General features: G+C 38.1%; 3 protein-coding genes and 1 long non-coding RNA gene across 6 annotated transcripts; 3 read left to right on the top strand and 1 right to left on the bottom strand.

Moving 5' to 3' along the window:
* Positions 1 to 5,144: 5,144 nt before the first annotated feature.
* On the top strand, positions 5,145 to 20,767 carry TCTN3 (tectonic family member 3; the record flags this gene model as incomplete). Its single annotated transcript, XM_083363548.1, has 14 exons — positions 5,145 to 5,388; positions 5,534 to 5,660; positions 7,020 to 7,141; positions 7,927 to 8,057; positions 8,335 to 8,443; positions 10,571 to 10,689; positions 12,601 to 12,636; positions 13,017 to 13,091; positions 13,206 to 13,331; positions 13,963 to 14,058; positions 15,131 to 15,228; positions 15,585 to 15,750; positions 16,124 to 16,249; positions 17,443 to 20,767. 14 exons carry the CDS (start codon positions 5,145 to 5,147, stop codon positions 17,671 to 17,673), a joined length of 1,806 nt encoding a protein of 601 aa, XP_083219674.1. The 3' UTR covers positions 17,674 to 20,767.
* A 4,478-nt stretch (positions 20,768 to 25,245) lies between these two features.
* Positions 25,246 to 57,858, top strand: ALDH18A1 (aldehyde dehydrogenase 18 family member A1). 3 transcript variants are annotated; one of them, XM_083364487.1, is made up of 18 exons: positions 25,246 to 25,305; positions 38,129 to 38,242; positions 40,181 to 40,404; positions 40,954 to 41,103; positions 41,183 to 41,287; positions 42,248 to 42,400; positions 43,246 to 43,336; positions 43,631 to 43,755; positions 44,148 to 44,292; positions 46,690 to 46,763; positions 47,809 to 47,908; positions 48,474 to 48,694; positions 49,072 to 49,209; positions 50,676 to 50,871; positions 51,454 to 51,575; positions 52,744 to 52,930; positions 54,708 to 54,803; positions 55,461 to 57,858. In XM_083364487.1, the coding sequence occupies exons 2-18, from the start codon at positions 38,158 to 38,160 to the stop codon at positions 55,640 to 55,642; spliced, it is 2,394 nt and encodes a 797-aa protein (XP_083220613.1). In that variant the 5' UTR covers positions 25,246 to 25,305; positions 38,129 to 38,157; the 3' UTR covers positions 55,643 to 57,858. The 3 variants fall into 3 exon arrangements, with proteins under 3 accessions (XP_083220613.1, XP_083220611.1, XP_083220612.1); XM_083364485.1 differs by having other exon boundaries at positions 42,248 to 42,406; XM_083364486.1 differs by lacking the exon at positions 25,246 to 25,305 and adding an exon at positions 25,322 to 25,605 and having other exon boundaries at positions 42,248 to 42,406.
* A 1,598-nt stretch (positions 57,859 to 59,456) lies between these two features.
* On the top strand, positions 59,457 to 63,356 carry DUSP28 (dual specificity phosphatase 28). The gene is given in 4 exon segments (XM_083364554.1): positions 59,457 to 60,260; positions 60,263 to 60,304; positions 60,307 to 60,695; positions 61,797 to 63,356. Coding segments are annotated over 4 exon segments (651 nt in total). The 5' UTR covers positions 59,457 to 60,208; the 3' UTR covers positions 61,965 to 63,356.
* Positions 63,357 to 64,967: 1,611 nt separating this feature from the next.
* LOC310641727 lies at positions 64,968 to 67,831 on the bottom strand. The gene is made up of 2 exons (XR_014492769.1): positions 65,801 to 67,831; positions 64,968 to 65,441 (listed from the first exon to the last, which is right to left on the bottom strand). It is a non-coding gene; the product is annotated as an uncharacterized lncRNA (long non-coding RNA).
* Positions 67,832 to 68,919: the final 1,088 nt, after the last annotated feature.

Genomic DNA, 68,919 nt, shown 5'->3' with positions numbered 1-68,919 from the left:
CTACTTATGAGTCTCATAAGCTCCTTCTTTGATATAGCCTGGCCTTTATTCTTATAAGAAATGTAATTGCTTAGCCAATTATCTCCCATTTTGTAAATTTATATTTACCTAATATCCAACCACCACCATCCAACCCCAAATATTATTTTTAACTTCAGGATTATGGGAATTGATAGTTCCATTCTATGCTGCATTGGTTACTCTGCACCTGGAATACTGTGTCTACTTTTGGTTGTCACAATAGAAGGATGTTGAGAAACTGGAAAGAATGTATAGAAGAACAACAAAGGTAGCAAAGGGCTTGAAGACTAAATTCTGTGTAGAATACTTAAAGGAACTGGTATACTTAGCTTAAAGAAGAGAAGACTAAAAGAAAACATGATAGCAGTCTTCCCATACTTTTTGAAAGGGAAAAAATATAGATTTATTTTTCATAGTCTCTGAGGGAGGAACAAGAACCAATGGGTAGAATTTTACTGTGAGAGATCCAAACTTTATAAAGAGGAATTTCCTCACTGTGAGAGCTATTAAGGAGTGGGACAGGTTGCCTCAAGAAGTTGTGGTTGCTCCAGCACTGGGGTTTCAAATAAAGGTTGGACTTGCCTGGAGTGATTGGAAGATTCTTAATCTGGGCAGCAGGGTGGATTACAAAACCACAAAAGTCCCATTCAACTCTATATTTTTGTGGCCTATGTCTAGAAGATAGAAAATGCTTCCATCTGAGACTGTTGTGCTTATGTTATTCACAAAAAAATTATGAGATACCTATGTTATCCATTTGTAACATCCACTTGTTTTCCTTTAGCTTCTTTATTTGTTAGACAAAGAATGCTTTGAGATGGATAGCTCTTAATGTGAATAATCAAAGGACATCATGGCAGCTCTCCCATTCTTTTACCTTTAACACATTTTCTCTATAAAAAATGTAAGGAATTAAAAGTTATAAATTGTGACAAAAAATGGGAATGAAGTACAATGATAATCATTTAAGGAGAGATGGAGAATTATATAACACCTCTGGTTGCTAATGATGTGAAATCCTTATAATACATTAATTAAGCATCATTTAAGCATCATAACAGTGGGTAGGAACCAAAAAATATCAATCACACTATGTTAGATACTGGGTTTGTTGCTTCAATGACAAGATGAGGCGAGTGAGTTCAGCAAAGATCATTGTTTATTGCTTGCAGGAACTGAACTGAGAAACAGGGCTGCAAATGCAGCAATTTATACCCTGGCCTCTAGGCGAGAGGCCAATAGGTTTAAAGCAACCTATTGCTGCCCTAGAGGCAGCCAATGGCGGCGCTGGAGACGGGTTGTCTGAGGAGCTGGGAGCTGTTAGCCAGCCTCCCTGCTTAAACAACCTACCAGCAATTAATCCACATGATGTTCCCTTAACAAGACAAAGCCCAATACATTACACCCCTCCCCCCTAGAATGTACAAACATTATAACAACAAGAATGATTACAGCAATACGAGTTTACAGAGGTACAACAGTAATGTGCAATATACACGTTTTTCCATACTGGCTAATACAGAGGGTCTCCTAGCTAGAAGCACAATAATGATACAGACAACATCATAACTCAGTTATTTCAGAACAAAATCTTGTAAGTATGCAGGAGGCTTGCGAACCCCCGTGGAACACCTGGGAGACCCAGGCACTTCCTGGCCTACCAGCTTGGCCCATCTCTTACTGCGATTACAGATGAAATTAAATGTCTCTAGTGAAATAATAGATACGGCAAAGTCCGTGTCCACTCCATCTTGCAGGGGACCCCTTGCAACTCCACCAGAAGTCTAAACTTTTCTTAATGGGGTGGCCAGCTCCTGTACGGCAAATGCTTCTGCGGCTGGAGCAAACCCCCATGCTATACTGTCCTGGAGCCCCGGTACCTCTCCTGGTCGGAATGTCCGACTGGCAATTCGATGGCCAGTCCCTCTGGCGGACGGACGCGATGTGGCCAGTCTTTCCACAGGCCTGGCACGTGGCTGTCTGGAACCTACAGCCTACGTCCAAACGGTGGTAGCCACCACACCCTGGGCACCTAAGGAAGGGATCTGCTTTGTAAGTCACCCCTTGTTGTCTGTCGCTGTGACGCTGTTGGTTGTTGTGTCTTTGTAGCTTGTCGACTTCTGTGTCGTCTTCAGGATCTTCTGTGTGCTCAGCGTCCTCGTGGTGGATGGCTTCCTCGTGCTGTGCAGTTTTGGCGGGCTGCATGGCTCGTATGGCCCCGCCGGCAGCTTTATCCGCCATTTCTCTCAGCGCAACTGGAAATGACAGAGTCTCTTTGGTGAAGAGTTTTTGCTGTAACTCTCGATTCCGGAGACTGCAGACAACTCGGTCTCGTAGTCTCTCCTCGACATTGGATAACTGCCACAGGCGTGCGGCCTGCCTCAAGACCGCTATGAATTTGGACGCTGTTTCACCTGGTTGCTGATCTCTCTGTTCAAATGCATGGCACCAAGCGATTACCGACAGCTTGGGTTAAAAGTGGTCTCCAAGCTTCTTCTTCAAGTCTGTGAACATTACGGACTCCAATGGCGTCGATGCGAACAAGTTCTCTGCGATGTCGAACATGGCTGGGCCGCACACACACAGGAGCGTAGCGGCCTTCAGGCCGTTCTCGGCAACTTGATTTGCGCGAAGATAGTTCTCAACCCTGAATAGATATGAGGACCATCTTTCTGGGCGAGTTATGTCAAATTCTTCCAGCTTTCCGACCTTGGCCATTTCTTCTGGTCTTCGTGGCTGGGGCTCGATGTCTTCACGTCCTGCTCCTCCGTTGCCCAGGAACTGGTCCTCTGGGCGCGTTGGTTGCTAGCGTGACTGTGCTAGGCCGACCGTAGGGGGGGGATTGCTTTTCCTGCCAGGCACTGCTTTGCCTCTCCCCTAGTGACTCTTCACCTCAGTTGGAGGAGCAAGATCCCACCTTCGTCGCCAGTGTTAGATACTGGGTTCGTTGCTTCAATGATGAGATGAGGCGAGTGAGTTCAGCAAAGATCATTGTCTATTGCTTGCAGGAACTGAACTGAGAAACAGGGCTGCAAATGCAGCAATTTATACCCTGGCCTCTAGGCAGCAGCCAATGGGTTTAAAGCAACCTATTGCCGCCCTAGAGGCAGCCAATGGCGGCGCTGGAGATGGGTTGTCTGAGAAGCTGGGAGCCGTTAGCCAGCTTCCCTGCTTAAACAAACTACCAGCAATTAACCCACGTGATGTTCCCTTAACAAGACAAAGCCCAATACATTACACTGTATACTAATCAACAGCAGAAAGCACAATAATATTCCATTATTTATTATAACTAATTTCTGGCATACAAACATTTCTGAAATGAAGTAGTAGCTTGAAATCATCTCCCCCTTCTGTAAAACAAATTCTATGGCACAGAGAAGACACTGTTTTTTTGCACCTGATCAAAACTCACCTGGGCTTAGTGTTATTAGATGTCTGGCAAAAGAAGAGTATGTCCTCTTTTTTGCTCTCATGTCCTCTTTCCAGTAGGCACAGCCTTAAAATCAAATATGTCCCAGCTGAGTATTTTTTAAAAATTTTGAATTGTTTTTACAGCAGTAACAATTCAAAATTTCATATATTGTGATCTTGAAAAATGCCTGCTTCTTTCTTCTCCTTATCTATCAACAGACTTGACAAACTAGATTTATATTATTTACTTTTTTCCCTAATTCCAGCAATTGGCTTTAATCCAGCCACTTCAAGTCTGTGATCCCTGTAGTCAATGGATTGCATGATTTGCCTTACATTTCTATGGTAAAATTTGAAAAGCATGTCATCATCAATTCAATATTATTGCTATCATATATACTCTTGAAAATAAAGTTTTATTGGAAAAATATTGCCATTGAAAAATCAGTCTTTCTGATGCTGGAAAAAGTAATTTCACATACCTGTAGGCCTAAGTACATTTTTTGCAGCATTTGCTGTAAATTTTCTCGCAACTGCCAAGAAAGTTAAAATAGTTTGTGTGTCCTCCCTTTTCTCTCCATCTGTCCTTCTTTTGAACTGTCCATCCTCCTTCCTCCATTCAGATATCTGGTAAACATAGTTGGTCTTGAAGGTTAAGAAGGGCTGAGTCTGCTTGGTACTTGAATGGAAGAGCAGCAGGAAACACAAAGCTGTAGGATGGACTGGGAAGTCAAAGAAACATTCTGGAAGAATGCACTGGGAAACCAGTGCCATACTATTATTACCTGAAAATTGCTTGACTATATCCCAGTATTTGCAGAGTCAAGCTCAGTTGGAGGGATAATAAAGCATAATACACACTACAAATACAGTTCTAAAATGAAGTGAGTTGCACCTCATTAAAGCTTATTTCTTTTAATAAAATTGGCTGTTCAGAAAAGCTACAACCAGCCTAAGTTCAATTCACTCACCTTATGGGTGAGAAGCGTTTTTAAATATTTTGTGTTTCTCTTCCAATATTTATACAGCCTACATCACAGGCTGGTTAAAGTTGGCAGAATATTCTAAGACACCATTGTAAAATAGTGCCTTACAAAAACTGCTAGTTAGAGATGGGGCAGAGGTCGGTTTGCATTTCGAGTAGCATAAGTCATAACCTAAAAATAATAATTTCAATAACTAAATAACTAAATAATTGAAGTTCTTGATTGCGTTCAGATTTAAAGCTATTGATTCTCTCATTACTGCATGCAGGTATGTTGCATTTGACAATTTTCAGTCATCCTGTAAGTGTAAGCCAAAAAAAAAATCCATATTGGAAAGAGAGACAATCAAACGAGAGGCTCTTTTAAGGATAGATAAAAGAGGAAAAAATAGGAAAAAAGGATAAAAAGGTTCATTTAAGGCTTTACTGCTCAGCATACAAACCGAACTCCATCCCATCTCTGATCTGCCGTTTCTTTACAGGACTGTATTACAATTTGTTACAGTTGTGTCTTTTTCAGGATACCTGTTACGCTTATTCAATCACAACTTCCATAAAGAGCTGCGCGGCATCAAAAACACACGGATCTTTTTCCATCTCTATCATGGACTCTATAATTTTCTAGCTCTATGGGATTTATGAAAAGACGCTATGGGTGTCGCCTTCTGTGTGAACGTCATATCTTTGCGACCCAGTCTCTAAGCAACGCAGAAATGCCTTTATTATGGCAGCGTGGCGGCTTGTATTCCCATTGCTGCTCTTGCTGTCGGAGTTGTGGTCGAAGACCGAGACTGACAACGTCACTCTAAAAGCAGAAAACTCCACGGATGAAACGTCCCCCACTGGGACGCCCCCCACTGGGACGCCCCCCACTGGGACGCCCCCCAGTGAAACGTCCCTCCCCGGGACCTCCCCCAGCGGGACCTCTCCCAGCAGGACTCCCCACATGCGGACAGAAGAAAGTGCTGGTGAGTTGGGAGAAGTCTGAGCATGTACCCCTCTTTCCTTTGAAGCGAATTATCCTCTTTATCGACTTCTTTGTTTTGATTTTTTTGCTTTCTTTTTAAAATCTTTGCTCATGCTGCTGCTTTCCCCCCACGAATGTTTTCCCAGACTGCCCCTGTGATCTGCATCCAGGCTTCTGCGACATCGATTGCTGTTGTGATTCACACTGTGGTTCAGAATGCAACCTTGGTGGCCCTGGGTGTCCCTTCTCTTTCTGCCTTCCAGGCAGTACCAGGTGAATATTTATTTTTATTTATTTTTATTTTTATTACATTTATATCCCGCCCTTCTCCGAAGACTCAGGGCGGCTTACAAGCTTAGCAGTAGCCTTCATTCTATGTATATGCCTGCTTGTTAGGGCTTTCACACACACCCCAATATATGGAGATTTTATTTAATATGGAGATTTTATTTAAGTTTCTAGACATCCTATCCAGACTGGAAACCTCAACTGGTCCCGAAGGCAATGGCATCGACAGTGATGGGCATGCCTCAGTATATCTGTGCGACATCTATGCTTTATGAGCTGCACTGATGCTTCTGGGTGAGATTCAAGGTGCTGATCATCACCTATAAAGCTGCACATGGCATAGGACCAGGTTATTTGAGAGATCTCCTGTTTCCTGTGATTTCTACTTGGCCAGAATGTGCCAGCAGAGTTAGCACCTTCCTGATTTCTTTGATTAAACAGTAGTATCTATTGGACTCAGGAAGTGGGCCCTTTTTGTGACAGCATTCGCCTCGCAGAATGAAATCGCCCTAAAATCCATGTGTTGTTGTTGTTAGTTGTGAAGTCATGTCTGACCCATCGCGACCCCATGGACAACGTTCCTCCAGACCTTCTTGTCCTCTACCATCTTCTGGAGTCCCTTTAAGTTCGCACCTGCTGCTTCAGTGACTCCATCCAGCCACCTCATTCTCTGTCGTCCCCTTCTTCTCTTGCCCTCAACCTTTCCCAGCATTAGGCTCTTCTCCAGTGAGTCCTTCCTTCTCATTAGGTGGCCAAAGTATTTGAGTTTCAACTTCAGGATCTGGCCTTCTAAAGAGCAGTTAGGGTTGATCTTCTCTAGGACTGACCAGTTTGAATGCCTTGCAGTCCAAGGGACTTGCAGGAGTCTTTTCCAGCACCATAGTTCAAAGGCCTCAATTCTTTGGCGCTCCATGTGACTCCCATTCCATTGGCATTCTGTAAAATCTGAAGGACTGGCTGTTTTTTCAGGCGGAGGGTTAATATGAATGGAAAATCATATTACATGTCTTTTTGTACAGAATGAGTGGATGCCTATTTGTTCTGTATTGTTTCTATTGTGTATTGTCAGCTGCTCAGAATTGGGCAGTACTTAAATTGAAATAAATAATTGTATCTAGAAAATATATCGGAAGGATATTTTTGTGATTGTAAAAAAAAGCACAATTTTGGAATCAGAGATGCAGCTTTTAAACTGCTTTTAATGTTAAGTTTTATTGTGTACCAAAAAACTAACTTGAATTTAGCTGTATGGTTTGAAAGCCATTATTTGGTATATATTGTTAATTTGAGTTTGTGTAAACAATGTTCTTTAAGATAGTTTTCTGTATCTATGTTTTCCCTTAGAGCTGTGAGTCGGGTGTGCTTGGAAAAGTCCCTGATTTTCCGAAATAATACTCCTTTCCATACTGAAATCCGTCCAGCTCCTGATGGATGTATATTACTCTTCTGTGTACAGTTAAATGATTGTAAGTTTGGCCTTTTGTCTACAACTATACACTTTGATTGAAGCTATTCTCTGAATCTAATTTTAGGAATAGAAATACAAATCATAATTAATGCTTATTTTCTGAAGATTAAAGGACTATGTAGTGGATTTTGTTTAATTCTGAAACCTTGTGAAATAGGTGCATTTTTCATTTGTTATTATAGTATCAATTTTTCTAAGCACTTTCCTTTTCTCTCTATTTTTCTGATAGTAAAATGATGTTTAACTCTTAGAATTCTATCTTCTTTCTTAAAAATATTAGAAGTATTAGAAGAACAGTATTAGAAGATCTTAATTTAAATGTATGAATAGTGTATTATTATAGTACATGTAGTCCTCAACTTATGACCACAGTTGAACCCAAAATTTATATTGCTAAGTGAGAAATTTGACTCTGCCACATAAATAAAGCCAATTTGTCTGTTACAAGACCCTATTTTGTTACTGTGTAGATTTGTGTTAAAGGGCAAGTGATCTTTGATTTGAAAAATACAATCAACTTGAACCTTATTCCCCAAATATCTTCCATTATTCCATTTTTGCATAGATCTAAACCAGTGAGATGAACAACTAAATTGACAGAATAGGTATATACAAGCTCTCTGACAAAAACAGGAAAGAACTTTTAAAAAGTACTAGGTCTTATAGCCCAGATTAAAAAAAGATAAAGAGACGGAATAACATTTATTACATTTGAAATATGGGATGCCATTTTAACACTCTGATGTTATTGTTGTCCTTCCTCTTCCCATATTTTATTTTTAGCCACACTGAACTATTTACAAGTGCCACAGATGGTGACAAAAGTAAATTTTCCAATACTTTCAGCACAATATGGAAGGTCATCTTTCATCCTTCCAGAACAAGTTTGGTCTTCTTCATCTGCCTTTTATCAAGTGAGTTGGTTCTTGGCTATTTTTTTTAAAGATTTTTTAGTAGTGAGAAAATGTGAAGCAGACCAGATTTAGATGTTTGTAATTTTAGCCTTCTTCCTTATCTCCGCAAGGTAAGACTTGCCTAGTAGCTTGCAATGTAAGATTATTTAAACATTCAATGATGTGAAATAGATGAAAAATGTTGACTTTTTAAAAAATCAAGTTGATGCTTAATTTCTTTTTCTGTATGGGCTATTTTAGGAATTAGGCTTTTTTACCTCTTCTGTTTCCATTTCAGGTGGGGGATCCAATTCAGATTTATTATGCTGCATCATCTACACTAAGTGTGCTTAAACAACCTGTGGGCATTGGAACCAGTCAGATTTGCACTGATGAGAATCCTGCTGGTGAGCACTGAGATTTTAGCAAAGTTCTAACAATGGTTCACCAAGTTTATTGGATTTAGTAACTCATTACAGGTAGCCTTGGTGGAGCAGTGGGCTAATGCCTCCTTAAGTAACACCAGCTGCCTGCAATTAGTGCAGGTTCGCATCCCACCAGGCTCAAGGTTGACTCAGCCTTCCATCCTTCCGAGGTAGGTAAAATGAGGACCCAGATTGTTGGGGGCAATAAGCTGACTTTGTAATAATGCCGCTTGGGGTGTGTATGAAAGCCCTAATAAGCAGGCATATACATAGAATGAAGGCTACTGCTAAGCTTGTAAGCCGCCCTGAGTCTTTGGAGAAGGGCGGGATATAAATGGAATTAAAATAAATAAAATAAAATAAATAGTCCTTGATAAATGACTACTCAATTTAGCTATTGTTCAAAGTTATATTGACACTGAACAAGATTTAATAAATGGTCCTCCTAGCATCCAGTTTGCAATTATTATAATTGCAGCAGTCTGCTGTCATGTGATTACCATTTGTGACCTTCACTGCCAGCTGCTGACAAGCACAGTCAGAAGCCATCATGTTTATGCATCAGACATCATGCTTAACAACTGCAGTTAATGCTCACACCACAACTGCCACAACTGCCAGTGTCAGTTGTCAGCGTAAGTTGGCATGGTCATGTGACATGATGCTTTAGTCTTGCCAGTCTCAATTACTGTTATTAATATCGTTAAGTGAGGACTTCCTGTATTTTTTTTAAAAACCACCATATACTGTAGTGCAGGGGTGTCAAACTCAATTTCATTGAGGGCCGCATCAGCATTGCGGTTGCCCTCAAGGGGCCAGGTGGGTATGGCCTAGGTGGGCGTGGCCTACTGGGTGGGCGTGGCTAGAGTGCATATGGCCTACTGGGTGGGCGTGGCCAGCTCTACATCATTCGCATCAAGGGTGCCTATGGGGGCCTGGGCAGGAGTGGGACAGATCTGAGGGTCTCTGGCAGAAGGAGGGTCTCTGGGCCAGGGCCAAGGCAGTGGGGGCCGTTCCCTCACTGTTTCCAGGATGGCTTTGCGGGCCACATGAAACCACAGGCCGGATCCAGCCCCCAGGCCTTGTGTTTGACATGTCTGCTGTAGTGCTTTTAACATTGCACAATTGATAGCAAAAATGAATACATTATTTGATTCCTGGTAAATGGAGGGTGAGCAAATTTATAAGAGAGAAGACGTGGTAGATGGAACATATTAATCTTAATTGTGAGCCCATGGTTAGGTTCATATAACATATTGAGATACAGCCTAACATTTTTGGAAAGAAATGCTGCATTGCCAGCACTGTACTGATAGGTTGGAAAATTAAATGTTAGTCAGAGCAAAACTCCTGAGTCAACTTTCAAAGACTCTCTAGGGCAGGGGTCCCCAACCCCTGATCCGTGGACTGGTTCCAGGCTGCGGCATGCCAGCAGCCAGGCCGCACAAACAAGTAAAGCCCCATCCACGGGATGCAAGCAGCACACAAAACCATGACCCTTGCAGTCTGCGGAAAAAACTCTCCATGTAACCGGTCCCTGGTGCCCAAAAGGTTGGGGACCTCTGGTCTAGTAGGACATTATTATTTGTCATTCTTAAGTATTACTGATTGTCATTTTAGGAGAGAGACAAGTAGCAACATGGTTCCTAATAGTCTTACATAGAAATACAGCTCAGTTACAAAAAAAACCCAAACCAATTCCAGATGGAATCTCAGATTCTGGAAGAAAAGTAAAAGTTTAGTCAGGCAGAGGCTTTTCCAATAAGATATGCAGTCTGATATACAGATTCTGAAGCTAGATCTTTAAAAGTTTTGATGGTCCTCTTTTTATTGTTGTGATCTTCTATCAGATGACAAAGTAGTCAGAGCCTTTGAAGTAGAAAGCTCAGTCTGAAACTTATAAAAGATGTACTGTACTATTAAGGTGACATTGTCAAATAAGATTCTGGAATTTGACTGTTTATAACTCTGGTTTAAGGCATTTCCACACCCACACACATAGTACATATATACAGTATATACATATATACATATTAAAAAATGTTAACTGCATTTTTGAACTCTTACGTCAACAGTTCCTGTTTGTCTGTCTGTCTTTTACCTTCTTAGGTTTCCTGGAAAGTAAAACTACCAGCTGTATTAGGATCTTTACAGACCTGATGAGCAGTTGTACCTCTGATCCTGCATTGGATGCAGCTTCATATTATCGTAACTTCAGTGTATTACAGGTGTAAAATCTGACCTACCACTAAGCCTATTATTTTGCTGTTGAGGTGTAAACTTGTTTATTATGGTTCGTTGCTCAGTCAGCCAGATGTTTAGACTGGATTTGGCATTTTTATCCACCTATCAAGTCCTTCCCAAAAAATATGGGATAGGCAGCTTCTGATGTTTTATGTTGTTAGAGGTATCTTTATTATTATTACTATGGTTCATCTCACAATTAGATATTCAGACTGGATATGGCATTTTTGCCTGCCTCTTGAGTCCTTCCCAAAGACCTTGGATAGGCAAATGTGGATGTTTGATGGTGTTACAGATATCATTGCAGGATGTAAGCTTTTCCAAGTAAAACTGCCTTTTGCAATTGATTGGTGAATTTATCAGTGCTGATGATGTCCAAGTGGTTATTATTTTATTTATTCATTTAAAATTATTAACTGCCCAACCAGTGGACTCTTATGCATACATATTAGTAAAAGTAAGCCTGTATACTTTTTAAGCATCAAAGAAAGAAGGAGGAGGTGAATTTAGTGACTACTTTCTTTTTTAGAAAATTAGAAATTTTGGGAAATATATTATCTATTGGCCTGTTACTGAGTAATTCAAGTACTATAGACATGTGAGAGTATTACTGTAAAAGACAACTAATATGAAATGCTAGCATTGTAGAAAAAGAGGTAATATAATTAGTTGCAACAAATGTTTCTATTATCAAAAGCACCTGTGAAGTTCTGTGATAACTAAGGGAAGAGTCCCGATTTAGACATGGGACTTCTCTAAAGATAATTATTTCCCTTGTTAAAATCAGGAGCATCTAGGGAGATATCTGTATCAACAGCTTAAGGCAGGTGCTCTACGGGTGAAGTCCTATGAAAACATTGTGGGCAGGCCTCCTGAAGTAGGTTTATGGTTAAATCTTTGAAAGATGTTTTATATTTTATATTTGTGTTCCGATCAGGGGAAAGAATACATAAATACAATAAAAAAATGGAAGCACACATAGGCCTAACATCAAGAATGTCACATCAGTCTAAGCCCCTTCTCCACAGGTGTGTTTTTAGTGGGTAAGATTACATATAAATGGGAGACTTAGAACTTAGATACTAGTGTGTAGGATCAAAACGTATTGTTATTTTGACCATAATTCCTCTATTTTACTTTCTTGGAATTGTTAGGTTTTAATAAAGAAAAACCAAATGTTATTACTCTCAAAATAAATTACATCTTTTTACTTCCTAAACATGGATATTAATTATTATTAATTATTTTATGCAAGTAGAAGACAAGTACAAAGCTCCTGTAAAACTTCTGCTTAGAATTAATTGTTTGTGCATGGCTTATCACAGAATAACCTGAGCCTCAAAGATCACTTGTGGCAAATTCTGGGAATTGGAATATTGTTAGATATATACCCTCATAGAAAAATTTGGCTACAGGTAGTCCTTTACAACCATTTGTTTTAATGATCATTCAAAGTTACAACAGCACTGACGTATGACCATTTTTCACACATATGACCTTTGCAGCATCCCTGTGGCCACATGATCAAAATTTGAATGCTTGGCAACTGGCATGTATTTATGATGGTGGCAGTATCCCGGAGTCATGTGATCACCTTTTGTGAGTTTCTGACAAAGGGGAAGCCAGATTCACTTAACAACCACATGATTCATTTAACAGCTGCAGTGATTTACTTAACAACTACCGTATATTGCTTAGGAGCGGACGTTTGAGGCTCAGTTGTGGTCATAAGTCAAAGACTACCTGTATTCCTAAACAATTCTCCATTCCTACTAAGAGAATGAGATTATGCAGGAAATTAGGCTGTAAAGAAGACCAAGATCTCAGATTTATGAACTGCATGGATTTATGGCAAAATGAGGCATCCATGGTTTGGGTTTTGTTTTCTTTTTCAGGTCCCAGTCAATTTTAGTGATTTCCAGCTCTTCAAGGTAAATTATATTGACTATTTCCATCTTTCCATTTCTAATTTAAGTAAATTGTATCTTGAAATAACATGGAGTTATTTGGCCTAATATGGACTGAGAAATGAAGTGCGGCTCTAGCTATATTTAAGAAATTAAGTTTGGAATGATATTGGATTACTTATGTTGGCCGTGACTTGTTCATTGGGATCAAAGGGTTCAATAGTTCAGAAAGTAATCAAATGGAGTTATTGTGCAAAATTATGTGGAGTAATTTTAGAAATCTTAACATTTTAGAGATTTAGTAGTATTAGAAATTACAAAATGTTATGATTTTAATGCTTATAATTGAATCATGTGAGGTGATTTTTTTAAAAAAATTGAGTATATGTTTTGGTCATTGCCAGGTCCACATTATCCCACATTCGGAGCCTGCAGCTCCTGGGCTGAATGGTAATACATGCCACAATGTTGTTTCTGAGGTATTTAGCTACATCAGCAATTGCTCTTTTCTATAATAGAAAAAGGGGAAAATAAGCTAAACCTTATCCATGAGCATATCTTGTTTTTTACTGATCTGTTTGATATACCTCTAGGTGAATTATGAGATGGAGTTTAATGGGATCCATGGAATCCAAAAGGTTTACGTTCAGTTCAAATTGACCAATATATCAGGAAATCCAGGAGTCACATTACAACAAAGTTTTTCTCTGCATTTTGGGGTTAGTATTTATATCTTCAGATTGGGGCCAAAGTATACAACTAAACTTTCTACTCTACTTAACCCAATGGCAAGAATTTCTGGATTGGTGTTTGTTGTGCATCTTGACAGTTTTGATGCTATCTAAATAAGATAAATGAGCTATAGCACCAATCAAGCTTGTAGGCATGGCTCCATATCAATATCAGAACAATTTCAATTTCTTATCAATTTGGTCAATTAACTTCTCCGATAATTTCTGAGCTGCCCTGTAATCCACTTTTGTGTGGTATTTCAGTTTTTTACTTTTAAAAAAAGTCTTCTTTACTAATAGCATCTTTACAGACACAGCTACAGGCAATGTTCTTTCCACAGTAGGAAAGTTAGTTTGCTATTGCATTTTTTCCAAGATATTTCTCAATTTTCCAGTCTACTCTATTTTCCTGGTACAGGATTCCACAGTAGTGTCCTGAGTACTAAGAAAGTCAATCAGACACTGCCACCTGCTGCACATTTTTAAAGGAGTACTAGATAACAGAAATGTGGGCATACATGGCCCTGACCTGAGAAAGGTCAGGCCCATTTCTTCGGCATACTAAATATAACATTTTCTCCCTACCCCTTTTTCCCTGCCATTTTTCTGTTTCTTACAGAGCAGAAGACCTTCTTTGACCAAACGAAGAAGTGGAAATCCTGGCTATATCACAGGAGCACCATTAAGAGCTTTATATAATGGAATCCAGCAACATGTATGCTTTTTTGTTCTATATTAAGTTATGTTTGCCAATGGATGTATGGGTATAAGCTTTAGATAATTGTCCATTGGAAAGCTTTTATTATTCAAGAGCATAATACAGAGAAGTCTCCTGTTCCAATAGTTCTTGAAATTAATACACAGTTATATGCAAATAACACCTTTTGGAACCAAGTTAAGAAACTATATCCCATTTTTACTCACAACCATTAGTAAGAGTGCAGTATTACCACTTACCTGTCATTTATTTATTTAGTTTTAGATAATAGCAAACTCTGTGAGTGCAGTTCCATACTTTTTTTGTTTTTCTTTCCATTCCTTTCTTTTTTCCAGGGTGGGGGAGTTCTATATCTTTGGTTTTTTATTCTTTGATATCTATTTCACAATTTTTAGAAACTTTTTAAACCCATCAACAAGAAATTGTGTATCTCTATTATAAAGTCAAGAGAGAAGTAGGAATGTAGGATGTGTTTACTCTTAATTTTATGATAGTATACGAAATGTGTATTTGATATATCTGTATATATACCATTTTCCATAGATGTATCCAAGTTATTTATCACAGTAAGTCAACAGATTATGACATTTAAAGACCTGAATTGATCGTGGTGTAAATGTTTAAAAATGGAATTCACTTGAAATATTCTCAGTTGGCAGTTTTGTAATCCTGGGGACTGGAATGAGGGAAATCATACACTGATAGATCAATTAGCAATAATTTGACGTTTCAGTTAGAATAAAAATACATGCAAAATACATGTAGTAGCTTCATAGGAAAACACATTGTAGTGCAATACAAATATTACTATAAAACTTTTCTAAATGTGGATTTGCCAGAAGAATAATGAAATCTTCATAAGGAAGAAGTTTACTGCTTGACCTAAACTAGCAAGGCATTGAATTCATTTTTAAAGCTTAAGCAGCCTGTTTTACTATTCAAAATCTGTTCATGCCATGGTTTTACAAATAATAGATAAAAGTTTTGTGCGATACCAGTATCAGTCTATAATTTGTTTTTGTGGCTCCAGTATATTCTCGCTTAGTTTCATATCACTCCCTTTCCTCAGGTAACCATTTTACAAAACCAAGCTAATGGCCAGTGCTCAGCAGCTGAGAGATTTACAGTACAATTTGGGGAGAATATAAGAATGGGCTGCCAGTTCAGGTAACATTTTATATAGCTTTTTACATTTTTGTTCTTCTAATTCAGATTTCAGATGTATTGTATCTGTTTTGGCAGATGAAATGAAGAATTTTGCTAAATGTTGTTTCCATCACATACTACACGTTCATTGAACATTGAAGGAGTAGTGTATAAATATTTCCACAAAGGATTCCGGATAATTATTTTCTGAGATTCCAGTTCTAAAAGGGCTGGATCTTTGTGTTGTCCTTTCTTTATAACTTACATAATTTTCCCATGCAGCTCTTTCTCACTCTGTAATTTTTATTCTGTTTACTATCGTTTACTATCTTTTTCTGTATTTCATATTTGTGACACATCAGCTTGATCTTTCACAGAATACCCTTCAAACCTGAGGAAAGAAGTTGTAGTGACTTTCAGGAGCTATTTTACCAAGCCTTCGAAGGAGGACTCAGCACAGGGCATTTGGCCATAACTGGCAGTGCTGATCCAGGCCACCCAGAGCAATGGACCAGAGTTTTTACCCAGAGGTGTAAGTTGCAGGTAATGTGAGAAAGAGCATCCAACTCTGCCTACAGTTTCCTAATATACGTTTTGTCACAAGTACTAAAACATAATCTGTCTTATTTTTTCGGCTATGTGGTAGACGTAATTTGTTACAGTCACTGTATATTTGCAGCTTTGTACTCAAAAAGAACTTTTTTCCACTGGACCCAATGTGCCTGCTATACATTGTTTTGTTCTTCCCATGAATGGAGAAATGGAGATGACAGAACATTCTGTATCCCTTTATAGTACTGTGAATTATGCTTTCTAATTGTACGTAAATGTTGCAGTAATTCTGATCTTACTTATGATTATCAACAGGAGGTGTTAGGGTTCCTGTTAGCTAAATTTTGGTATCTTTTTTTTCTAGGCTGGGCATTGTATGATTCCTATTTCCCTGGAGATTCAGGTGATATGGGCTAATGTGGGCCTCTTATCTAATCCACAAGCTCAAGTGTTGGGTGCACGTTATTATTATCTCTGCAGGCCTCTGAAGGTTAGTTTCAGATAATGCTGAATTCAAAAGTCATGCTAAATGATGATTTGTTTAATCTCTGTGGAATAGGTAAAAATAACCTGAATTCACATATTATATTAAGCAAAATGAAAAAAAATTGCATTCTGGCTTAACACGTATGAACTCAGTGTCTTAAGGTTGTTTTCTTAGTTTATTTGGGTAGTTTTGAGCCAATGCAAAACCTAGTTCAAAGCTTCGTGCATAAAGCATAAGGAGATTTGGGTTTGTGTCTTTATGTGCTGGAATATGTAACCAATTTTTTCTCACATTAAGTTCTAGTTAAATTAAGTGATTATCTTGATTTGTTCATAAATTAAGCATTTACACTAATCAGATTATCTAAATTCAGACATAACAGGGAATTCTGGTTTTATGCTTTATTTCATCAAAGGAGGTAAAATGCATGTGTGTGTATGAATTCATGAGTTTCTACAGCTTATAATATATAGAAAATATGGAACACAAAAAGAGCTGAGAACCTGAAGTGCCTATTACATTTTATTTTAAGGAAAGAAAATTATGATGATAATGACAAAGGTTCTAGTATGTACAATAAATATTAAATAAAACTATGCCATCAAATCATTCCGGCAACTGCCTAGACAAGGCTGTTACCAGAATGATTTGAAGGCATAGTTTTATTTAAGATTTAAGTGAATCTGTTCTTTTGGCAGAATGTTATAGTTCTGTAAAAGTCTTATGTAAGCACAGTGCTTTCGTAGGAGGAAAGCAATCTAAAGGCCCTTGGAGATATAAAGTCCTTGGAAGTCAGAAAGTCTAGAATTTAAATGATCTCTAGACTCTGTGGAGTTCCTTTCTGCATTTATTTTTACTTATGTGATGAAGAAAGTAATGATAAGCCTAAAAAGACTTATCATTTTCTGTACCAATTCCTTTGTTCTATCCTGTCTAGCCAAGAGGAAGAATATTCATGACACAAAGTTTCTTTTTATATCCAAATCCTTCAACAAATGGCACAGGTCTTTTCTTAAATGTTCTATTCCTTTTAAGCTGAAAGGAATAAACATTAGTCTTAAATTATAATTAGTTCAATAAGTAATGGAAATTTTTTATCCCACATTTTGTTCCTATCCTTTTCCATACATTCTTTCCTCAAAACACTGGATATAAGATAACAGCTAAATAATGTTGCATACTCTGTTTTCTTTCAGTCTCTGGGTATATATATGAACATGTTGCCTTTGACAAGTACAGTTACCTTCACAGATGTTACCAAATGGCCAGAGTCACCACATGGTCAACCTGACATTTATAGGAAACTTCCATTTGATTTCTTCTTCCCTTTTAAAATGGCATTGAATGATGCTGTGAATGGTTCATGCAACATATTGGACACTTTGCTGATGTCTTTAATGCTTTACGGAATATTCGTGAGCTTCTAATACAGAAAAAGAATAACATTTCATTTAACATGGAATCAAAAATGGTTGCATGATGAGTGATAGAGTGTTTAAGAGAATGGCTAATTTTCTTCCTAAATTCCTAAACGCAACATCTATGTGTCAGATAAGATGCATTTCAACCAGTCTCAAGGTTGCATGGATGGTTCTGCGGACATATAGTACAGCTAATAGTCCATAATGAGTTGATTATATGCATGCTATGCATAAAATTTCATGTTTAGCCCTGACAGCAATTGTTCCATAAGTGTTTGCTGTTTTTGTTTATGGATGGGCTGTGTGTGACAGGCTTTCTATCAGCCTGGATAACGTAAAAGTGGGGGTCCAAAATGATACTGACAGATACTTTTTGAGTTCTGAAACTTCTGAATTTCTGTCTTCTGTGCAACCCCTTGCCTTTCTTCTGCCCAAAGGTGTGTTAGCTTTGAACCAGGCATCTTCAGATTTCAAGTGACAAAAAATTGCTTAATCTTAGTATCTTTTTTCAAGATGAACTATATCGAAAGTATGAAGAATCCTGCAATTTTTAGTATACCTTTTTTCTGTTAGTATGATTGAAATATTTGATAAATTACAATTCAGTAATTAACACAAATACTTAGCTTCATAGCTGTTATATAACAGCTAATATTTTAATTAAACAATGTTTATGCTTCGTTGCTGTGACTGTTTAGAATACTAGTTCTTCGTTCATAAGATGTTCCAGTCTTTCTTAAACGAGTGAACCTAAAACATAATGAAAAAAAACTATACAAGTGCCTTAATGCCAAAATCACTCTTTAAATTGAAGAGATTTAATGAATTTCATTTCATACATACATACATATATATATATATGTATGTATGTATGTATGTATGTATGTATATGTATATGTGTGTATATGTGTGTGTGTATATGTGTATATGTATATGTATGTAAGAACTGGGAATTTAATGACTGTTGTAACCTATGAAGTTTCCATTCTCATGTTTTAATCTTTTAATTATCAATCATAATGTTGTGTAAAGCTATATTTGTAAATATACGCTTTGCAATGGTGCTACATAGTGGATGTGACAAATTATATCATTGATCATTGTAGTTTCACATAGGTTAAAAATTCTAGCATGCTTTTTCCAGTAATTATACTTTGAATTTGCTCAGGCAATTGAACTAATTGAATTTTTATAAATGATTGTTAGCATTTCACAGCCATACGCAATAATAGCCACCCTTTAATATTTTAAACCATAGAGGTCTTTAAATCTTTTGCTACCAAATTACTTTTATGCTAAATCCACATGAATGAATGAATGATCGATCGATTGATCGATCTCCTTGAGAAACAAGGGATATTATCAGGGACTAAATCAGAATGAACTCCTACATTTGATTTGCTTAGCTTTAGGTATTCAGTATTCAGAACAGTAATGGATCCCTGCAGTTCTATAGATCCTTTAAGATAATAAAAAAATAGGTTTGAGCTAATTTCAGAAGAGGAATGAATAAAATAAGCATTTTAAACTGTTACTAGTCTTATCAAAACATGCATATTTAGGAGAATAGATACTGAATTACCTCCCCATATCAAACCTATTTTGATGAAAGAATATACGAATTGGAAAAGATTTCAGAGGTTTAGGGGAAAAGAACTTCATGTTGCATGTACAAAAATATGCTCAAATAAAATTGGATTTATTTTTTTGTATTTTAATTATGTATTCTCATATACATATTATTCAGCTTTTTTACTTGAAAAAGTTCATAATATAGCCATGATATTCAGCTAGAAAGAGAATGCTTTTCAAACCTCCAGCTAACATTTCAGAATCTTTTCTAATCCTACAGTAGACAAATACAATGACCTTTTACCTTGTCAACTCTAAAATAAGGACATTGTATGAAAAATTAGTTTCAGAGTCCAAATAGGAGAGTTAGCAATTTATGACTTTCCAGTGGAATGCAATAAGATAGTGCTTGGCCAAAAGCCTGGCTTCTGTTTTCAAAACACAGAAGGGTTGTAAGTATTGCTGGAATACTTGTTCTCAGCAACTGTGTTCAGACATGTTTGCCTTTTCACAACATGCCCCAAAAAATCACATTACACTTAAATGATGCCCCTATTCTTAACACTACATGCTGTGCTTGCTTTGGCTTAGTCATTGTAATTTGGTGTAATTCATGGGTTTAGCATATTATTCAAATGCAACAGAAATTTATGTAAATCGGCTGCTTTTCCAAATTGTAAGAAACTAAGGCAGTTTCTCTTGAACATCTATGCACCAACTATTTCTTTCATGAAACTTCATTGAGCATATAGTATTATAAATACTATGCATAGTCCGTATCTAATCTCAAACCCCTTTTTTTGGGATGCTTGTGTGAAAGGTTCCACCTTGTTGCAAAGATATTGATGCCTATTTGCATAATCATACTGTATTTCAATTCTTTTCTTCATATAAAATCTTTTCTTAAGTCAAAAAATTGATCAAGGGTGTAGAACATTACTTCATTATTAAAGCTTATAAAGGTTTAACTGTTTTGGATTATATGTGCCTATAAAGGTAAGTTGCTATGAGCTTCCATCAAGGAAAGTAAAAATAAAATGTGTAGCACCATTAGAAAGGTTATAAAATAGGAGATATCTTATTTCAGCATGTATGAATTTTATTCTAAGATGTGGAAGTGAAAAGTGAAATTTCACAATTATGTAAATTGATGGAATTTTGTACTGTTAAAAATTATTTTTTCTACATATATATGTTTTTCCCCTATGTTTTCTTAGGGTGCTCAGTACAGCACCCAGAGTTAGCTCCTTTTCTTGTGTATGGATGTGTATTATGGCTCAAGATTGTATCAGCAAATTACATATCTGATAACATGGCAATGTTACTTTTTTAACATTGCCTAATGAAAGCAATAAAATCTTTATTACAACATTTTCAGTATGTACAAAAAGTGTAAGTTGAATTGGAATTTTAACCTGTATTTTACTAACTGTTTTAGATGTTAGAAACTATTTTTTAAACAATTGGACTGAAATGTCAGTTTAAGATGATTTGATTATCGGGGCTGATGAAAATAATTTGTTAATTGGTCTGCACTTCTGTAAGATTTTAATTAAAGTATTTTTTAAAAAAAACTTTTCTGCCTTTATCATAACTCTCAAAATGATTACTTTTATGTGAAGTCATTCTTTTTTAAGTTAAAAATTAAATTACTAAATTTAAACTGGTGCATTTTGCTAACTTAATAGTAATAATAATAATAATAATAATAATAATAATAATAATAATAATAATAATAAGTTGGAAGGTACCTTGGAGGTCATCTAGTCCAACCCCCTGCTCAGGCAGGAAACCCTATACCATTTCAGGCAAATGGCTGTCCAGTCTCTTCTTAAAAATTTCCAGTGTTGGAGCATTCACCACTTCTGGAGGCAGGTTGTTCCACTGGTTAGTTGTTCTAACTGTCAGGAAGTTTCTCCTTAGTTCTAGGTTGCTTCTCTCCTTGACTAGTTTCCATCCATTGCTGCTTGTCCTGCTTTCAGGTGCTTTGGAGAATAGCTTGACTCCCTCTTCTTTGTGGCAGCCCCTGAGATATTGGAACACTGCTATCATGTCACCCCTCACCCTTCTCTTCATTAAACTACACATACCCAATTCCAGCAACCGCTCCCTATATGTTTTAGCCTCCAGTCCCCCAATCATCTTTGTTGCTCTTCTCTGTATGCTGGTGAGAGTATATACTTCCAGGTATACAATTTTTCCCTAGAACAGTATATTCCTTCCCATCAAAAGGTAGCATTTATAGTAGCAAGAGTCATTTAGCAAAAGTGCAGAAAAGCCATATTGGAATGGTACTGTAAGAGGAAATGATTACAGATTTTATCACTTTCTTCTTTAATTCTGTCATGAATTCAACTCTTAAGAAATCATTTTATCTTTGTATTGCATACTGAATTATTGTTTCCAGGACCAGATTTTCAGGAGCATTTGGCTCATTTGGGGCAAAAGACCCTAGTCATGTTTAATCAGAAATCTTATTTCAAAAGCATTTACTTCTAAATCATTCTTAAGAATGCACCTTAGCTATATTGTTTGTGTGTATCTGAGAACTAGCTATTAAAGGGCCTGTGATTCCCAACTGTAGAATGGATTTCTTTGATTGGGCTTTAGCTCCCTAAGATCATACAACAACAAAGTCCACTTTTGTTGACTTTAGTTGTTTAAGCAGGAGGCCAACTCCCAAATGGGTAACTACTGAGTACAGCATGTTTCCTGACCTGCCCTGTGTCTCAAAATAATCTTGAATGTTGACTTCCCTTTTGTATTAAAGTAAACCAATATTCTGATGGAGCAATAAGATAACATATACTTGGTTTAGACCCAAGTTGTCACTTTGTTTTCTTAATTGTGAGGCAGTTGCTGACCATTCGGTAGTCATTGCATACAATATACTTCCAATCCAGGTAGTTTATATTTAACAGGGACAGTCCCTTCCATTTGTTTTGAAATAACAGATTCCAAATGTGAGCACAGTCTTAGTTTTTTGAAAGTGATAAAGAGGCACTGAATATAGCTTTATATTAAACTGCATGACTTATCTGTGCTGAGCAAAGTGGAACAAGTGAGCAAAACAAAGTTTTTAAATATTGTGACATTCAGATTCAGTTAAATGTTTTTAAAAGGGTTTCTGGGAACTGTAGTCTGGTAATATACAGTCTCTAAGATCACAGGAGTATGTGGCCTCTGACCCCTATTCAAAAGTTTGTGCCAAATCTTAATTTTTATTAAGATTCACAGGGATAATTGGGTTAACTATGATTTATTTTTTTATAAATCATATATTATTTGGGAAATGAACAGTCCCCAGCCTAAAAAGGGTTGTATCCTACTATATGCTGTAAAATGTAAAACACATAAATAATGTGAACATTATTGGATAGGTGAAATATGTCTCATGTGTTACAGCAGGGGTATGAGACTGCCAGCCCGCAGGCTGGACAGGTCAGGAAGAAACCACACCCACCCCATTGCCAGCAATGGGGGAAAAGCTTTGATACGTCACACAAGTAACAATAGCATCCAAAGTGTATATCCCAGTGCTGGAAAATGTGTGTGTGTGTGTGTGTGTGTACACACAGAGAGAGAGAGCAAGTATAAACGTGTTTATTTATTGAATTTTGTGCCGCACTACAATTAAAAAATACTCATTGGTTTACACACACACTTCTCTCCCAAAAATTATCTAAAACATCAATAGCACAAATAATAGCACGTTAAATCAATATAATTTTTTAAAGCTGCATTTCACTGTGTTCTGAATTAGTTGCAGCTTGCAAAACAATATATGTATTAAATCAATATACACTGATAGCTAATTCTAAATTCTAAATATTGTATGAAACAACTATTTTAGCATTTCTTAAGACACTCCTCACAAAGGAGTCAGTCTGATTTCCACTGGAAAATGCCAACGTACCAAAGCTGCTACTGAGAATCAGCACCTTCTGTTTTCAGCCCTACTGAAAACAGCCCTTCTCAGCTATTTTTCCTAGAGTGATCTTACGGTTTAGTCCAATTCCAGTTGGAATAAACAGTCCTGAAGGTAATTAGGTGCTAAGCCATAAAGGGCTTTATAGATGATAATAAAACCACAGCAAGGCTAGAGCACCCAATGATGGGTACACAAAGTAATTTATGGTATTGAATATAGTAACATTAACTTTGACATTGTTACAGATTATGAACATGATTGTTAAAATGTATACATTTTTATTGAAATTTGAAAGAACAAGTGAAAGAATATACAATAAAGTGGGCTAAAAATTGGTTATAATATGCAGATCTAACAATGGGAAAATATGAGGTTGATAAGACTGAAATTTACACTATGTTACAATTTTAAAGAGAACAATGATGTACCATTGATACATGGCACCAGAAAAATTATCTACAACCTATAAAGGTATTTCAAATCTGTGTTAGAAATGTGAACCAGAAAGGTCATACTATCCTTCTTAGTGTGCAAAAAAGCTACATTTACATTTATAGGTAATCCTCAACTTACAACAGTTCATTTAGTGACCCTTTGAAGTTACAACAGCACTGAAAAAAGTGACATCATTTTTCACACTTATGACCAATGCAGCATCGTTATGATTATGTGATCAAAATTCAGTTGCTTGCCAACTGACTCATATTTATGATGGTTGCATTGTTCTGTGCTCATGTGAACACCTTTTGCGACCTTATGACAAGCAGTCAATGGGGAAGCCAGATTCACTTAACAACTGGGTTACTAACTTATCAACTGCAGTGATTCACTTAACAATGTGGCAAGAAGGATCGTAAAATGGGGCAAAACTCACTTAACAAATGTCTCACTTAACAATAGAAATTTTGAGCTCAGTTGTTGTAAGTCGAGGATTATTTGTACTAACAACTGCAGTAATTAACAATTGTGGCAAGAAAGATCATAAAATGAAGCAAAACTCACTTAAGAAATGTCTCACATAACAACAGAAATTTGGGGCTCTATTGTCGTAAATCGAGAACTACCTGTATTGCTGATTGGAAATCCCTTGTGTATTTTTTAAGTAAAACAGAAAAAAAATGAACTTAAGATGTTTTTGAAGATTCAGTAAGATAGAGAAGGAAGAGAGTAACTGTGTAGCTTTGGTAAATTCATAATTGTACTTATATCTGCAGTCAAAATTAAAAACTATATTTCTCTTCTATTTTTCAGTTTTGTTTTGCACGTTTTAACTCGTTTTTTAAACATTCACGTTTTTAAAATTTGAAATTAAAAACGAAAAACCTATTTCCACTGCTCTTAATTCTCCAAACTAGTACAGAAGTAAATCTACCCACAATAAAATGTAACGACATGGCTATATTATCACTGACTCCCCTGACTGTCGTTCCGGCCTGCTAAAACGAGCCCTGGGAAATTTGAGAATATTTCTGGTAAAGCAAGTAAGGTTGCTGTTGGTTTTTGCCTACGCAGTCCTCATGCAGAATGGACAGGCTGAGAAGTCTGAAAAATGGGGAAAAAAACAGACTTAAAAGTTTGTCCCAGAACTGGCGCGCTTCATCGAGAATCAACACAACAGGCTAATTCAAACGGAAATTAGCAACTACCTCGGGCCGTTAATAATAATAATAATAATAATAATAATAATAATAATAATAATAATAATAATAATAATAAGAAGAAGAAGAAGAAGAAGAAGAAGAAGAAGAAGAAGAAGAAGAAGAAGAAGAGGAGAAGAAGTTGGAAGGGACCTTGGAGGTCATCTAGTCCAACCCCCTGCTAAGGCAGGAAAACCTATACCATTTCAGACAAATCATTAGAACCATTCGACACTGCAGCTCGCCTTTAGTTTCAGAAGGCAAAGAATAGGCAAAAGGATGAGAAAGCAGAAGACAACACTTTATGCTTTAGAAACAAGGAAGAGGGCAAAACACGGCAAGGAAGCAAGAGGAAAAGCGACGCCACGAAGCAATCACTGGAGGGGTGGGGCCTGAGGGGGGCGGGCCATCGGCCGGAAGTCCCTCCGCTGACAGTCACTGTTGTCCGGCGGATTCGCTGGGCGCGTCGCGTGGCTTCGGCTGCTGCTTCAGACGTTCGTAAGTGATGGTGGCGAGCTGGCTGAGCTCGGTCAGGGGCTGTCGGGGTCCGGTGGCGCCGTTCTTGCGCTGGGCGGTGGTGCTGCTCTGCTGCTGTTTTTGCTCCGACATTCCGCGGAGCTGGGATCTCAGCCTCAACTTCGGAGTGGGCGAGGGTCAGCATAGCCTCTCCTTCTAGCCAGGAGAAAGACGCGTTCTTTTGTATCTTGAATGCTTCCATCAATATCCTTTTCCCAGTCGGGGGCCGTCCGTATCTCTTGAGACCAGAGTTCCCAAGCCGCTGTGGCCGACGGTTACCTGGTAATTCTTGGGAGATTAAGTCTCAACACAACTACAGATTACTGTACTCTCCACCTCTAATTGCATGTATATTGGCACAAGCTTTGTTAGTGATTGTGGAGAGGGAGCCTTTTGTCGCATTTTAAAGAGAGTGAAAGCACTACTAGTGTATTCATTTACTGGCCTGAATCACTTCTTACAAGAATTAATAACTATTGCTAGCAAAAAAAATGTTCACACCAGGTTTTTAGTAAAAGCTTCCTCCATCTAGTGCCCTTCTAATGTATTGAATAATTAGCAAGGAACCAGATTGGAGAAGGTTGATTGGTCTGAGAATGTGCATTGTCCTTGTAGTAGGATAATACAACAATGAAGATTATGTTAACAATTCATTTGACATGCAGCATTTCATGTCAAGGAACGTTTTACAAAGCAATTTTAATTTCATAGAAAAGTTAATCACAACATTTTCAATATGAGAAATCTGTAATATCGATCATATTACAATCTAACCTTAGTTGGCTGTTTGGCTTGATAAAAGTTATGCTAGACTTTCAGGAACTTTGAGATAAGGTCCTTGTGAATAGGTAATTTCAGAAGTGCTATTTTAAAAAAGCAAAGAGGTTATTGCTTAAGAGACGGGGAGAAATGGATGTGTGTATGCTGGATGTTTGAGAAAAAAAGATATATATTTCCAGATTTCATGACTCGAGTATGGGATCTCTGAAGTAATGGGAGCAGATTGACAATTTATCAACTTATACTGTGGCAGCACAGTTATACAAATTTGCTTCCTTAATTTGTTGTTATAGTAAGAAACCTTTTTGAAGCAGGCCTGCTTGAATGTTTAAAAATACATAGTTGGCTTTCTCACAGATTGTAATGGGAGACACAGCTATTATCAAATGGTTTGTATGGAAATATGTTGCTGTGGCCTCCCTTGATATATATCTCCATAATTCTTCCTGCCCATCAGTGATCCCAGCTTACCTTTGCCCTATTTCCAGGCACCGGCATAGTTTCAAGCAAATGGCATGTAAAATAGAATAGAGCTGGAAGGGACCTTAGAGGTCTCCTAGTCCAGCCCCCTGCTCAAGCAGGAGGACCCATCTCAGACAAGTGGCTGTCTAGTCTCTTCTTTAAAATCTCCAGTGATGGAGCACACATGATTTCTGGAGGCAAGCTGTTCCACTGGCTAATTGTCCTCACTGTCAGGAAGTTTCTCCTTAATTCCAAGTTGTTTCTCTCCTTGATTAGTTTCCATCCATTGTTTGTTGTCCCGCCCTTTGGTGCTTTGGAGAATAAGTTGACCTCTCTCTTCTTTGTGGCAACCCCTCAAATACTGGAATATTTACAGGTAGTCCTTGACTTATGACCACAATTGAGCCCAAAATTTATATTGCTAAGTGAGTCAGTTAAGTGAGTTTTGCCCCATTTAATGACATTTCTTGCCACGGTTGTTAAGTGAATCACTGCAGTTGTTAAGTTAGTAACATAGTTATTAAATAAAGCTGACTTCCCCATTTACTTTGCTTGTCACAAGGTTGCAAAAGATGATCGCATGACCCTGGGACACTGCAACCATCATAAATATGAACCAGTTGCCAAATGTCCGAATTTTGATCATGTGACCATGGGGATGCTATAATGGTTGTAAGTGTAAAAATAGTCATGTCACTTTTTTCAGTGCCATTATAACTTTGAACAATCACTAATGAATGGTTATAAGTCAAAGACTACCTGTATTTTCTAAGAATGCATTTAGGATTTACATAGAGAATAGAAATATTTTTGTAAATAAAGAAGATAGAAGGAAATATGCATTGTCATGTCAGTTTATCTTAATCAAAATTATCTGAAAGCATGGCAGAATGTTGCCAAGGGAGAAAACCTATGGGAGGGGTCTTCAAACTTGGCCCTTTTATGACTTGTGGACTTCAACTCCCAGAATTCCTCAGCCAGCGTGCCTGGCTGAGGAATTCTGGGAGTTGAAGTCCACAAGTCATGAAAGGGCCAAGTTTGAAGACCCCTGACCTATGGCTTTATCACCATTTTTTTAAAAAATAATTAGGTATAGACTGTTTTTAAGCTCATATAAGTACATATTTGAATAAAAATACAATCTCAGATTATTTCCTGTATATGTTCTCAGTCTTGGACACGTTAAAACAGAAGTCATTATATATTAAATAAATAAATTGTGCTATTTTCTTCAAAAAAAAAAGAAAAGAAAAGAAATAGGGACCTGGGAAATTGTATCATAACAGTTTGTGAACTAGACCAGAGTTGTTTATCAGATGCATCAGTTTTAGTGTGAGATGAAAGTTCCAAAGTGAGGGATTTTCTAGTGGGAGCCAGCATGCAGACGTTGAACAGAGAATAAGACAGGTATGAACTGCTGCCATATAACAATTTTGTGACGAATACTAATCACATTTCCATCTTGCAATGGAAATTGCCAGAGGTGGAAATTTGTGGATCTTTCAAATGTTGCTGGAGTGTTACTTCCAGCAGTTCCAGTGATCGTGTTCTAATGGTGAGAAATTCTGAAAAATTTAGCCCCATCTGGACAGCTACGCATACCTGCAGCCAATTTTTACATGACAGCAGTTATATCTTATTTTATTTTTCTTGTTTATTCCTGCCTTTGAACTGGAATTTTCCTGTTGCTTTATGCTACTTGATTGGATCCACATGTAATTAGTGGGGTGGGGGCAGTAGTATTTTTCCTCTGATATGTGAGGCACAAGCTACCACAGATTGCCAGACTGGACAAGTTGGATTTGTTACAGCTTGCTAAGTCCTGCACTAGAATTTTCCCAAAGACAACTAAACCAATGCCATACAGGTAAGCCCTGTTTTGACATCAGATTAATTTTTGTCTCCTGTATTAAATGATGAGTATACATGTTTCATGTATATTTTCATTTCATCATATGTGGTTTTCATATAATTTAGCTTGAAATTACATTTTAAATATGTAATTAGCACATTGTGCAATAAATTTTGAAAAAAAACCCCTTTGTTAAATGATTACTACTTGACATGCTTTACTTTTTATAATTTACTCTGATTAAAGAATTTGTGAACTTCTCTGTCTTCACTAAAATAATTTATATTTTTAAAGATGGTGTAGTAACAGTGAAGGACTAGCATTTGCAAAATGGAAACTGATATTTTGGGGGTAGGAGGGAAACAAGTTTATCAGTTTTCTATTTACTTTTCATTGGCTGAGATATAAAGCAAGATAGCAGAATTCAGTTGCAATTTTGAGACTGGACAATTGTATGCATATTATAGAACACTGTAGTAATAGTATCTGTAGACATTCAAGTGTTGCAAAGGAACTATAATAATTTGGGTGAATTTGAATATAAAGTATGGCTGATTATTATAGGCATAAGCTAAGCAGGTTTGGGGCTTGTTCATTTTCATTCTATTCTTTATAACAATAGAGATTTTGATACTTTTGCTTTCAAATTTGGTTAACCACAGTTTAGTATTATGACCAAACTTTCATATGTTTTGGGAAAGCCATTTATAGGAGCCACAATTTGTCAGTATTTGATTATAAAGTTTAACTATTGTTGATCAAAACAAAGTTTCCAGTTCTTTCTTACAAAAGAGATGAAGCATGGAGATTGTAATTACATTTCTGAATGGATGAGCCAAAGTTTGTTATTGCATTTTATTGCTCTGAATAAATTATTAAATGCTGTAAGACTGTGTTTAGTGGAAGCAAGTTTCCTGCCCCATTTTTTACTTACCTAGTTACCAAGTTTTCTTCAGTATAGCTAGTGCTTTTTCCTTGTTTCCTTCCTTTACTGAGAACAGTAGCTCCTTGCACTAAAATAAGTGTCACTTGTTCTCAGCAAGAAAGCATGAAGTCCCAAATCCTGTCTGGTTTATGCTGATCTCCTTGTGGATAAGATATCTGTGAACTTACACAGGTCACACACAATTGCTACAAGTCCTCAATGGCAGTCATGCTTCATAAATTGACTACAGTCCAGAAAACATTCTACAGATAGGACAAATAATTGTCTTAATTTCATTACATTTAGATGAATGTGTGCAAACTTAAAGGTAAAGAAGTATCTGGCAAATGGAGTGTTTATAATAGAGATAATATTGCTAATAAACAAAGATGCCCCATGTTCACACTCACTCAGGTAAATGCATCTTTGCTGGGTCTGATTCCCAGGGTCAAGAGACCTGGGGAGTAATTGAATACTGTGTTGATGATGTGTCTTGAGCCCCATCATGATATATAGCCAAACTTATAAATTTCTGATATATTTTCTATTTCCTGATGGCAGCTCTGTCTGGAGAATCTTCTGTAGTTTCATGAGGAGGCATAGTATGAGATTAGTAATAAGGGAAGGGGAGATGTAGTGACATAGCCAGCAAATCAAAGCATATGTTTTGATGGAAAATCTCCAATCAAACTCAGTAAGTTGTTGACTTCAAGGACATGTCTGTAATTATCTTGACAACGCAAGAAGTGATTTGCTGTTAACCGTCCAACTCCCCAATTGAGCCTAGAAGGTATATTTCTTCATCTCCTTTCCAATTACTTACTAGGTCTGGCTTTGTGCAGTTTTCAGGTTAGTTAGATTTTACTTCCTAGCTAGCAAAAAGTTCTGGATTTTTCATTAAAAATTTGAGAAAATGCTGAAAATTTTAGTTAGCACCAAAGGTAGATATAGAAGCAGTTTTGGATAAAAACACTAATTGCCATCTTCTATAAGAAATAGAGCCCCAGAGCAAAGCTGTTGTATGGCTCAGAATGTGAGCTAGATATCAGTTAGCCTTGCAAGTCAGAGTAATCTCGGGAGCAATACGAAACTCAGATTGGGAAGCACGGATCTTAAAAGTACCAGGTTCTAAGGTCATGCATCTAAAGTACCAAGGCAGCAGGATCTATGTCAGGAAACATGTCCTTTTCAAACTATTAGAAGTATAAAGGTAAAGGTAAAGGTAAAGGTTCCCCCGCACATGCGTGCTAGTCATTTCCGACTCTAGGGGCCGGTGCTCATCTCCGTTTCAAAGCCGAAGAGCCAGCGCTTGTCCGAGGACATCTCCGTGGTCATGTGGCTGGCATGACTAGACACCAAAGGCGCACGGAGCGCTGTTACCTTCCCACCGTAGTGGTCCCTATTTTTCTACTTGCATTTTTACGTGCTTTCGAACTGCTAGGTTGGCAGAAGCTGGGACGAGTAACAGGCGCTCACTCTGTTACGCGGCACTCGGGATTCGACCCGCCAAACTGCCGACCTTCTGATCGACAAGCTCAGCATCCTAACCCACTGAACCACCGCGTCCCTTCTTTGATATAGAAGTATATCAAAATTCAAAGGGAGCAAACCATTTCCTTGGGACTTGGGGATGCTTTTGTGAGCATACTGGAACAGGTGCTCTGTCTTAGGCCTTCAAACTTCCCTCTTTTGTCACCTTTGTTATCTTGCAGAATGTAGAGAAATTATTTTTATTTGTTGTCTTGCTGTCAACTATTAGCTTCTTACAGTAGCTCACTTAATCACTAGAAAGTATATTGCTAACCAATGAGCTGTGTTTAAAATCTTGATTAACTCCACACTGAGAAGCTTTGTATATCTCTAAATAGCAAAGAGCTGAATGTATTTCCAACATGATATTGTTGCTGAAGAACAGGAAGTGCAGGTGTTTCCAGTTTATTTCACAACATTGTTTGTTTATTTATTTATTTATTTATTATTTAGATTTATATACCGCCCTTTCCCGAAGGACTCAGGGCGATTTACAGGATATTTAAAAGAAACATTGTTGTACCTAAGATAAGTTTGTTATGCTCCATAAAAATAATTTTTAAAGCAAAGTTCTCAAATCTAATAGGACAGAAAAAAGTACAAATAGTCAATAAAAACAACATTAAAAAATAGTTACACCTTTTTAAAAAAATTTAGTTAATGATTTTATAGCAACACTGCTTTTAGTAAATAAAAGGTACCTAAGATTGCTAATAAGCGATCAAATTCTCCAAGGAAAGGAAATTATCAGCCCAGAATATTTTTCATTTTCACATCTTTTTCTTCTTCACTTTTCACCCTCCCAGTCTTTGAAAATTGATCAATTAGAGAAAGATGCTTATGAATTTCTTTACATGGGTTTTGTGATTTGCATTATACCATTTCTCCTGAACAGATATTCCACTTAAAAATAAACTTAGCTAGTTTGGCGCTGAGGAAAATGGAGGAAAAATAGGAATGAGAAATAAAATAAGTATCAGCATGTTTAGAGAAATGCAGCTTTTCTAGAAGTACAACATCCTTATCTAAAGCAAAACAAGAAGTTTGCACTGTATGTTAAGAAGTCAGAAAATAAACATGTGCACTATCAAATATAACATTGTGGCAGATGGCTCACTGGCTAGAACCTTCAGCAAGAATTGTTATGGCAATAAGTGTTTGATCAAGTCTTATGCTTTGGATATTACAGAATAAATTTACCTTCATTGAGATGATTTTCATGTAGAGAAAAGTTGATGAGTTAGGATTACAGCCTTGGTTCAATGTATATATATTGCATTTTCCTAGCAACCATTCATCACATTTTGACCAACTGCCTATTTTTTCCTCCAGGCTACATGCAGCAATATCTATGCTAGTGGGTTTTCTCTACTAGACGAAGAATGTCATCATGACTTCTTTTGGTACAGTACTTTCAGCCAAGCTTGGGCCTGACAGTATATTTGGAGTCATCCAGGGCACCATGTGGCTGAAAGGGGTCATCTTTGGTTGATTGGGCATAAGGGTACAGATAAGATGTTTTGAACAGTTTGATTGATCTAATTCTATACTTGATTCCTTTTCAGTACAATTATTTACATGTGGCTTAAGGGAAGCAACAAATTGTGTTTAAGCGCTGACTGATCAGTGCATGTAAAAAGTAGTCAGTTTGCCAAGAAAATTGTTATAAAGTTCTTAAGAAATTTTTATGGATGTAGTATATTGTGATAAATATTACTTATTAATAAATATATCATTTTGGTCTAGTTTAAATAGTAATAGTTTAACTCCAGTCATTTAAGTTTATACATACATAAGGTAAAGGTAAATGTTCCCCCGCACATGCGTGCTAGTCGTTTCCAACTCTAGGGGCCAGTGCTCATCTCCGTTTCAAAGCCGAAGAGCCAGCGCTTGTCTTGAGGACGTCTCCGTGGTCATGTGGCCAGCATGACTAGACACCAAAGGCACACGGAACGCTGTTACCTTCCCACCGTAGTGGTCCTTATTTTTCTACTTGCATTTTTACATGCTTTCGAACTGCTAGGTTGGCAGAAGCTGGGACGTGTAACAGGCACTCACTCTGTTACATGACAATTGGGATTCAACCCGCCAAACTGCCAACCTTCTGATCGACAAGCTCAGTGTTCTAACCCTGAGCCACCATGTCCCTTGTGTGTACATACATACATACATACGTACATGAATAAATGAATGAATGAATGAACGAACACACAGAAGTAGTAGATTATCTCAGCCAATTTTAATCCAGGTTCAAGCCTGATTCTGAAATTAGTTTTTATTTGTCTGGTGAATGATCATTAATTCTCTTTGGTCTCTTAATGGTTTAGGTGCTATCAACCATTGAATTCTTCTAAACTTCACTTCTAAATCTAAAAGCAGAAAGTGCCACAAAAGATCCTTAGAAAATAGAAGGGGCAGCTAGTTTGGAAATAATCAGAGCCAATTTTTTCATTAGAGACCATTTGGTAGCATGACTTGCCTTTATTAGCTGCACCATTACAGGAACTATATATTACTTTAAAAATCCATGTTGTGCCAATCTTCCAGTTCAATTACTTTAGTATAGGTTTATTCTGGAAGACTGCTCTACAAATTTCAATAGTTTTTGATTTTGGGCTCAAGTCACTACACCACTTTTTGTTTAGCAGTCTGCCAATGCTTTAATATTGTCTGTCCTATTCCAGATTTGTGGTTGTTTAACTTAGGAAATGGTTTTTTGGCACTGATATCATGGTAATAGAATGCCTACCCTAAAAATTCTCATTTGGCACCTGTGTTGCAAACTTTTCAGCACCAGGCAAAGGTATTTTTATTTGCTCAGGCATTCTTATCAGTTATAAATGTTAAATATTTTATTTTCATATATAACATGAGAAAAAGCAGTGTTGTACTAGTCTGGAACTTGGAAGTAGAAAGAAGAGTGAAATATAAATGCTTAAATAATGTGTTCCTTCCAGTATTGCTTTGTATGTTTTATCATCATACATTTTATAACCAGAGTCACTTTTCAGTGATTGAATAGAGCCTCATTTTTAGGCTTGAACTACATATAAGTTGAACCATTAGAAACTTATGGTATCTCTAACCCTTAGAGGTAAATTAACTCTTTACCATCTTTCTGACATGCTCTGTAACTGTTATAAAGGTATGAAGGAGTGAACTCTGGGTATAGGATCATTACATCAGTTATTACAGGCCAAAGCAATTGAAAGGATAAAGATTCTTGGTGGTATCAGCTCAGCTGATTATTGCCAATCTTTGACAAACAACAGACATAATAAGAGTAGTATTTTCTCTAGCCAAATTTGACATATGTCCTTCAATTGTCATTGATTATAGATACTGTAAGTTCATCTATTTTGAACATTTTTGCCCTTGTGGTTCTCATGGAGTAGACATAGGTCATATCTTAGTATATTGCAATTTCTACATATGATTATCAGAGATGCGATGCTAGCTACCAGCTTGGCTAGCTTAAAAAAGGCTTGAATCTATTCATGGAAATAGTGGGGATCAATGGCTGTTAGCCTTGATGGGAAGGTGACTGCCTCTGAGGCCATCTGCTGGGAGATTAGTGAGCTTCTCTTGGGTGATTGGTTGCCCACTGTGAAGACAGAGTGCTGGACAAGATGGGTCAGGTCCAACTCAACAGCTCACTGCTTATGTTTTTACATGAATTGATGAGCCATTTTAATCACCGCTTAAAGTTTTAACAAGCAAAAAAACGAGAGAGAGACAGAGAGAGAGAGAGAGAGAGAGAGAGAGAGAGAGAGAGAGAGAGAGATAATCTGTCAGATTTTTGGACCAATGTAAAATATACTTTTACAGGCACATTTTATTTGGCAGTCCTGAGAGTAGTCTCACCCAGGTTCTATCTGACATAATGGAGTACCCACCCAAGATTTAAAACTAAACTATACTGCTGTTGAAGTTCTAAAATAACAGTATGATAAGACAACTGGATTTCAGGTTTAGAGTCTAGAGGGGAAAACTTGTAGAGCCTAAATTAATCTCTTTAAACTGTGTTAATAGATTATCACATTTTTTTTCTTCCCTGTTAGTATTTTGGCTACTTTTATTAATTATTTTATACTATTTTGTTTGTATGGCATTAGCATACTTTATATCCAAATGGACAATAACCGTAAATTTTTCTCTTATGAATGAACACTGAGTCCTTCGGGAATAGGGCTGTATATAAATTCAATAAATAAATAAACAAACAAACAAACACTTAAGGATTATAAGGGTTACACCATTGGATTTACATTAAATATACATGCATAGGTTTGATAAATATTTGATTTGGATTTGCTGGAATTCTTACAAAAGTTGTTTCTGAAGAGGTTCCTCATCTTCCTTGACATGCAGTTCTTTCTTTTTGTTCAAGGTCTTCTGCAGGATTAAACGTTTGGGAGGTTTCTTTACTTTTTTTAAATTTGGCTTAATTTACCAGCTTTTCTTCATTTTGTTTCTTGTTTCATGCCAAATTTGTCAGAAAATAAACCATGGCTTACTTCTGAATTTCACTGACATAATAAGATCTTTGAGGACAGCGTCCCACCTGTACAAGTTTTAAAGTTGTTTTTGTTAAACAATATATAGTTCGGTTATATTAGTGCATGCAGAATGACTGTGTCTGTTTAAGGATATTTATAAGATTGGGAACTTCAGTACATGTTTAACTTTGGGGCTCTCATTTGTCAAAGGAAAATTTCATATTTAATAAGTACAATGTGCATTTATTTGGTATAGTATGCATGTACTTTATTCTTCATGATCTGCACAAGTGTAATAATTAAGAGAGGACAGTGAGAAACTATTAAATTGTGAAGAGTGGGTGTTTGTAGGAGACTACGACTTTAGTAAGTGGCTGAGAGATGGGTCTTGGTGGTGGGGAATATATGGTCTGCACTGGAGCCTGCTGCCTTTTAGCATTTGTTGACATTTCAATCTTTAACTTGGATTTTGTGCTGCAACGTGGAGCTGTGTCATCAGCCACTCTAGCGTATGAGAGGCAATGCCTGAGTTGCTGGGAGTCAGGTTGCATCATCTACTGGCAGCTCTTCCTGGTGGAGCTGATGTGGCTCATCCTGGCAGCTCTAGGATTGGTGGATGTCAAGGGATTTGTTGGGATTTCAGGAATTAAATGCCTTTTGACATTTCTCCTGCTGCATCTGATAGAAATCTCCCTCTCCATTCTGGGTTTTCTTTATGAAAAGTAGGTAACACTAGTAAATATTGGGAGCAATAAGTTAATTCTTGAATCTATTGCAAGAGTTCTGTTTTAGGTTAATTCTGCCAATCCAGTGCCAGGAAACTGAAGTTTCATGTACTTCTTTCTTGCTCTTAATAATGTAGTGATGCTTGGCTGCAAGGAATATTCAAGTGTTCATCTAAGAAGTTTGGATGAAATGATGCTGAGCCAGATATGAACATCTTGCTAATTCATATTTTAAATATCTTTCGGGGGAAGAAAAAACTTGTTTATAATATATACCGGTGTATGGTTACTTTTCCATCAGCCCTGATTTAACTTTTTTTAAAAAAAACATGACATGTCATATAACAGCATAAAACTGAAGCACTTGGTATATTTATAAAAATGTAAAAAGTTAATTATCTTGTTTTTTTTTTAAAAAAATGATAACTTAAAATGTTCCAGGGCAATGGAGTGGCAAGCCACTGTAAGCTAATTCCAATATAACTTAATTTTACATTGGATGGGAGAATGAATGGGAGAATGTGAAAAGGAACACAGCAGAAGCAGTCAGAATTCGCCACAGAAGTAAGCAGATGCAATTTCCAGTTTCTGCCAGTAGCCAGGCTATTTCTGGTTCCTGGAAGGCAACATATCCCACTTTCTAAGAATGCTGAGGTCAAGAGACCTAGTGATTGCTGGAGATGCAGTATTGAGCCCCCAGATTTCTCTTTCTCCTGGCAGAAGAACTGTCTCCTCCCCCAAATGCCTGTTGACATGGATCTGAAAAGCAATCTTATCTCCATCCATTGACCAAAGGAACAAGAACAGCTAATTTTATTTATTTATTTATTTTATTTATTTATTTTAATTCCATTTATATCCCGCCCTTCTCCGAAGACTCAGGGCGGCTTACAAGCTTAGCAGTAGCCTTCATTCTATGTATATGCCTGCTTATTAGGGCTTTCACACACACACCCCCAAGCGGCATTATTACAAAGTCAGCTTAATTGCCCCCAACAATCTGGGTCCTCATTTTACCTACCTCGGAAGGATGGAAGGCTGAGTCAACTGTCATTAGCCAATGAGGAAAGATCCATTTAATCCAAATGAGATATATAAATCTGTGATTGGTCCACCACTTTGCTCTAACCTTAAAGAATTAGTTTTCTTCCCCCTCTTTTCCTGCCCTTTCTTCCTTTGTGTATCTTTAATTTGAAAATTGGATGACTAACTTCTCTTGGTTACTCTGATGGAAGCCACTGCAGGAGAGTATTGAAGAGCAGGATAACAGCATGTTTTCAACATGTGCAACTTCAATTCTGCAATAAATAAAGATTTATGATCTTGCCTTGGTAATAATATTAGTATTAATACACTGTAGAAAATTAATTCTCATTTTTAAAGAATAGTTAAATACATTAGCAGTGCTTTTAGGTAATCCTATATCTTCACTCTAAACTTTGGCGATGTATGCATATCAAATTGATACTTTAGTAGTATGCTACATTAGTCTTTATTGGGGCTTTGGCTTTATTTACGTGATAAGTGCCTAAAATGTCACAGGTGCTATCGCTTTTAATTTTATGTACATACTTTTGGTATACTTTTGGCTTGCTTGGCGAAAACTGTTAGTTCGATCTGCGTATTTGAGGGTGATTTAGTTATCTTCAATTTCTGATGGTAGTTTTCCAATATTAAGTGTGGTGTGTGTGTTTTGTCTCAAACCTGAAATAAAAGAGTGATGAAGTCTGTAATTGCTAACCTTATTGAATTTAAGAAATTTGCAACAGTTTAGCTAATGTTAACAATATTATTCTCCAATCTGTTTTGAAAAGAATTCCCCATTGTTCTGCAAAAAGAAAACGCTTGCATGTTTTTTTTCATCTTTCCTCCCCATTTCAGTTAGTGCAAGGAGAAATCCATGCTTTATTTCGAAAGTGGCATTTTCCCACATTTTTTTTTCTAATTAGCCATAGAATCTCTATTTGATATCCATTGGGAAAATTGTACCGTACAAAATCATTTTGGCTTTCCTCTTTTTTTCTCCTTGCAGGTGTTCTTGGCTCCACCAAGCTTTTGACAATGCTGTGTCGAGTGGCTCTTCTCCCTTCCCTGCGTTCCTCAGGTCGATTCTGGCAGGTGTCTGATGTGGCTGGATCCCATCCTTGTATGTATGAGAGTGAGAGGACCGGGAGTGGTAACCCTTCTGTTAATAGGATGCATTTGGGCAGAATTGCAGACCTGGGATCTTAATTTCCAATTAGATTACTAATGGGCGCCAACAACAGCAACATTATTTTGCTTAAAGGTAAAGGTTCCCCCGCACATGCGTGCTAGTCGTTTCCAACTCTAGGGGACGGTGCTCATCTCCATTTCAAAGCCGAAGGGCCAGCGCTTGTCCGAGGACGTCTCCGTGGTCATGTGGCCGGCATGACTAGACGCCAAAGGCACACGGAACGCTGTTACCTTCCCACCATCGTGGTCCCTATTTTTCTACTTGCATTTTTACGTGCTTTCGAACTGCTAGGTTGGCAGAAGCTGGGACAAGTAACAGGTGCTCACTGTTACGCGGCACTCAGGATTCAACCCGCCAAACTGACGATCTTCTGATCGACAAGCTCAGCGTCCTAATCCACTGAGCCACCGTGTCCCTTTTATTTTGCTTATAGCCAGGGACAATTCTGCCCTCTTGTGTCCTGCTGCAGGTTTGATCCTGAAAGCAGAAATGTTACTGATCACAAGTATGGCCTCTTCTTTGAAGTTTATTCTAGAGCAGGGGTGTCAAACTGCCGGCCCGCAGGCCAGATGCGTCATGGCAAAATCACGCCCACCCCATTGCCAGCAATGGAAAAAAAGTTGTGATACGTCACGACACGTCACGAGGCGTTGTGAGTTTGACACCCCTGTTCTAGAGGAAAAGTTCAACATTTTGATGAAACCAAAAAATTACTGTAGTTTGATTCCCTTATTTGCTTACCGGGGTCTATTTTCAGGTTTCATAAATACAAATGGATGTAGGTTAGTGGTATCTAGGAAGGAATGGAGAGTTTTACTGGAGTTCCTGTTTTTGCAATTGAAAGAAGATGCACTTGATTATTCAACAAACATTGCTTATTGAATTTTTGCTTATTAACATTTTTTAAAGATGAGGCAGTTTATGAGGCAGCTTTATATTTAAAAATGTTTTTAAAATAGAGAGAAACATTTTATGTATTTATTAATCAAATTTATATGGCCACCCATCTTACAAAATGCCACCTTGGACAGGATACAACAATCAAATTGCAATAAATATAAAAACAGGCAATATAAAATCCAGATTAAAATAAAAGTTATAAAAATAACTACAGGTGGTCCTTGAATTAGAACCATTCATTTAGTGACTGTTTGAAGTTACAATGGCACTGAAAAAAGTGACTTGTGGTCATTTTTCACACTATGACTGTTACAGTATTCCCATGGTCACGTGATCGGAACTTGGGCGCTTGGCAATAGGCATGTATTTATGACAGTTGAACTGTCCCAGGGTCATGTGATCACCATTTGTAACCTTCCCAGCCGGCTTTCGACAAGCCGAGTCAATGGGGCAAGCCAGGTTCACTTAACAACCACATGATTCACTTAACAACTGCAGTGATCTGCTTAACTGTAGCAAAAAAGGTCATAAAATGGGGCAAACTCACTTAACAACTGCCTTGCTTAGCAACAGAAATTTTGGGCTCCGTTGTGGTTATAAGTCAAGGACTACCTGTATACCAACCATAAGGAAAGGTAGGATAAGAACAGGCACCAAGCAATAGAGCCATCTGAGCATATCTCCGGTATTTAATTTGATTTAAGTATTTGTTTTAAAAAGTTATTAGAATGTCCTGATATACATGGATAATGAATGGATAATGACAATGAAATACATGGAATGCTTATCTTCCTTTATGAATATTCTGTTTGTGCCAGAGAAGTTACTTTGACAAATGTTTTCTTGGTCAACTTGAAGTCAGACAGGAAATAGTTAGAGAGAGGCTTCCATCTCAGACTTGGAACAGGGAGGAGGAATTGGGAATGATAAATACGTCCAGCTGATGCTTTTGTTATATTTCAACTGCAGGCTTACTGGCTCCTAACCTGGTGTTGAGAAATAAGTCTGCCCGAGGCTGGAGTAATATACCTTTTATCACAGTACCCCTCAGTCGCACCCATGGCAAGTCTTTTGCACATCGTAGCGAGCTAAAGCATGCCAAGAGAATTGTGGTGAAATTAGGGAGCGCTGTTGTCACACGAGGTGATGAATGTGGCCTAGCCCTGGGGCGACTGGCATCCATCGTTGAGCAGGTAACTTAGCTTACGTCCTTCACACCTAGCTGCTTTATTGATCTAAATTCTAAATCCATACACAAGCTAAAGTTGGCAGTGTTGGGGTGTAAGGGAGGATGCTACACAATAGAGTAAATCCATCTTCAGTTAATTGATCATCGGACCCTGTTTTAGAATCCTAGAGAACTGACTTCAGGATATAACCATTAACTTCCTCTTGTATTCTCCTTCTTCTAGTTCTTGATATGTTAACTATTTCCCTTTGCTTATTATACAATGATGAGTGAGGAGTACACAGGCATATGAACATTAATAAGTGTTCATGAGTGTCCTAAATAAGAGAGATGGTATCTTAGAAGTCTCTTCTGGTACCTATTAATGGATAAATTATACTGTTAGGGGATTATTTCAACCCTTTCAGAGGCCAAGTATTGTGGGGACATTGCATTGTTTTATATACTATGCAACATAAGCCTGACCTTGCTCCTCTGAAGAGTGTTTGCAGTTTGTGTTTGAAAACTGAAGCAGCATAAAAACACAGAGTGCTTCTTCTTTGGGGGGCCTTAGGTGTCAATGCTTCAAAACCAGGGCCGAGAGATGATGATTGTCACGAGTGGTGCAGTGGCGTTTGGAAAGCAACGGCTCCGTCATGAGATCTTGCTTTCACAGAGTGTGAGGCAGGCTCTCCACTCAGGGCAGAACCAACTCAAAGATATGGTGAGTAACTGGGAAGAGATGCCAAAGTTCTTGGAAATGCTACAGGTGCTGCCATAGCTGACTGATGTGTTCTCTGTAGGCCATTCCTGTGCTGGAGGCTCGAGCCTGTGCTGCTGCTGGTCAGAGTGGGCTGATGGCACTGTACGAGGCTATGTTCACACAATATAGCATCTGTGCAGCTCAGGTAAAATGGTCTGTATACATTTCATGAAGGCTCTTGTCGGGTTGCTAGTGCCAATCTTTTGAACCTTCATTTTTGCAATGGGTTCTATTGTACTGTTCTAGGAACTCCAGTTCATTCAAGCAAGAGTATTGTGACAAACTGCAAGGGGTGGGGCCGCACCTTCAACTCCAAAGTAGAACAGGCTGCCAAACCCTCCTTATTCTAACCTGCCATACTGAGCTGTATGATATTTACTAATCGTAAATATCAGTCTAAAGATTTGAGAATTTTAACAGTCCTTAGGGTTGCATTTTTTTGAGAATGGGAAACACCCTTTTTTCACATTTTTCATTTTCTCTTGTGAAGACCTGAGTGAGTGTTTATGTATGCCCAATAATTAAGTATATGATTGAGATCATTTACCAGATAGGCAGTATACTCCAGTTTCTAATTCAGTAATTTTTTAAACAACCCAGCAGAGATGAATTAGAAATAATTTACTGCACTTTAAAACAGACCTGCAAAGATTTTTTAAAGTAAATTTACTAGCAAGACACTTCAAACTTTATGGCTACCTGAATGCTGCTTGAATGCCATGCTGGCCTCTTGCAGGACTTGTTGACTCTTTCTTACATGGTGGAATAGTCTCTATTTGAGCAGCAATTATTGTAATATTTAATAGCCTCACGAGGCTAGACTCTTCAGACTTTTCCTTTGAGCCTCTTTTTCAAGAGTCCCCTCAATTTAAAAAGAAAAAAATGTACAGACTTTTCCCCTCTTGTAGTAAAATATGACTGTGTTGGACTCTGCTGATAGTTTCCTGTTTGCATGTAAGCTTTTGACTTAACATCAGATAGGATTCCTTGTTAAGAATTTAGAAACTCTTTAATATTAATATTAAATATCTTTTTAATGTTGTACATCATGCTGAAACTGATAGAGGATCATTTTTGTAAGAATATTTTTTCTCTATTTTTTCAGATCTTGGTTACTAACCTGGATTTCCACGATGAGCAGAAACGTAGAAATTTAAATGGGACTTTGCATGAGCTACTACGGATGAATATTGTTCCTATCATCAATACTAATGATGCTGTGGTTCCTCCCCCAGAGCCTAACAGTGACCTACAGGGGGTAAACGTGGGTAACATCTTTTAGTGGGTGGTTGGTATATGCTTCTGTGGAGATACACCAACATGCTTATTAGTATGGTCCTGTGTGTTTTTCAGAAATGCTTTGCATGTTGTGTGGGCATAGTCCTTCTTTGCTTTTCATTAAAGCCTGACTTCAGTCTTCCATACGAGCTTGTAAAAAGATGCTGCTGTTTTAAGAATTATATTAACTTATAAATTCTTTCTCCTGCCAACCTAGCAGTTCGAAAGCATGCAAATGCAAGTAGTGCCATTTTGGTGGGAGAGTATCAGCGTTCTATGCGCCTTTGGCATATAGTCATGCCAGCCACATGACCACAGAAGCGTCTTCGGACAATGCTAGCTCCCTCGACTAAGAGACGAAGATGAGCACCACCTCCTAGAGTCAGACACGACTGGACAGGGGAAACCTTTACCTTTAAATATTCCTTCAACCAATGATAAGGCTTCATTCAGAAGCCTGAAAAAAGTTAGGTAGCTTTAATGAATAGCAAAGAGTGTTGTGCTGAGATGGTGTCCAAAATAATCTTTCCGAGTCATTTTCAAAGTTGCACATCTTTATTATCTAATTGAGCTGCAATGCATGCTGACACGGGCTTAGCGCATAGAGCAGGATGGAACACAGTACACCTTATGGAAGTAGCAACTTATTCTTTTTGCTGTGACTTGCCAGACTGACTGTTGAGATGATTCTGATTGGGCCCTGACTATGCAAATGCAAATCGCCCTCAGGGCCACCTCTGTGCTTTGCATTGCTAGGAATTAATTAGACAGACAGTAGCTCACTTGACTAGTTTTACTGACATTTTTTTTTAATTTGGGTCCTAGGTAATTAGTGTGAAGGACAATGATAGTTTAGCAGCACGGCTAGCTGTGGAAATGAAGACAGACCTGCTAATTGTTCTTTCCGATGTTGAAGGTACAAGATAACTTCATTGCCTGACTAAGTTAATAATGTGTTTATGCAATGTCTTGGTTCAGGAAGGGAATGGGGGAGGTGGCTTTGGACTATACAATATTCAGATTGCCCCATATTGCACACAACTTCAGAAGGAAAGAGGAGTGATAGCAGCCTCATGAGCTTTATTTTGGTTCTGCTAACGCTCTTGCAGTTGACTAGATACTGGAAACTAATAATACCACCAGGGAAAAATCAGAGATCCTTGTAATTCCATCTAATGCCATCAGATTCATTTCTATCCTTCCATTTCAGGACTTTTTGATAGCCCTCCAGGGTCAGATGATGCAAAACTCATAGATATATTTTATCCTGGAGACCAGCAGTCTGTGACTTTTGGAAACAAATCTCGAGTGGGGATGGGAGGCATGGAGGCCAAGGTTGGTCAAATTTTTCTTTCTACTGTTTCATTTTGTCTAGCTCTTTGGAACTTCTGTTGTTACTTTTGTATACATCTCATAATTTCCTCAAATGGAAAGTTTACTTCTGCATTCTGTTTTTTCTTCATGAGGAGAGACTAAAGCCACACATGCATAGATGTATGTGTTTTATAGAAATAAATATAAATATGTTTCTAGTTACAGAAAAATAATCAGATGGATGACGCATCCTTGGCATATTTATTTATTTATTTATTTATTTTTGGGACTTATATGCCGCCCTATTTCCCGAAGGACTCAGGGCGGCTAACAACAATAAAAAACAATATGCCAGAAAGTTATTGAAGTAGTTGTTTTCTTAATGTGCATTTCTAAAAATACACTTTTTACAGGTTAAAGCTGCCCTATGGGCTCTCCAAGGAGGAACTTCAGTTGTGATTGCTAATGGAACACACCCCAAGATCTCTGGCCATGTCATCACGGATATTGTAGAGGGGAAAAAAGTTGGCACATTTTTTTCAGAAGTAAAGCCTGCAGGTAAGTTGGAGCTGTCATAACTATCATCTGTACAGAAAGAAGAATTGCACTTAAGAAGAATATAACTACTAGGACACGGTAGGCTAATCTTCTCTTGTCCGGTGCCCACTAGGTACTTTGAACTGCAACTCCTAGAATTTTCCCCCTAGGCTGGTTTTTCTAGAAGTTCTAGTCCAAAAATGTTGGGAAAGGCAATTGTAAGCCTTTAAGCTATTTGTTCCTTTGACCATAAAAGCCATAAAACCATGGAAGTTCTATTGGCAATAAAAACATTAAGAATAAATGTCTTGCAGGGGGGAAAATGGTTTATTTTGGAACGTGAGCATGGTATCTGTGAATTGGGGAGCATTATGACACTTTCAGAATTTTGAATTTTATATGCACAAAAACGGAAAGAGGAGCAAAAACAAAGACATCTCTCATAAACTTATAAGATAAAACCTGAAAAGGTTGTATAACTAGATCTGGTAAATATTAGCTCTATTCACCTGGCCTTTTGTCTTGGCAAACCAATCACATGCAATTCATACATTGCATATTGTTCTTTAAGTGTCTCACTCTTTCTTTTTTTCAGGATCTGGTCACTTCTATCCAATCATGGTATTTCTTAATTTCCCCTTTACTTTACTCCATTTCCTCTTCTTTACGTATTTATTTTCACATTTCATCCTCATTCCTGTCATTCTATAAGCAAATCACCTCAAGGTACTTCTTTTATACTTTTAACTTACTTTTGTGTTCTATTCACATTAATTTATAAAACATTAATAAATCAATTCATTTTTGACCCTATGACTTGCAGGTTTTTTAATGCATACTCTATATCTACTGTACAATATTCCCCTTTCATGTTACACCTGACATATCAAACTCTCTTACATATAATAAAGTGAGCAGTAGCAACACAATCTGATACGTAGACATATTTGCTTCTTGTAGCATCCACTATTCACAACAGAGTATATAAAATCCATAATCTGCAGACTGTCATGCTTCCGAAAGATGAAACCCATCAATAGAACTTCAAGGCAAGAATTCTTCCTTGAACATTTTATTCAGGAGACAAAGTATCGGCACTACATAGTTGAACCCAAAACTAAATTCCCTTCCCCCGGATACAAAGTAACAAATTGCAATTGCCACCCCCAATAAGCAGTCCTAAATCACGCTCTCCAATTAGCCTGAAACCAGGCTCCAGCTCCTCAGCCCGCCAAACCGTTATCAGTTCGTCCTTGATTTCCCACAAAGCAGCGTTACTATTAGAGCTAGCTGAGTTCAAGCATTCATCCCAACCCCGTTTCTGCACCTGATTTCTAAATAGAAGAAAAAGCATGTTAAAAGCAAAGCAGAAATGGCAGCAATTTTCATTAGTTGTCAGAGCGGGAACATCCAATGTTTACAATGTTGACATAGACCTTAGAATTCATTCATATCTTTCCCCATCCTTTTAAAGTAGACATATTCCTGCTTCAAATTTTCAGTATTCATGTACAACTTGCAATTAATCACTCCACTTTTCGTGTTAAAACTAACTTTATATTTAGTATATTAATTTTCAGATTCATACTCTTTACATCATACTCTCTAACATTAGATGCAAATCACTTGGGTTCTCAGCCAATGACATCGGTAATTCACTGTATCTGACAAGGAAGGTTGGTGCGCAAGGTAGTTTCTACATTAGAATGAGCATGAATATATTTGAAGTTAAATTGATTTTTAATTATGACTGTGGCCTGTTGACCAAAATGTGACTGGTATTCTGTCCTTACCATTCATAGCAATCTATTCATTTAACACATTCTTAATTTTTCGGGAAAATAACCATCTCACTGGTTGACAAGCTGGTAAAGAAAGGAACTGAGGTTAGGGGTAGGGTTAGAGAGTTGAAACTCTTAACTCCAACTAATTGTGATTTCACTGCTTTGCTGGTTACCGGTTAGCTTCTGGGTTCAATTCAGGATGCTGGTTATCACCTTCATAACAAAGGCCTAATTGCCAGGAGGCACTACCTATCTCTTGTCATTTCTGTCAGTCCAGGACAATCCAGTGTTCAGGATCCAAGGTAGGGCCCAGAACATGCTTATCTTGTTGCAGCACCTGTCCTTGGGAATGATATCTCCGCAGAGATTCATGCATCTTTCACCCTTATGACATTCAGGAAACTTTTAAAATCCTGGTTGTTGACCCAGGCCCTGGAATAGGCTGGCTGTACAGCCCTCTTTAGGTAGGTTTAGTTTAGGACTGGGTGTTTTGTTTTGATAATTAGGTCCTTACATTCTCCAATTTATAGTAAGTATTAAATATGATTACATTTTTAAAATTGTATCCTTGTAGTACATCATGGAATTAAAGATTGGTATTTACTACATAAAGTTGTTTGTTTGGTTTTAAAAGGTCCAACAGTAGAACAGCAGGCAGAAATGGCTCGAACAGGAGGCAGAAGTTTGGCAGCACTGCAACCTGAGCAGGTATTTATTCCAGTTGTAACACCAAACAGTGTAACTCTTCCAAATATGTTGTACGTGTTCGTGGCTCAATAGCACTACAGTATTCCTCTATTTATGATCACAATTGGAGCCAGAATTTCTGTTTTCAACAAGGCACTCATTAAATGACTTGTGCTCAATCTTACTTTTTGCTGTACTTGTTAAGCAGATCACTTCAGTTGTTAAGCAACTCACACAGTTGTTAAGAGAATGCAGCTTCCCCCATAGATTGTGCTTGTTGTAAGCCAGCTGAGAAGTTTGCAAATGGTGATCACATGACACTGGGACTCTTCATCTGTCATTAATAACATGCCAGTTGCCACACACCTAAATTTTGATCGTGTGACCCTGGGCCTGCTGCTATGGTTGTAAGCGCAAGGACTGGTCATAAGTCAGTTTTTTCAGTGCTGTTGTAACTTCGGTTGCCGGATGGTTGCAAGTTGAAGACTACCTGCGTACAAGAATAAATCTTGCAGAAATGTTAATGTGGATTTTTCTCTATACAAATGAAGGTATTTATATTCTTGTACTGGGGCTTTCCCTAATCTGGTAGTCCTCTCAGATGTGTTGGAGAACACCGTTTGTAATTCCCATTCAGTCATGGTGGATGGAAATGATAGCAAATACTTTGGGAGGGCACACATTTTCAAAAGGCTGAAATTGGGTTCTTGTTATGCACCTTCCGTGGAGAATGCTATCGATGGCACCTTAATATATCTGCCTCCAAGAAAAAGCAAAGCAGTAGCAAAGGCCAGGAATCAGCCTTTCAGGATATTTGCAACAGTTGCTCTTCACTGAGAAAGCAGAAGCTGGTGAAGTTTTAGCTAGGCCCATGGACCAGGTGGGGTGACATAACAGTTCAGCTTTTATGTACGGACAGAGGTTGACCATTTCTAGCACTGGGTGTGGTCTGCAGAAACAGTGACCAAAGGAACTGTATTTGACTAAATTCAAGCTACAGAAAGATAAGTTATCAAAAACTAACAGCTGTAGCATGGCTGATGGCTCCCTGTTCATCTTACTACAGAGAGCTGAGATCATCTTTCACCTTGCTGATCTTCTGACCGACCAAAGAGAAGAGATTCTTCAGGCTAACAAAAAGGATTTGGAAGAGGCTGAGAATAAAGGTACTGTGGAAAGGTTCAGGAAGCTTAACATTGTTTATGGAATAGGAATGATTTTTCACAAGAATAAGGCATTTTTGAGATTGATTTTTTTTCACACCCTGCGGAGATTGATAAAACAATCTGCAAGCATTCAGAAATATTTGACCAAATTTCCTTGAAACTTTGGAATCCTAATTCTTTTTTTGGAGGTGGGGGGAAAGCTTTTCATAAATTAGGAATTGGCTGTTTTGATGGCTGCAGATGTGATCACTGCCATATTGGTATTGGTCACTTGTAGTATTTCAGACATAAACACTATCAGTCATACACGATTCTGTGGCATTATTTAACCATTGTGGGGTTAACATCTTCTTGTCCTTTCTTCCTGAATATGTTCTTATGTACACTTTGTATTAGCCATTGAAAGTAAGAAAAAGAATCTTCCATTTTGGAACGAGTAACTACATCCCGTTTCAGGAATGGGAAAGATTTCTTCCCTGCTGTTTATTTTACCTTTCCCATAGTTGTTGATCACATTAACTATTGCAACTTGATCTGTGCCCTTTGATTTCTGATTCCATTTCAGGGAGATTGGCTCTGCCTTTGTTAAAGAGACTCAGTCTATCAACCTCCAAGCTGAACAGTTTGGCCATTGGATTGCGTCAGATTGCTGCATCCTCACAAGATAGTGTTGGCCGTGTCCTTAGAAAGACAAGAATAGCAAAGGACTTAGAACTTGAGCAAGTGACTGTGCCTATTGGGGTCTTGCTGGTGATTTTTGAATCCCGCCCTGATTGCCTTCCCCAGGTATGGTCTCATTTTTATCAGTACTGTAATAGTATTTATTGTGAAATGGAAACATACCTTTATTCATGAAACATACTTTCTTTACCGCTTCTTTGATAATTCTTTTACCGCTTCAAAATAGAATTTCAGTCTCAAACTCATATGCTTGTACAGTATATATTTAATTTATGATGCAGATCTTGCCCTAGTGGATTCATAATACCTTTAGTATTTATCTAGTAACAGAAAAACTAGGAAATGTGTCTGGGAATTCTTGGAAATTTGGTGTAATATATCTCAAGGGTGCCAGATTGAAAGAGGCTCTTTTGATAGACTAAAATAGTACTGTGATCCGTTCTTTATTGTTCTTACTATGTTGGTCTCTCGTTTCCTGATAGGTGTCTGCTTTGGCTATTGCTAGTGGAAATGGCCTGTTACTTAAAGGAGGCAAAGAGGCTTTACACAGTAATCAAATCCTTCACCATCTGACTCAAGAAGCACTTTCAATTCATGGGGTGAAGGATGCAGTGCAATTGGTGAGAGCTTAGGAACACAAACTCCAGTGGGGAAAGGTATTGTAAGATAAGGAAACCTCAAATTAATGTCAAAATCAGATGTATTTTTGAAAGAAGAGTACAATCAGCATAATATTACCTTTTTCCTGTTTTTAAGAAAAAGTTTGATACTTGGAAATTAATATTTGGATGAGGAAATAAAGTGAGGATTAGTGGTAGTAAAAGTTTCAACAAAGTTTTCTTTGTTGGAAATTATGTCACAGATTATTGCATCTGGAACATATATTTTTTGGTCTGTTAATTGCAGTTTGTTGGAACACTGCATCAAAAATATTACAGGTAATCACAGCTTAAGGATTTGTGAAGTGCAAGGAATATTTTTTGAAAACAGGCAAGAATTGTAAAAACATTCTTCATTTGAGGCTGTGCTTTTCCACTTGAGAATTTGTGATTGGTTGTACAGGTTATTCCAGATACTTCTCTAAAGCTGTCTTGTTTTAACAAGCTTGTTGTTCACAATTGTATACATAAAGCTTCCAAAATCAAATAGAATAAATAGTATGAACAATGTTCATATGCAACTTTTATTTGCAAAATTTCAAAGTGATTTCAGTCATTTATTTGTGAGTTGAGCAGCTATATAAATTTGTTTAATAATAATAATTTACAGTGCTAACAAAAGGATACATTTTAAACATCATAGAATAGGATGAAATAAAAATAAAATTACCTCATAAAGGAGAATTTAACCACTGTGATGGCTGATACAGTAATTTCAAAACTAGCTAAAATATATTTGTGTAGGGTCCTGACAAAAATATTTTTGTTAATCTGTTTTGTATTTAGCCTCATGATGAGTGTTCACTCATTACGGAATTCATTTGTATATATTCATATATAAATACGTGTGTGTGTGTGTGTGTGTGTGTGGTCCTTTATACACACACACACACACACACACACACACACACACACACATACACATACACATACGTATGTATGTATATATATATATATAAATGTGTGTGTATGTACATGTGTGTGTGTGTGTAAATTTTTTGGCTTGCTAACAAAGAATAAAGGGAGACCAATATGATCATTTCAAACTTATTTGTTCTCATCAGTCAGCCATACCCTTCTGAGATTCGAACCTGGGCCGACTGCGTCTTGAGCAGTTGTTTTAACCCCTTAAGACGCAGTCGGCCCAGGTTTGAATCTCAGAAGGGTATGGCTGACTGATGAGAACAAATAAGTTTGAAATGATCATATCGGTCTCCCTTTATTCTTTGTTAGCAAGCCAAAAAATTTACACAAATATGAGCTGCCACTGCTGTGGCTACTGCCTGTAAGATGGCCTTAGGCTAGGCTGAAACAGGAAATAAGATTTGTCCCGTGTCTGGGACTAAGCAAGTGTATTCTTAAATGTTTGTTAAGCGTTCAGAATACACAAACATTAATATTTGTGACTTCTGGTTTGGTTTTTACAGGTGAATACCAGAGAGGAAGTGGAAGATCTTTGTCGATTAGATAAACTAATAGATTTGATCATTCCCCGTGGCTCTTCTCAGCTGGTTCGGGATATCCAAAAAGCAGCCAAAGGAATCCCAGTGATGGGGCACAGTGAAGGGATTTGCCATGTTTATGTGGACTTGGAAGCTAGTGTTGAGAAAGTTACTAGAATAGGTGAGAGATTTTATTTCTTACAGGTAAGCATGGAAGAGCTGAAGTATTCTCAAGTCTCTACTTAGCTATATATTTTTGATGTTATAAAGTAGCCTTGTGTTCCAAATGTACAGTAAAACTGTCACAAGTCCTAAACATAGGAACAATACAGGTAGTCCTCAAGTTACAATCGTAACTGAGCCTGGAATTATAGCCGTAAATTGTTGAAATCATATGTAGAGGCACCCACATGACCAGAAGTAATTTTCTGCCCTTTTTTGTGGCAATGGTTGAGTACACCCATTCATTTGAATGGGCATTTTTTTGCCATAAGTAGGCAAAAAATATTGTGAATTGTTGTCACATAACTGCAGAATGCTACAACCAGTCATAAAACTGACCCATCCAAACGCTGTCACATGACACCTGGAAGTGCTTTACAGGTGTAAAGTAGCCACTCCGTGACCATCATAACTTCAAAACAACTGTTTGTTAAGCAAACTACATGTAGTCCAACACATCTGGAGAGTGCCACTCTATAGGAAGATTGTTTTCAAGTATCTTTAAACATGCCATTAAACCAATTATCTATGCTTCCTCCAGTGAGAGATTCAAAATGTGAATATCCTGCAGCCTGCAATGCTTTGGAGACACTGCTAATACATCGGGATTTGCTGAGAACTCCTGTATTTGATCAGATTATTGACATGTTGCGGGTGGAACAGGCAAGTGAAAATGCTTTCCAGTGTAGGTTAAGTGTAAAAAATTGGCTGTTGGTAATTTCAGTGCAGTGTGGCGTGCTGTCTAAAAGATGACACTATTGATGCATATACTGAGAAATTTCTAAATGCAGTTAGGCGTATATATCATATTCAGCAAACTACTAGTGTTTGTTTGCCCTGATAGCACATATTGATTGAAACCTGGCTTCCTAATAGTGCATCTTAGCTTTGGGATTCTCAGGGCGCCTGCAGTCCTATTTAGACCAGAAACAATTGAAGATATTTGAAAATGAGGTTCTTTTTGATGGTACTGAGTCCAAGTCCTTGGAAACACAGAATTCTTCAATAAAAATTGATTGTTTATTGTGTAATATTCTTGAAACCAGATTATAGTGCTGGATAGTGAAAGAATTTTATTTATAACTACAGAGGCTGAGAGCTTGATTGAAAGAAACAACTATGAACTAGCCTCGCAAATGATACAGATATTCTTCATCTAGGTTACTATGTAAAAGTTCATGTCTGAAAATATTTGACCCAATGCCGAGAGATTTTTTTTCCAGAAGCACATAGAGAAGAATATAAGGCATTGCCCAAAGCCAAATTAATGTATGCAGCCTGGGAATTCTGAGAGGTGCAGTCCAAGTGCATCTGGAAGATCCCAGGTTAGAGAAGGCTGATCTTCACTGATTGGTGAGGCTCTCTAAAGTTTCAGACATAGACTTTTCAGGCTCGATCTGGAAATGCCACTAATTGAATTGGGTACTCTGCATGCAAACACAAGACACCCAGCACTCTAGTCACGTTGGCTGCATTCACACGTCACTCTCTGGATAACTTTGTGCCAATCATCCTTTCATCCTGGCTTACCTTACAAGGTCAATGGGGGTAAAATAATCCCTCATGTAAGCCACTTTGAGCTCATGGAGAAAAGGCACAATATTAACAAATAATGTGATAATATTTGGTTGTATGAAAACACACTCAGTAACCCGTGACTTGTAGTTTAGTAAGATGTGCAAACCCAATTAAGGCTTACTTCACCAATCATGATTAGGCAAGTGATTGTGTTGTATAATGTGTGAATTGGGTCATGTACGTAGCCAAAATGTTTTGCACAGAAAATGCTTAGAAAAAGAATGCACAGTAAAGTGTATTTGTTTTTCATTAGGTCAAGGTACATGCTGGGCCCAAATTTGCCTCCTATCTTACGTTTAGCCCTTCAGAGGTGAAATCACTTCGCACAGAATATGGAGACCTGGAATGCTGCATTGAAGTGGTGGACAGTGTACAAGATGCTATTGAGCACATACATAAATATGGGAGCTCCCACACAGATGTAATCATCACAGAGAATGGTTAGTGGTAAAATCGACTCCTCTGGTGCATTAAAATGCATATGTCTGTGTGAGGGTTTCAGGATGGCATCAGTTGGTGCAAAGGCTTCTTCTGAAGTTCCTGTTTCAGATGGTGAAATTCCCCATAATGCCTGCCTGTCTTCCCTTGCATTTGAAGATACGGGCCACAACCAAATCCTAATCATGACAAAATGACAAAACTGCATCAGGACATCACAAAACAAGCTCTGTCCTTTCGTACTTCCATCACAACGTCATATCTAGAGGTACGCAAGGGCAAAGTTTGCATCATAATGCCACAATGCATACTTGCCCCCCTGTCTCCTAGTCTCCTCTACCATTGCCTCTGGCTACAGCAGCTTCCTCACTAGCATTTCCAGTTCCAGATCTGTAAGCAAAGCTCCCAAGGAAAAATGCTCGTCACTTTCCTTGATATGGCCAGCATTTCCTAATGTTTCCAGAGAAGCACAGATGGAATATGTTGTGGCATCATTATCCCATAGGTAACATCTGAAAGAGGCCTCCCTGTGACTTGTTTTTAATTATTTCTCTCCAAGGCTGCTCCCGTTTGCTAGAACTTTCCTGTGCCCATTGTTCTATGCTTCTTCCACTGATCTGTTTGGACAGAATGATCATTCTTTGGGATGCATCCTTCTGTTGACCAAAACAATGTGTTGTTGTTGTTAGCTGCGAAGTCGTGTCCGACCCATCGCGACCCTATGGACAATGTTCCTCCAGGCCTTCCTGTCCTCTACCATCTGCTGGAGTCCATTTAAGCTCACGCCTACTGCTTCAGTGACTCCATCCAGCCACCTCATTCTCTGTCGTCCCCTTCTCTTGCCTTCAATCTTTCCCAGTATTAGGCTCTTCTCCAGTGAGTCCTTCCTTCTCATTAGGTGGCCAAAGTATTTGAGTCTTAGCTTCAGGATCTGGCCTTCTAAAGAGCAGTCAGGGTTGATCTCCTCTAGGACTGACCAGTTTGATCGCCTTGCAGTCCAAGGGACTCGCAGGAGTCTTCTCCAGCACCATAATTCAAAGGCCTCAATTCTTTGGCGCTCAGCCTTTCTTATGGTCCAACTTTCACTGCCATATATTGCAACTGGGAAGACCATAGCCTTGACTATACGCACTTTTGTTGACAGGGTGATGTCTCTGCTTTTTAGTGTGTTGTCTAGATTTGCCATGGCTTTCCTCCCGAGGAGCAAACATCTTTTAATTTCTTGGCTACAGTCCCCATCTGCAGTGATCTTGGAGCCCAGGAAAATAAAATCTGTCACTACCTCCATTTCTTCCTCATCTATTTGCCAGGAATTGAGAGGGCCGGATGCCATGATCTTGGTTTTCTTAACAATGTATTCACATACAAACTGGGAGTGATCGGCAGTGCTTGGAGCTGGTACTTTGAGTACTTTTAATACTTTTAGAAGAGACACATGAAGAGAGGGACGTCTCCAGTGAGAATTTAGTGCAGCCACAGATATTTGGGTGAGAAATCCTGAAAGAAGGCATAGCTGTCTGGCCTTCATCCAGGATAGGAACATTTTGCAGGTTCTATTTTCAGAAAGATAATCATCTACAACAAAATGTCTGTTCCTTAGTTGCAAGCATGGTGCAAGCTATCTTAGCATCACATTAATGAGAAGAAAAAAAGATGCGACACATAGAACAGGTTTAAAGAGGTGATTTTTGCTGAATTAGAATTGCCCACAGCAACATAATGATATTATGAAACAGCTTGTTCAATAAGAATGATTATTTTTCCTTTGGTCATCTTCAGAGAAAACAGCAGAGCTATTCCTACAGCACCTGGATAGTGCCTGTGTGTTCTGGAATGCCAGCACCCGCTTCTCCGATGGCTATCGCTTTGGGCTAGGTAAAGCAAAACGTTATCTTGAGGTTAAACCTATCTGCATTTCAAGTACGATTAACTTTTCTTTCTGACATTTGATATTCTAAGGGGATTTGCTAAACTGCCTTGAAAAGCTTTGGGATATTTTAGTATTAAGCCAAAATGCAGGAAGAATCTTGATGAGCTGGAGGTTACGCAAGGAGCAGAGCACTTAAAATCAGTGTAGGAAGTTGCTAAAATGCTCTGTTCAGGAAGTATTGTGGGAACATGTAATTGAACCAGTGCATAATCAAGAAGCAACTATCAACAGTAGCCTGTAATAACCAGAGTATGACATGAATGATAAAGTAAGAGCTGTAGATGAAAATATGTAGGTGTTTAGCATGAGGATGTAATTTCAGTAGAAATATACCAGATATAAATTACTGGCTGAAAATATTTAGCTGCTTTCCATTTAGCGCTGTGTTAGAAAAGGTACTCTGGTAATATGAGTAAGGAGTAGCACTTAAGAAGGAGAAAACAACCTGACAAGTCAAAAGATAGAAATGAGTAAATGCTGGCAAGATTTTAAAATGAGGGAAGACATGATCTGGATAACATGGCCTATAACATTAGAAAGTTTTTTTCCCCGTTCTGTTTCTCTCTTTTTAAATCCATTTTTGTTCTATCTTTCCTCCTCAGGTGCTGAGGTGGGCATCAGCACATCACGGATCCATGCCCGTGGGCCAGTGGGAATTGAGGGGCTCTTGACGACTAAGTGGTTGCTACGTGGAGACAATCACATTGTTTCTGACTTTTCTGAGCAAGGGAGCATGAAATACCTTCATGAAAACCTTCCCATTCCACAAAGGAATACTAACTGAAAATCTGAGTGAAGAGTACAGTACTTAACAGGGCTGTTATTTCAGAACCTAGTCTGGGAAGGAAATGAGCCTTCTCTAAGCATGCAGAGATTTCTGCACTTTTGGCTTTATGTGTGCTCAGGAGTGTGGAAAGTGGGGTTCTCTGCTTTAGTCTCCCCCCCTGCCCCCCCAACTGCATTATGTAGGTGATACATGCAGGTGCTTGCAGGATCTCTTGCAGTGCAGGAAAAAGAACTTTTGATCTTTCTTTAATGATGATGATGTGCCATCAAGTCTTTCTCATAGCTCATTCCAAAATCACTGGGAAGTTTTTGGCTAGTAACAGAACTGAATGCCTTTTTTTCCCTGAAGCTTTTCTTGCTTTGGGAAAAACATTGGGGAAATTTTTTTTCTTTCTCCTTCTCTAGAGATTTGTAGCAACTTATCGTAGTTTTAAAAAGTGCTCCATCAGTTCATGTCTTATTTAATATATTGAATTACCTTAATAAATATACCAGGTACAAAATGAATGGTCTTTATCCTCCAAACATTATTTTTCATGCCTAGTATCCTTTAATTACTGACTGCCTTGTGGGATAAGAGGCTAGGGCAGTGATATCAGTCAGGGTTTTCACTATGACCCTTTTATGAATATTTGTATCAAATATTTTGATCATGAATTTTATATAGAATTTTCTTTCCCCTGAGCAGAAACATATTTTTCAAATATCATGGTTTTGCAAATAAAACTCCCTTGCAATAAAATTGTGGATTCAGCCATTTTGTTTGGAATATATTGTGTTGTATTAGTGATGGGTGACACATTTATGTAGCTTGCAACACATATTGTGGAGTTATACTTAATTAGCGCTCACATTTTTGTTTGGCAAAATCATTTTAATCTTTCAAGCTCGCATAAACCTTATGAGCTAAGTGGTAATTGTTTCTATTTTGAATACATCATTCAGAGCAAGATGCTGATTTGCCCATATTAGCAAGCTTCCAACTGAACCATGATGCTATGTTTTTGAGATCCAATATTGACACTTGATCTTCTGAACTGGACTGCTTTCATTGCATCTCTCACAGGCTTAATTCATGGTAGATCTCAGTTTAATTTCCCACATAGTAAAGTTGTGTGTCAATGTGCATTCCTGTTTTTTGCTTGATTAGATAGTCCAGTGAAAACTCTTTCCAAGTTTTTATCTGGAGCTATAAAAACGTCTGGAAAATGTTCTGACACTTAATTTTTTATAACCTATGTCAGATATTTATAACCGATTATTCCTACACATTCCATATAAGAAAAGATAGTACTTAATCTAGTCTCCATTATGTAATGCCATAACAGAAGTTCGATTCATTTTGTGTTCCCTGAATTAGAAAGCTATACATTGACAGGATTTGATGTATTTGATATATTTGATGTACATTCTTCCAGTGGTAGATAGCTATAAGAAAATTACAGCTGTGATGCTCCAAGAATGGGAAGGAATCAGTTTTGTTTTGAACGTGGATGTACTGGGCTTTGTTGCCTATTGGCCTTAATCCTCTCCTAACTCTCTTTGGTTGTGGGAGTGGGTCTTAGTTCTTTCCCCAAACAGGGAAACGACACTAGCAATTTTAGTAGATGTGTGTATGTAGTTTTGTGCCATTTCTTCAAACTGAGTCTCCATTTAATTGCCACATGTGTTTTCCTAACCTGTTGGTTTTCTTTATGTTTGATAACATACTGCAAACTTGATACATATACTGTTTGTTTGCCCATATACTCACATGCCTGGTATCTGATTTATGCTGTTTGCATAAAAATTGCCTTTGGAGAAATCATTAGAGAATGTGCACAACTATTATTCCAAGTACCAACTTTGGAATGTTTGTTCATTTATTCATGTCAGAAGCATCACAATTAAAATAAGGCATACTATATGACATAAAATTTACAATAAAAATGCAAGATTAAAATATGTACAAATTAAACAGATCATGCCCCAAAACTAGCAACATTAATTGCATTCTGTCATGAGTTCCTCAAGTGTACACTAATTGGGACACAAAGGGCAGATATACATATGTGTTGTTGTCTGCATGTCACCACAATCGCAAAGAACAGAAGCCACCAGATAGTCCTATTTGTTCAGAGTGTCTCTGGATCTTGATGTACTCGTGGGGAGTCTATCCCAACGATTTCCATACTTCTCAATTTTCGTCAGTCTCTGTTGAGCTGGTTGTAGGCCATAGAGCAGACATGTCAAACACAAGGCCCGGGGGCTGGATTCGGCCCACGAAGTGGTTTCATGTGGCCCGCGAAGCCACCCTGGAAACAGTGAGGGAACGGCCCCCACTGCCTTGGCCCTGGCCCAGAGACCCTCCTTCTGCCAGAGACCCTCAGATCTGTCCCACTCCTGCCCAGGCCCCCATAGGCACCCTTGATGAGAACGATGTAGAGCTGGCCATGCCCACCCAGTAGGCCATACGCACTCTAGCCACGCCCACCCAGTAGGCCACGCCTACCCTGGCCATACCCACCCGGCCCCCTGAGGGCAACCGCAATGCTGATGCGGCCCTCAATGAAATTGAGTTTGACACCCCTGCCATAGAGAATAGAGAATTTTGGGATGATTTTACATCAAGATTGTTTTATTTTCTTGCTGATTTTAATATTGTTCAAATGCTGTCTTATTAATCTTATGAGTTTAAAATTATTTAGAATTCTATTTTTAATGTAAGACTCTGTGGGAATCTTTGTGGGTCGATTTGAAAATAAGTGAAGTAGCTATAAAAATATCCAATATAATTTAGATATCCATGTGTGTATTAATTGGTTTCTTCGTTATGCACTTTCTGGACAAATGAAGGAGCTGAAGAAGAAATGTCCACCATTCTGTAACATCAAGTGACCCAAAAGAACTTCTTTTTACCTTGTACTAAATGGTACCTTTGTGGACTGGTAAAGTTGATTATTGATTATGTGCCATCAAGTCATTTTTTATTTCAAGTGACTACATAGATTTTCTTTATGACAATCTCTTCCTAATCTGATATTTCAGATCTTCCAATATTACACCCATTGCCACTGTAACTGAGCTTGTTTGCTTAGCTGCATATCATCCTCTACTTGTCCTGCCTGGTAAATACTTATAGTTTAGTTCTGAAATTGCTGTGTCACTATCTAGCTGTTTTGGGTAAGTACAGGGATTCTATACACCAGGGTGTTAGAATACATTATATAATCACTTTTCTACTGATTAAAGTTTTCAACACATTAGCTTGAGTTGGTTAAATGTTGACACATTGGTATTATGGTCAAGATCACTCTTATCCAGCACTGTACTAGGAAATACCGTCTAATCAGCTGCTTTGTAGTGTTAGTGTGAACTTGCAGCGTGTTACATGCTTTCAAACATAGCTTATGCTACCCCTGTAGCCTTGAGGAGCCTTATTGCTTCTGTTTGTTGATCTGAAGCTAGATTGAACTGACCTGAACTGAATATTAAGTGATTCACTTAATGGTGCCAAGAAAAGTTGTAAAATGGGGCAAAACTCAATAAATGTCTCACTTAGCAACATAAATTCTGGGTTCAATTGTGGCTGTAGGTCAAGGACTACCTGTACTTGCCCAAATACTTGGGAATGCCCATTGGATTTTAACACACAGGGGTCTCCACAACTTGAGAATCCAGCAATACTAGCATATAGAATAGATCGTGATCTCTCTAAAGAATATTTTACATTCCACCAACCATATATTGTAATGTGCCAGTTTCTAGGAGTCTTTTCTCCTTCCCTCCCACATAACAGCCTTGGTGGAGCAGTGGGCTAATGCCTCCTTAAGTAACACCAGCTGCCTGCAATTAGTGCAGGTTCGAGTCCCACCAGGCTCAAGGTTGACTCAGCCTTCCATCCTTCCGAGGTAGGTAAAATGAGGACCCAGATTGTTGGGGGCAATAAGCTGACTTTGTAAAAATGCCGCTGGGGGGGGGGCGAAAGCTCTAATAAGCAGGCATATACATAGAATGAAGGCTATTGCTAAGCACATTGATTTGTGCTTCTTAGATTGTAAGCCGCCCTGAGTCTTTGGAGAAGGGCGGGATATAAATGGGATTAAAAAAACACACCTGTAGTTGTAATATTATTGATTTGGTCTTTTTATCCAACTATTTTCTGAAGTTTGATTCAATCTTTCTAGGTCTGTTACCACTGCTTCTTTGGACAATTTGCTTGATTCTAGAGATGGAAACACGTGCTTTCTACCCAAAAGTAATACAATAGTTGATGGCTCATCTCTGAATGGGTTTTCTCTTAGTTCCAGACTCCTCTAAGAGTGCTATTTCCTGATTCTGAGAAACACCCATTTCTTCTGCTCTCCAGAAAGTACACATTCTTTATTCATTCTAGTTTATTTTCTTCTCTATTAGTACACAATCTAGAGAGGGTCTTTTGTTTCCAGGTTAATACTACTAATATTATTATTCTAAGGCTATGTTCAGGCTCAAAACAAGTCTGCTGCAATTTTAGAGAAGGGTGAAGCAGTCTGTAATATAATCCTTGGGGCTGCCAGCAGAATAAATATAGCACTGTGCACAGATGGCTGCAGAACGAAGGATCCAGTTAATCTACCCTCATGCTAATTTTGGGTATCCCTATTTCCAGTTCTTCTCAGCTCCTCCTCAAGAAACCTTCAGCACACTTCTTTTGCTGTGATACTGTCATTCACCACCAAATGTTGTCCCTCTCCAAGGTCACGGATTCTTTATTCGTTAGCAATTCTAGGTCAGCCTGCTGTGAGAGTCTCCTCAGTCAAGAGAGAATCACGTTCTGTATCAATGTCTCCAGACAACAGCCCTTCTTCCCAAGCTTTCAGCAAGGCCAATTGCTGAGAATCCCTGTCTTTGATGATCCTTCAGAGGACCTGTATAAATACTTTGAGCGTTGCAGTGATGCCATAGAAGACATCATTCAAAGAGGTGGGAAGTGCTTAGTGTACTGTAAAAATGGTCGCAGCAGATCTGCAACTATCTGCACTGCCTACTTGATGAAGCATCAAAAGCTCAGGCTGAAGGATGCCTTTGAGGTACTGTGAGCATGCTGAAAATACAAGTTACTTCTGTATCTGATTAAATGGACTTCTGCTTTGGTGGTGTATGAAATACTTAAATATTTAAATGGATGGAATACATTGGCCATCTCAATAACAATGATTCAGCATTTTGTTTTATAAAGGAACTTAATGAAAATGCCAGAATACAACTGTATTATGACAATAGCTAATTTAAATCTCATCTGATTAACTCCAATGGGAACTTAAAAAACATGAATCTGAAGATTAAATGTAAATTATTTCAGTATTTCTGATTCGAAGTGAAAAAAATCCATAAAATGAAATTTGTCAATTGATGAAAGTTTGTACTTCAACCGTTATGTACTAATACATTGTTAGTGCCAGACATTTCAGAAATAGCCTTTCTATGCTTTTACTTGCAAGCTCGTTTCTGAGAAACATCATATTTCCATATTTTTATTTTATAAAGAGCAAAATAATTCATTTTCCCCCTCCTGAGATTCAAAGTTATCAGCTATAAATTCTCATCTGCTATCAGAGTCCAGTTTTTGTGTTTTCTAAAACTTGACTGAGCAACAATGTGAAAAAGGAAATGTGTGGATATGAGAGATGTTGATGCTTGAATCAAATTTCCAACTTTCTTTAATAATAGTGTCTTACTCCGGAATGAGTACAGCCTTCAATGTTGCGGGTATATGTGTTTTCCTTAGTATTTCTTGAAATCATTTTGTTACCTTTAATTTATTTTATACAATCCAATTCTAGCAAACTGCCTTCTAATTTCATAGCCCTGCCATTGCTATTGGGAAAAGCAACACCCAGGAAGTTGCCTTATTTCACTTCTTCTCTTTCTACCTTAGCATTGTTAGCAATGGTTAGTAATAGCTCTTAGATGTGGTGGCATCTTCCCTCTCACTGCAATTTTATTCTTTTCCTTAGAAATGATTGGGATAGGACCTTGGACCTCTTATATGCAAAATACTTGTTGTACCACAGAACTGTAACATTTTCTTATAATAATTGCATGCTATGTTTTTTAAAATTTTAGCACAAAGGGTTTGGGAGAAAAAGTCCTTATGAGCAATGCAATGTGCTTTTCCCTCTACCTTATAGATTGTGAAGAATGCCAGGCCAACGGCAGAGCCTAATGCAGGATTTTGGTCTCAGCTACAGAAATATGAAGACCATTTGCAAAGACAGCACCAAAGAACTCTTTCTTCAAATACAGTTTCTCATAATGAATACACTGATTCAGATTATAATGTTGGGAAATTCCTTTAAAGAGGAAGATTTAAGATACTTCTAGGTAACACCTGAATTTAATATACAAAAAAAAGCCCTGGGATAGGTACTTTATTATTATAGTCTTAAGAAACTACGTACTTGAAAACTTAAGTAAAAACCTTTCAATAAGGCAAAATTCAAATCTCTGTAAACTGCTCAAATTTAAGACTATAATTAAATGTAGCTATGATGGGTTGGCCAAATCTTGTGGGAGAAGTGACACATCTGACAACATTGTTGAATGTTAGCAGCATGGTTTCTCAGCATTCTGAGATGGAAAATATATCCGCATTGTAGCAGAAGCCCAATGTTAGTTTGATGTTTGCTTAAACAGAATCACACTCCCTCAAATAAGGGGGGGAGGTGTTAATTCCTGCCAGCATCTCCCATTTTTGGCATATGTAGCCTATGCATGCTCTACCAAAATATTACTTAGCTCTGCTCTATAGCTTGAATTCAGTGACTTTTGCCTCACTGCCAATTTTCAGTTATTGTTTTGAATGAGTTATGGCAAATTTAGAGCAATGCAAAATAAGGAGAAAACTTTATAATTTGACCCATTAAAATGTACAAAATTACAATTAACACAATACAGTCAAGTGGTCACACACAATCATTCCACAGGTCAAAAACTTATTAAAATAAAATTGTTTCCAGGGGCTTCTGGAATGCAAGGAAGCTGATACAAATACTTTCACACCTCACTGTTCACCTTAGGGCAAAGAATCCAGGTAATGTTGGACTACAACTTTATTATCCTTGATGTTAGTCAAGTGTTTCCTAAAAACAGTTGATCCAACAGATTACCTCTCTTTACCTCAAAAATATATCAGCTTGAGTACTTTGCTTTGTGACATGGCATATTTTTTTTAAAACGATAAGTGAATGGTGACCTTTCATTTTATAAACATAATTTCAGGAGCACTCTGGCTTGTAAGAAGCAGTATTTTCTTAATGACCAGTTATTAAAATGAGAATTAGCTTTGGAGAAGAGAGAAAGCCATAGTTACCAACTTTTCTCATACTAACAATTTTCCAATCTAATCTCCTATTTTTCCCATTCCAAATGAAAGTATCTTGTCACTGTATGTTTAAATATTTCTACTCTTAAAATGATTTTTTAAGTTGTTTAATTTCTGACATTTATTTATGTGTCACATATACCTTGCTCCCAAACCCTTGAAGTTTTTATATAGGAGCATTCCAGTGGTGGGATTCAGACGGTTCACACTGGTTCAGTAGAACCGGTAGCTAATTTTTTGTTGACTTCAGCAAACTATGAGTATCTGGATCCATACCAATTGGGTTTCAGGCCCGGGTACAGCACGGAGACGGCATTGGTCGCGCTGGTGGATGATCTCTGGTGGGCCCGAGATAGGAGTTATTCCTCTGTCCTGGTCCTATTAGACCTCTCAGCGGCTTTTGATACCATCGACCATGGTATCTTTCTGTGACGTCTTGAGGGGTTGGGAGTGGGAGGTACCGTTTTACGGTGGTTCTCCTACCTCTCGGGCTGTTCGCAGACGGTATTGGCGGGGGCAGAGGTCACCCCTAGGCCCCTTAGTTGTGGGGTGCCTCAGGGGTCAGTACTCTCGCCCCTTCTGTTCAACATCTATATGAAGCCACTGGGTGAGATCATCCGTGGTTTCAGGGTGAGGTATCATCAATATGCTGATGATACCCAGCTTTTCATCTCCACCCCAAACCAACCCAGCGATGCCCTCGATGTGATGTCCCGTTGCCTGGAAGTGGTATGGATTTGGATGGGGAAGAACAGGCTCCAGCTCAACCCGGCCAAGACTGAGTGGCTTTACATACTGTCATCTCGTTTAGTCCAAGAGGTACCATCTTTGGTTATGGGAGGAGAAGTGTTACCTCCCTTTGATAGGGCACGCAACTTAGGCATCCTCCTGGATTCACGGCTCAGTTTTGAAGATCATATAGGAGTCGTGGCCAGGGGGGCATTTGCCCAGGTTCGCCTGGTGTGCCAGTTGCGCCCCTATCTGGACCGAGATGCCTTACGTACGGTCACTCATGCACTCGATACCTCTCATGTTGATTACTGCAATGCTTTCTACATGGGGCTGCCCTTGAAGACCACCCAGAGGCTCCAGCTGGTGCAGAATGCGGCCATGTGGGTAGTGATGGGAGCATCCCGATACTCCCATATTACACCCCTCCTGCGTGAGCTGCATTGGTTACCAGTTGTCCTCCGCGTGAGATTTAAGGTGCTGGTACTTACCTTTAAAGCCTTACATGGCCTAGGCCCGGGATAATTGCAGGACTGCCTGCTGCCGGGAACAACTTCCCATCGCCCAGTGCGCTCACACAGAGAGGGCCTCCTCAGGGTGCCGTCGGCTAGACAATGTCGGCTGGCGACCCCCATGGGGAGGGTCTTCTCTGTGGGAGCGCCAGCCCTGTGGAACCAACTTCCCCTTGAGCTTCGGACGGCCCCGGATCTCCAGTCTTTTCACCGCGGCCTTAAAACATTCCTTTTCCATCAGGCTGACCTGGACTGACGATAGGGATTTTTAAAATGTTTTTAAATTTTAATTTATTAATTTTAATTATTTTATTGGGGCTGTTAGTTTAATTCTTTTTAACTTTTGCATTGCTGTATTTTTATTGTTGTTAGCCGCCCTGAGTCCTTCGGGAGATAGGGCGGCATATAAGTCCCAAAAATAAATAAACAAACAAACAAGCAAACAAACTGGCTGAAGCCCTAGCCCTTTTTTGCAAGGCCCAGAATGGACCACCGGAAGTGTGTGGACGCCGCTTCCAAAAGTTCGTTCTGAGCCTCAGAGCCAGGGGAAGTCTCCCAGGCCCAGAATGGTCTGCTGGAAGTGTGTGGATGCTTCTCCAGAAGTCTGTTCTGGGCCTCGGAGCCACCCCCCCCAGACTTCTGGAAGCGGCATCCACACAAAGAACCAGTTGTTTACGTATTTGAATCCCACCACTGGAGCATTCTACATCAGAGGTCACCAATCTTTGGGGCACCAGGGACTGGAGGGGGTGTGGTTTTGCGTGCTGCCTGCATTCTGCAGATGGGGCTTTGCTAGTTTACACGGACCGGTTTCTGGCATGCCACGGACTGGTGCCAGTCCACAGACTGGGAGTTGGAGATCCCTATTCTACGTACTAGTTCTTATCCAACACTGACTTTTAACTGCTAGAATTCTCAAGTGTAATAGCAATTTTTCACTGACTGGAAATTTAGATATTTACATTTTTGAGAAACATCAAATAGGGATAAAACTGATACATAGTTCTAAAGAACTGATGCTAGATATCATATAACAAAGTTGGGGTTAGGATTACCAATTTAGCATTCCTGGCCACAAGAGTTCTGTAGTCGTTGTAAAGGAAAACTAGAAATCCCTCCATTCAGATCTTATTTTCTACACTGAGCACTTTCCTTGTCTCAGCTATCTTCCATCTCTGCAAGATTTGGTTAATGTAAAAACTATTATGAGGCTAGTATGTATGTCAGACATGTCAAACACAAGGCCCGGGGGCCAGATCCGGCCCACGAAGTGGTTTCATGTGGCCCGCGAAGCCATCCTGTAAACAGTGAGGGAACGGCCCCCACTGCCTTGGCCCTGGCCCAGAGACCCTCCTTCTGCCAGAGACCCCCAGATCTGTCCCACCCCTGCCCAGGCCCTCATAGGCACCCTCGATGCAAAAGATGTAGAGCTGGCCACGCCCACCCAGTAGGCCATATACACTCTAGCCACACCCACCCAGTAGGCCACGCCCACCCTGGCCATACCCACCCGGCCCCCTGAGGGTAAACACAATACTGATGCGGCCCTCAATGAAATTGAGTTTGATACCCCTGATGTATGTGAAGCACTTTGGACATAATACCTATAGATCTCAGAATAAATTTCATTGAACTCAGTAATATGTTACTTCCATATAAAATTGCACTGAGGAGACTGTATCAGAGATGGGGACTCTTAAACCCTAATATTGCTGAATTGCACTACTCATTTGCAACAAGCAAAATAATAAAAGATCTTTGGAGCTGTAGTTCAATAGCAGCTAAAAATACTAATTCCGGTTCCTGCTTTGCATAAATTAATCTGTTCTAATTGCTTTGAGAACCACTTTGGTATAATAATTAAATGCAATTGGCTAGAAATAAGATCACGAGTGTGATCTTGTGTAATCTAGTGTTACTCAAGGTCATAGGAAGAAAGCAATAGCAATTTCCCAAAAATGTTGCCAAGAAAGCAGGAAGGTTTTGTCCATGCAGTTCCCAGGAGTTAATAATGACTCGATACCTCTTTCTATCAGCTATCTTTATTGATATATATTTGAAAAATCAAAATTAGCTCCTTCCCAGGTACTGTTTTTAATATACTCTCAATCCTCCAGAGTTTTAAGTAACTTTATTCTGCAAATTATCATCTTTATAAAGTCCCAAAATAAAGTGACATGGTACACTTAGCAAACTAGGAAAGAGATGTCATTTTACATGATTATGTGATTTAAATAATTTTCATAAAAAAATCATATACCATAATGTTTATTATAAAATTCAGCACTAAAATGGTAAACTACTTAAGGGCCTTTCCCCACTGTTGAGCTGAAATGCCGTTCATCTATCTTTGAGTGGACAGAAAACTTTTATTTTCTGTCTCACTTGCCAGTCCCTTCCTGAACCTTCCTCCGAGCTCTTCAGGGTGGGTTACAAATCCCAACAGATTTTGTGCATCTTGAGTTTGTTCTTAGTGTCAGAATAGGAGGAAAACACAACATTTAACACCAATACTGCTAGGGACAATTTGACAATAAGATGATGGCAGATATTGCTAGGGCATAGTGCTTTGAATAGACACAAATGGGAGAACACACTAAGGTAAATGTTACAGAGGAAAGATGTGTTAGGGCTATGCCAAAGCATTAAGACAAAGATGCTTCACAAACTGTGTCAAGCATAAGTGAAGCCCCCCTCCATGAAATATTAAAGCATTGCATTCTTCAGAATGTTTTGTAGCTGCTTCAAAAGCTATTTTTGGTTGTTTTGATTGCCCTAGGTTCTTGGATTACCTTCCTAATAAGCAACCAAGTCAGAAGATCATTTAAACACAGTCTATTAGGGTACCCTGATAAAGTGGGATCTCCCTATGAAAAGCTTCTGAGAACCCTCTTACATTCCTTTTTAAAGTTAGCACAACAACAAAAAAAGAAAGAGGAAAATTGGTTGGACAAGATAGGAAAAAACCCTCCTTGCACAGTAAATCAACCACAAAGCTTGTTTAAAGTTAGATAACCAGATGCCAACTGACTAAGAAACTTTTTCTTATCAGGAGATAGTATCCAGCCATCCTTCTGTAACTTATCTTTTTGGTTTAGGAATCTAATCAATCCATACAATCATAGGATAAAGGTTTTCCTACATCCCAACCTGTAATGAATCTGAACATTATTTTAAGAGAGAAAATAAGTCAAATTAAAATACAAAACATTGTGTTAGTTAACAAATTACAAAATCCGTGTCATGTGCCCCTCAGTTTCTGTATTGAATGTACACATACACAGTACCAGGCAACTGGGGAAGGTTTTTCAACAGCTGTTGAAAGCCTTCCAGAAGATGCAGTGGATGCTTTAATGGTTGAAGGAGGTATGGGTTATACGCATTAGCATACTTCGCAAAGTGCCTTTTGAAAAGTTTGCATAGCATTGTTTTGATTGGCTTAGAAAATGTAAATATGTTTTAAATAAAATGTTAAACTTAATCTTTGATAGGTATGACTGTATTAGCCTGTTCGATGTAAATTTGTGGTTCATTAACTGTTCCTGAAGCTGCATGATGATATCCATGTTCTCTGTAATTAAAAATAGAGAAAAATATATTATATTTCCCATTCTCTTTATTATAATTGAGCTAGACAGCATCAAATCCACAGACACTCCATATTGTTAAACTGCAAACAAATGAGAAACTAAGAATCATACATTCTGTGCAAATAATTTAATGAAATAGATGTAGTTGAGTAGAACTAAACTGTTTTCACATTTAAAGTGCAAATATAATGTGGTTGGCTGCCCCTCCTTTCCATCCCTGATCATTTAAGGTGGCTAAGAGAAAAATTTACATACATAAAATTAAATATATAATCAGTCACATATATAGACTAATTAGGCCTGATTTTGGATCTAAGCAGCTTATATTTTTGGTGATGAAAATGAAAGATGTAACAGAATTCTAGTTATAAACATACAGAAGATTGTCAGGACTAGCACTGACCAGAAAACTAAAGTCTTTTTTGGATCATGGGAAAATAGGTACCCTGACAGAATTAAAAAAAATACCTGTGATAAGTGGCATCCCCATCCACAAAATGTCAAAGTATGGCCAAAGCAAAACAATTTATTTAAAGGTGAAGTGCTGTGGCTATTCTCAGGATCTGTTTAGTTCTGTAATGTTCTTATATTATTTTAGGTGGGGCTGGAGAAGGAATTTAGAAATGACAAAAGCACTGGGCTGAGTCACTATTTTTTTTAAAAAAAAATTAACCCCATTTATATCCCACCCTTCTCCGAAGACTCAGGGTGGCTTACAATCTAAGTACAATCAATGTGCTTAGCAATAGCCTATTTTCATTTTCTGATAATATTTATGGAGCTTATGTGGAATCTAAATGTATGCTTGGGAGTCAGTGTGATTGGTATTTGAATATAGATCTTTTAAACATTGATATTTTATTGTGTTTTACTAATCTAGGTGAAATGTTAATATATATTGCTAGTCCATGTATGATATGCCACAATGCTAAATAAATAAATGAGTGTGATTTTGAAGACCAATGTTTTCCTATGCAGTTTACCAGCTTTTTTCCAATTTTATTTAAAACTAAAATCTTTTAGCTGTGGATAAAAGGAAGGATACCAAATATACATTGTACCAGTGTGTTGATATGTGATATGTGATAGCTTGAATCTC

This window comes from Vipera ursinii, assembly GCF_947247035.1.
Source record: "Vipera ursinii genome assembly, chromosome: 5".
Taxonomy (NCBI): Eukaryota; Metazoa; Chordata; class Lepidosauria; order Squamata; family Viperidae; genus Vipera; species Vipera ursinii.
This window is presented reverse-complemented; position numbering and strand designations above follow the sequence as displayed.

Excerpts from the sequence above, each read along its gene's own strand:
- ALDH18A1 (XM_083364485.1), top strand. The coding sequence starts at position 38,158 with ATGCTGTGTCGAGTGGCTCTTCTCCCTTCCCTGCGTTCCTCAGGTCGA. Across the intron at positions 43,337-43,630 it reads TGTTCTTTCCGATGTTGAAG|GACTTTTTGATAGCCCTCCA; the intron begins GTACAAGATAAC and ends CTTCCATTTCAG. Across the intron at positions 49,210-50,675 it reads TGAAGGATGCAGTGCAATTG|GTGAATACCAGAGAGGAAGT; the intron begins GTGAGAGCTTAG and ends TGGTTTTTACAG.